Source organism: Brachypodium distachyon, chromosome 1 (genome assembly GCF_000005505.3).
Source record: "Brachypodium distachyon strain Bd21 chromosome 1, Brachypodium_distachyon_v3.0, whole genome shotgun sequence".
Taxonomy (NCBI): domain Eukaryota; kingdom Viridiplantae; phylum Streptophyta; class Magnoliopsida; order Poales; family Poaceae; genus Brachypodium; species Brachypodium distachyon.
In genome coordinates this window covers 67,865,234-67,932,679 of record NC_016131.3, presented here as the reverse complement: position 1 = coordinate 67,932,679, position 67,446 = coordinate 67,865,234, and the positions used below count along the sequence as shown (strand labels likewise).

At 45.8% G+C, this 67,446-nt stretch overlaps 9 protein-coding genes and 1 long non-coding RNA gene across 18 annotated transcripts in view; 5 read left to right on the top strand and 5 right to left on the bottom strand.

Annotated features, from left to right (window-relative positions):
- Positions 1–3,786, bottom strand: part of LOC100842380 (GTP-binding protein At2g22870) — a 5,224-nt gene extending 1,438 nt beyond the window's left edge. The window contains exons 1-2 of one of the 2 annotated variants that reach the window (XR_001405127.2): positions 3,216–3,785; positions 2,429–2,498 (exon numbers count right to left, since the gene is read on the bottom strand). Coding sequence is in view for 1 of the 2 variants with exons in the window: in XM_003558393.4 (XP_003558441.1) it covers positions 2,429–2,498; positions 3,216–3,684 (539 nt within the window). In the remaining variant the exon portion in view is untranslated. Of the gene's footprint in view, positions 1–2,428; positions 2,499–3,215 lie in introns of both variants that reach the window. The other variant, XM_003558393.4, reaches the window with a different exon arrangement.
- Positions 3,787–8,565: 4,779 nt separating this feature from the next.
- On the bottom strand, positions 8,566–9,422 carry LOC100842071 (phytosulfokines 4). The gene is made up of 2 exons (XM_003558392.3): positions 9,249–9,422; positions 8,566–9,098 (listed from the first exon to the last, which is right to left on the bottom strand). Exons 1-2 carry the CDS (start codon positions 9,420–9,422, stop codon positions 8,916–8,918), a joined length of 357 nt encoding a protein of 118 aa, XP_003558440.3. The 3' UTR covers positions 8,566–8,915.
- Positions 9,423–15,291: 5,869 nt separating this feature from the next.
- Positions 15,292–22,682, top strand: LOC100841772 (AP2-like ethylene-responsive transcription factor ANT). Of its 2 annotated transcripts, none has more exons than XM_003558391.4 (10): positions 15,292–15,525; positions 17,531–18,998; positions 19,093–19,624; positions 20,253–20,335; positions 20,472–20,480; positions 20,586–20,674; positions 20,762–20,835; positions 20,918–20,968; positions 21,079–21,155; positions 21,699–22,682. In XM_003558391.4, the coding sequence occupies exons 2-10, from the start codon at positions 18,671–18,673 to the stop codon at positions 22,343–22,345; spliced, it is 1,890 nt and encodes a 629-aa protein (XP_003558439.1). In that variant the 5' UTR covers positions 15,292–15,525; positions 17,531–18,670; the 3' UTR covers positions 22,346–22,682. The 2 variants fall into 2 exon arrangements, with proteins under 2 accessions (XP_003558439.1, XP_024313663.1); XM_024457895.1 differs by having other exon boundaries at positions 20,250–20,335.
- A 3,409-nt stretch (positions 22,683–26,091) lies between these two features.
- LOC100841467 (F-box protein SKIP22-like) lies at positions 26,092–27,888 on the top strand. Its single transcript, XM_003558390.4, has one exon. It carries the CDS (start codon positions 26,169–26,171, stop codon positions 27,639–27,641), a length of 1,473 nt encoding a protein of 490 aa, XP_003558438.1. The 5' UTR covers positions 26,092–26,168; the 3' UTR covers positions 27,642–27,888.
- A 5,675-nt stretch (positions 27,889–33,563) lies between these two features.
- Positions 33,564–37,017, top strand: LOC100841163 (transcription factor bHLH74). The gene is made up of 10 exons (XM_003558389.4): positions 33,564–34,955; positions 35,068–35,239; positions 35,339–35,433; positions 35,508–35,642; positions 35,729–35,794; positions 35,880–35,948; positions 36,047–36,109; positions 36,214–36,396; positions 36,478–36,565; positions 36,667–37,017. The coding sequence occupies exons 2-10, from the start codon at positions 35,068–35,070 to the stop codon at positions 36,684–36,686; spliced, it is 891 nt and encodes a 296-aa protein (XP_003558437.1). The 5' UTR covers positions 33,564–34,955; the 3' UTR covers positions 36,687–37,017.
- A 633-nt stretch (positions 37,018–37,650) lies between these two features.
- LOC100834986 (WUSCHEL-related homeobox 8) lies at positions 37,651–42,845 on the bottom strand. Of its 3 annotated transcripts, XR_002962082.1 has the most exons (4): positions 42,378–42,845; positions 42,076–42,177; positions 39,538–40,131; positions 38,021–38,296 (listed from the first exon to the last, which is right to left on the bottom strand). XR_002962082.1 is itself a non-coding variant. In XM_014897742.2 (3 exons), the coding sequence occupies exons 2-3, from the start codon at positions 39,701–39,703 to the stop codon at positions 38,019–38,021; spliced, it is 402 nt and encodes a 133-aa protein (XP_014753228.1). In that variant the 5' UTR covers positions 39,704–40,131; positions 42,076–42,845; the 3' UTR covers positions 37,651–38,018. The 3 variants fall into 3 exon arrangements, 1 of the variants encoding a protein (XP_014753228.1); XM_014897742.2 differs by having other exon boundaries at positions 37,651–38,296; positions 39,580–40,131; positions 42,076–42,845; XR_001405556.2 differs by having other exon boundaries at positions 42,076–42,845.
- Positions 40,656–45,539, top strand: LOC100840559 (protein SHORT HYPOCOTYL IN WHITE LIGHT 1). 3 transcript variants are annotated; one of them, XM_024457274.1, is made up of 4 exons: positions 40,656–41,164; positions 41,285–41,350; positions 41,492–41,551; positions 44,944–45,080. In XM_024457274.1, exons 1-3 carry the CDS (start codon positions 40,775–40,777, stop codon positions 41,549–41,551), a joined length of 516 nt encoding a protein of 171 aa, XP_024313042.1. In that variant the 5' UTR covers positions 40,656–40,774; the 3' UTR covers positions 44,944–45,080. The 3 variants fall into 3 exon arrangements, with proteins under 3 accessions (XP_024313042.1, XP_024313043.1, XP_003558436.1); XM_024457275.1 differs by having other exon boundaries at positions 40,657–41,164; positions 41,475–41,551; XM_003558388.4 differs by lacking the exon at positions 41,492–41,551 and having other exon boundaries at positions 40,671–41,164; positions 44,944–45,539.
- Positions 45,540–48,021: 2,482 nt separating this feature from the next.
- On the bottom strand, positions 48,022–50,619 carry LOC104581835. Its single transcript, XR_730024.3, has 2 exons — positions 50,210–50,619; positions 48,022–49,555 (listed from the first exon to the last, which is right to left on the bottom strand). It is a non-coding gene; the product is annotated as an uncharacterized LOC104581835 (long non-coding RNA).
- A 6,396-nt stretch (positions 50,620–57,015) lies between these two features.
- LOC100839945 (squalene monooxygenase) lies at positions 57,016–61,841 on the top strand. Its single transcript, XM_003558386.3, has 8 exons — positions 57,016–57,505; positions 59,081–59,192; positions 59,273–59,447; positions 59,762–59,930; positions 60,006–60,224; positions 60,333–60,608; positions 60,691–60,969; positions 61,447–61,841. The coding sequence occupies exons 1-8, from the start codon at positions 57,257–57,259 to the stop codon at positions 61,555–61,557; spliced, it is 1,590 nt and encodes a 529-aa protein (XP_003558434.1). The 5' UTR covers positions 57,016–57,256; the 3' UTR covers positions 61,558–61,841.
- Positions 61,842–62,383: 542 nt separating this feature from the next.
- Positions 62,384–65,196, bottom strand: LOC100839637 (branched-chain-amino-acid aminotransferase 3, chloroplastic). 3 transcript variants are annotated; one of them, XM_003558385.4, is made up of 9 exons: positions 64,797–65,196; positions 64,502–64,587; positions 64,048–64,231; positions 63,764–63,946; positions 63,523–63,654; positions 63,313–63,411; positions 63,017–63,229; positions 62,780–62,892; positions 62,384–62,676 (listed from the first exon to the last, which is right to left on the bottom strand). In XM_003558385.4, the coding sequence occupies exons 1-9, from the start codon at positions 64,896–64,898 to the stop codon at positions 62,562–62,564; spliced, it is 1,227 nt and encodes a 408-aa protein (XP_003558433.1). In that variant the 5' UTR covers positions 64,899–65,196; the 3' UTR covers positions 62,384–62,561. The 3 variants fall into 3 exon arrangements, with proteins under 3 accessions (XP_003558433.1, XP_024312326.1, XP_010228932.1); XM_024456558.1 differs by adding an exon at positions 64,354–64,391 and having other exon boundaries at positions 64,502–65,193; XM_010230630.3 differs by having other exon boundaries at positions 64,354–64,587; positions 64,797–64,814.
- Between the last annotated feature and the right edge of the window lie 2,250 nt (positions 65,197–67,446).

The following is a 67,446-nucleotide window of genomic DNA, read 5'->3' as shown; positions in this document are numbered from 1 at the left end:
GAATCTGGCACCATAAATTAGAATCCAATTCTAATACGTGAACAACTAGAAGTACTTCCTTCAAGCTCCTACAGGTGATCATCCCTTTGTTATAGGCTTAATTGTTCTGGCACAGTTCTAAGCTTAATTAGTGAGCTTTTTAAACTCCCTAGGATGAACCATTTTTCATACATCGAGCTACAAGGTAGGAGGTTGTTTTGGGTGAATAGGCACCTAAGCTAGGTTGATACTCCCTCCGATCCATAATAAGCGTCGGGGACTAACTTTGTACTAAATCCCCGACACTTATTATGAATGGGAGGGAGTATTAATTAAGTGGCACCAACATATTATCCATATAAACTATCTCTAGATAAATAAATATGTGAGGCATATTGTCCCAACAGAAAACTAAGCGCGTATTTGTGCTCCAGTTATAAAAAGTTAAAGGTGGGATTAATGAAGCCTCTTTGAAAAAGAGAAAAAAAGGCGTGACACATTCATATTGGATCTATGCATTGTTTGATCGTGGTGGATCTACAATATAATGGTCATGATGAATATGATAGTTTACAGAAATTTATGGTGCATACAGCTCCTAGCAAGTAGATAAAGAATGTAAGTCTATTTGGTATACTAAATTTGAAATTAAAAAAGTAGAAGGACATCAACTATTTTGTCTTCATATAAACTACATATGAAGTCCAGAAATAGCTAAAATTTGGAATTGAGCTTATATGAAATTCAACCAATACAGAATAGAATAAATTTAGTAGCTAGATTAACAAACTAAAACTGAATTGTGGAGGCAAAATTAAATTAAATATAAAAATTTGATTTCCAAATGATGAATGACCAATGTCAATGCATGCCTCTAATGTACCAATATCCATGGGCAGCTTAGATGTATAAACACACAACACATGTGTTGGATAGTAAAAAAAGAAATTGACATTATGAGAAAAACAGAGGTGAACAGAGTCATGCATGAACCGATGGTACTGGCAGCATTCACGACAACTGGAAGGGATAGGGTAGTTGCATAAAAATAAACACACTTTATAATGGATGAACATATTGTACACACAATATTGGACAAGAAAGTTCACCGGGTCGATGGAGATGTCCGGTGTTTGCAAGTAGTGTATGACATGAAGAAAGCAAACCATGTAGGGAGTGTAACAATAAAGGAATAAAGGCAACTAATCAAGTTGTGCAGATCATCACGATACGAAGGGGCAATCTATGACTAGAGCGATTAAAAGAGAATGTATTGGCAACAACATAACCTTACAATTTTTCTTTAAACGTACATACATCTTAATACACTTACTGGAATGATTACACTTAAGTCCAGAAATGTTTGCTCAAGATATTGTCAACAATCATTTCTATGTTTTGATTGACATATCAATGCTAATGCATGCAGGACAAATTAAATCAAATAACAATGTCCTTGGAGGCAAATAATGGATTGAAGAATCATTGCCAAATTAGTTTACCCACATAGCGTATATACATTGACTAGATACCTTCCCCTATAAATTTAATTGTCTAGTAAAGGGCTACCAACATCTCAAAGTTAACGGAATAACTATGCGAAAACACAAATGCAACATATCTAGCCACGCATCACCCTGCTAGTTAAGGATAAAAAATATACTATCCAGGCATTTGAGTTCAATTAAGACATTCTTATTTCATGCAGTAGTATTGATCACTATATTCCCGGAAAAGACAATGAAACACCAGCTTATACATAAGTTGGCAGAGCTTATGTTTGTTCTCAAATTACAGTTGACAGAAAATTATAACGGGCTTCCAAACAGTGGTGGAGCTTAGTTGGGACCAAGATGGACCTTGGGCCCCTCTACAGTTTTGCATATCTGGTGTACAAGTGTTATACAGTGAACTAATATGCTAACTGAGCTTCAAATGGCCATCCTAATAATCCATCTACCAATCACTGCTTCCAGAACAAACACTTACAAGTTTCAACGAAAATCTATTTTATCTAAAAGACTTGTGAGATGACTTATGCTCTGTTCGGGAATCTCCTATGCTATTCCATATCAGTAGTTTTAATCTGAAACAATTGGTACTACTGCCTGCTGCAGTGATGCTGTGTTGAGAGTGTATTGAACTTGGCACTATAAATACTAGAGAGAACATACCTTACAAAGTTTTGTGTGTGTATATACTAATATTTACTTACATCATAAACGAATACACAAGTAAAATAACATCAAGAATGGATATGCAACAAAAGAGAAAAGAACCATATTATGTTATAATTCAGCACCTGAAGGCGAAAAAGACTTTTTAATCAGATATCATTAAGAAAACGCATGCTCCATAAAATTAATCAAATGGAGCTTGATATATTGGGACAAACCAGACAACTAATTAATTAGTTTACATTTATTACAGGTGAAGAAAGTGAACATACCCATAGCCAGGCAAATCCACAAGGTACCAACTCTTGTTAATCAAGAAGTGGTTAATTGTCTGGGTCTTCCCTGCAAAACATATGATCTTAGTCCCAATGTGATGTTTCATAACAATAAAAGGACAAGACAAGTTTATGGCAGTAAAGTAAATACATGAAGTTTGCTATAGGATCAGTGAAATGATACATCCTCATCAAAAAGGATTGATGTTTGATAAGCCAACACGTCAATCTATACTTAAAGTACAATTCTCAATCATCCCAATACCAAGATAGTTGCGAAACACCATAACACCAAAAGAGCCTTATCAAGTCTATAGCAGCAATACAGGTTCACCTAAAACATCGAGCAATAACTAGAACAAACGAATCATTAGAAAAAACTTACCATCACTCTGTCAAAACACTAGTTACTTTAAAGGGACAATAAGAGGGAAACAATCACATCTGTAATCTACTCCCTCTGTTCCTAAATGTAAGAAATCCTTGCTTTGTTCTAAGTCGAACCTTTTAAACTTTGACCAAATTTATAGAAAAATCTACCAACATCTAGAACTCTAAATTAGTCTTATTAAATCCATCATGATCCACGGTATATATTTTTATACTAGTATACTTACTTGAAGTTGTAACTGTTGATAGATTTTCCATAAACTCGGTCTGGGACAAAGCTAGGACTTATTATATTTAGGAAAGGACCACAATCCACATATACTCCGTACAATAAGTTCCACGAGAAACTGCATACTACAACCAAACAGGGGAAGATGAAACTCTCTAGGATTACCGGGCTTCTTTGAGGTGAGCGCGGCTTCCTTGCGGCGGGTGAGCGCGTTGATGAGAGAAGACTTGCCAACGTTGGAGCGGCCAAGGACAGCGAACTCGGGGCGGTCGTCCTTGGGGCAGTCCCTCGCGTGCGCGCTGCACTTGATGAACTCGGCCTCCTTTACCCTGGCGTCCCCGGCGTACGGCCCCACCACGATGTTCGACCCCGGTATCAACATCTCCGCCGCCACAGCCGCATCCCGCTCCACCCCCGGTGGGAAGAACAGTGCCGTATTCACAGACACCCCAGGCGGCACGGCCTTCCTGGAGTTCTTGTGGCGGGTTCGCGCCGGCGGGGCCGCATCGCCGCGGGAGGCGGCCCCAGCTTCCGCTGCGTGAGCTGAGAGCGTGCGGCGGACGGCGAGGGGGGAGCGGGAGAAGGGAAGCGGCGCAAGGGCTTGGAGCAGGAAGGGGCGGGGCCGGAGGAGCATAGCAACGGCGGCGCGTGTGGGATGCTCGGCGGAGCGGCGAATGGGGAGGCGCGGGGTTGGGCAGATACGGAGATACCGCACACACAGGCACGGCCGTATCTTGCACAGTCGGGCCTATTTTTTGGCTCGATGGGTAAAGGCCCAGTTCTTATGTAAATCGCAGCCCGTTAATAGAACTGATATGGAGTAGGCCTGAAAATAGAGGACAGATGGCTCAGAATTAATAAAGAGAGAAGTACATATCTAAAAAATACAGACCGTTCATTTCACCGTCGTCTCTCAATCTTCCCATAAAATTTGTGGACCCCAGGATTGCATGTATATTAGGCCTACTAAGCCGGCTGGCCCATTACCTATTTACCTGCACCGAGTCTATTTATATATATCCCATAAAGTTTGTGAGCACCCAAGATTGCATATATATTAGACATACTAAGCCAGTTGGCCCATTACTTGCACAATTTTTCTATATCTATACCAATGTCAAAAATACGGACCGTTCCACCTTTTTTTCGTCAAGCCCCCGAGACCCACCTCGTCCGTCCGCACACAAACCACTCCTTCGTCCGCTCCAGACGGCCGAGCTCCCCTCTCTTGGCGCAGCCCAATAGGAGACCCTTCTAATCCAACATAAATACTTCCTCTTGACGCAGCAGATAAAACACAATTAATAGGCCAAAGATATCTCTTCGCACATTCGACCTTGCTCTCCTGTTTTGGTGGTGCTCGTTATCTGTAGGTGCAACGACAGATTGATCCTGCGATGCAGCATATGGTCCAGCATGCGGTGGCTCCTTCCATCCGAGAGCCGACGGCTCTGGCCTGCAGGCTCTATGTTGTCAGACACCATTTAATTCCAGAGAAAATAGGGGAACGTGTTCGTTCTCTCCGCCCTCATCCCCCGCGTGTTGATCTGGGCCAACGGGAGCCGCTACGACAACGCACGCTAAGACGGTTCAGCCGTGATTATGGGGAATGATTGAGGAAGGGAAAAGAAAGAGAAGGGCCGTGGGATACGGTTCAGAGCACCTGGACGGGTCACAGGCCGAGGCGGCATCGTCGAGGGCGGAGATTGCGGCGGTCGGCGCGTGTGTGTGCTGCTTTTGGCACGAGGAGTAAGACGGGCACGAGCGCTCGTGCGGCCATGGGATGGGCGCTCTCAGGGAAGCTGGCCCAAGAGCGAGAACGGGTGTGGTCCAAGAGGAAAAAAAGAAAAGGAGAGAAAAAAAAAGAGAAGACCCAAAAGTGCCTTGCCTGGGCCGTGGCAGCGCACAGGTATTCTGCTATTCTAAAAAAAAGCAGTGAGTAGTGTTTCCTTCGTCGTCGTCCACCAGGCATATTTGCGTTTTGCCCACTCTGTTTTTCAAGAATCGACCCACAGTCCACACACGTCGTTTCTCCCGAGTCAGCTAGTCCCCACGAAAGGGATCCTCCACACGAAGGAAACTCTTGGTCTCTAGCAAATCCTCCGCCACCATCACACCACCCGGTGCCCCGATCGTCGTGTCGCCCAGTCCACCTAATAATAAAGGGAGGAATTGATATGGACATGCTAACCATGGATACGACCTTTGGTACCCTCAATTCTATAATATTTGACAAGATTTATAATCAGGTGAATTCAAGTAGTAATTGTTTTCATTGTCATATTTATGAAGAGGCGGAGCTACTACTATCTTGTCTCGTTTTATTACGTAGGCATCTTGTCGAGCTTTTCAAGTCCAAGGTCAAGATGAGATATGATGGAGGCGAACGGGAGGGCCAACAAGAATCAAGCATTCATACAGCTGAGAGGGAAGGATTTCAAGTGTACTTTCCAACAAATCAAACGGCACATGATTCGGAGCTTGCTAGAGAAAGATATCACGAATTAAATTTGAATCCGATTCGGATCCGAGCTGTCAGGAGACCCGAATTTGTTTTAATCACCCAGGACGCATCCGGAGTCCAAATCAAGCAAACAAGTACTTGTTGGAAAGGTAATTACAAGACCTTTCCAACGGATCTGGCCCCATCAAGAGATTCGACTCGTGCTGACCGTGGAGGACAAAACAAGCTGACGGATCTGTTTTTATGTTTCCTAAAGAGTTGTAGTTTGTTAGGGAAGTTAGAGATAGAGTTGGATTTCGGCCTCCTTACTCAAGGTGGACGAAAATATCTCTCCCTCCTCCTATTTATACCCCATGAGCCCCCCTATGGAGCTTTGGGTTTTGATTAGATAAAGTTTAGCCATCTTTGCTACTTTCGTGTAATCGCGTGTGTCGGTTAGACCACCTGTTTTACCGTCATCAAGACTCCAACTTATCGTCTCGTTGAGACATTGGTTTGATATAGTATATTCGCAATTTAGATTGCATCCGCTATTTATCTTGTTCTTGCTTGTTCTTCGATTGCTTGCAGGAACAATGACCTTCGTGGTCAGGTTGATCGTGCCCCCGCATGATCAATAACCCTCTGGACTTGGTGTATCGATTGCTAAGGCGCTGCCTCCTAGGCCGTAGTCGGATCGTCAACGTCACCTCCTACCCAAATCGAGAGTTATCAATCTCATCGAAAGATCGGGCCACCCGCACCCGTATCAGGAATGTTTCCTTCGTCATCGTCCGCCAGGCATATTTGCGTTTTGTCCCCCTCCGTTTTTCAAGAATCAACTCACAGTTCGCACACGTCGTTTCTCCCCAGTCGACCGGTCCCCACGAAAGGGATCCTCCACACGAGAAGGAAACTCTAGGACTATAGCAAATTCTCCGCCACCGTCGCCCATCCCGGTGCCCTGGCCGTCACACGGGCCAGTTCGACCCTCCCTAGATGTTCTGCGCCATCCATCCAGCGGCCTCCCGCGCTCTGTGCCGCCAGCGAAGCAGAGGCGGGCGGCAGCGCCGGTTGCCTGAGATCCGAGCGACGACGACGGTTGTGTGTGTCCAGCTCCTCCTACGCCCAGCAAGCACCACCTGTACCCTCCCCTGCTCCTCCTCGCCTCCGTCCGCTCCCCGCAATCCTCCCGCCCACGCGTCCGCGGAACAAGCGCCTCAACTCATGGCCCGACCTCCTCGTGCCACCGGCTCGGTATCGTCAGTGTCAGCGCCGGTAGCCTCCACGTCCTCCGCCGACCCGAGCGTGGTGTTGCGCGCTCTGGCTGCTTGAGTCCTCCCCGAAGCCAACCGACGAGGACGCCTGAGTGGCGCTCTTCCACCTCTGCGAGTGGCATCGCGCTGTGGAGCACGGGTTGCGCGCGTGCCCGTGACGCACGCCAACTTCGGGTCCGCCTCAGGAACGCCATGCTCGGCATGCTCGTCCGGTTCGGAGATTCGTGGCACGCGTGGAGGGTGTTCGTGAAAAGGCCTGACTGGGATGTGAGTCAAGGTCGACGTGACTGTATATTCCGAGTGGTGATGTTGAGGTTGTGCGGAAGGTGTTTTACGGACTGCATCTCATGGAACGCGATGGTTGCTGGACATTCTGAGAAGTGTGAGGCGGGGCTGGAGTTGTTTCTTCACGTGCTAAAGGATGATGAAGTGGAGCCGCATCCCATGACGATAACCAGCGTGATTGTGGATTGTTGTCTGACCTTGATTTCGTAAAGAAAATGCATGCATTAGCCGTAAACAGAAGGTTTGCCATTGATGTTGCATTCTGTAACTAATTGATGTCAAATTAAATTGTTGTTCTTTCTATAAACATGAATTTTCATGTGCGGGTGTCTAAGTGATGGTGGCAAAGCACGTGCACTGTGCCACTAACGATCTTATGTTTGTAGACGATTTATGTGGCTTTTCAAATTTATAAAAAACTCTACCAACATTTAGAACGCTGCAGAAGACACAGTCTGAAGTTCAAGCTGGATTGCGCTTTGAGTTTTTCTGCTGTTTGCTGTTAGAAGTTTCTCCTCAGTACCTATTTTCTGGCTGTCGTTCTGGCTCTGGCGGTTGGTCTGTCTGTCTTTCTGATGGTTTTGTACTGTTAAACTACTATGGTGGTGATTTGTTAGGGTTAGTGGTAGGGTCAGCGGGTTTTCTGCCCAATTAGTAGTGTCTGTTCTTCCTCTGCTTTTCGGTTGTTCTCAGACTTTGTATTTCCCTTACTGATAATTGAAAGGGGAGACCCCGGGTGGAAGTACCTATTTCTTATTGCCTGTATGTAATTCCCTATTTCTGAACTTGCGATGCACGCTGGAACCTGTAGAACCTGAGGGTTTCTTTAATAGAAATCAAAGAGGGCTCGCCTCTCTTTTCAAAAAAAAAAAGCATGGTATTCTGCCATTTCATGAGTGAATACGTGAAAGAATGTCAAGATACAAAAGATGAATCTAAAGATGTTGATTTCAAAAGATCATGGTGAAGCTTAATTTTAGTTTTATCGAGTATCTTTGAGGTCTATGTTCATTTTGCTTCTATCTATTGATTGATTTTTTTAATCAATCAAGTACATTTTGTTAATTAATTAATCAATTGATTAAAGGTGTAAAGAAGAAGATGAGTCCTAGCGTGAACCAACTCCGCGGCGAGCTAATAACAGAGTTGACCACAAGGCACCTCTCTGCCCAGATGCAAGTGCTACAATAACTTTATCCTTTATTTGGTCAGTAGGAGTTGGGACAATTATAGTTGAGTAAGCTAGGAACGATGGCACGAGAAGAAAAAAAAGCCAATGCTTATAATAGCAGGCAGGTCGGCTGGTCGTCTAAATTCCTGATGTGGCGTCTGGTCATATCTGCATCCTTGGACATTTCCTTTCCATAATATTGGCACAAAATGACGTCGAGTTGGCTAACTAACAGTCAGCTTACGTAGTAAGTCATCAAGATCACTTTGCTGACTACAATTCAGTACTAGTATATCACTACAGAGAAAACCTACTTGACTGCAGAATTAAGCGAGCTCCTGAGCACATACTTGATTCTATTCGTGAATGCATTCAGTAGATAGATACAAGAAGCATATAACTTAGCCGTATTCGCTGTATGTCTGAAGATTAGATAAATACGGATGTAAAAGTCCATAGAACAGATACTACATGACTTGACGGGAGGGGATCGAACAAGGAAATGACAAAGAGGCGACTGTAGTTATAATTCACAGACGACTGATGGGACTATAGCTAGAACAGATCGACAAGCTCATGAACAATGTCATGTTAACTAGTGCCTGTTTGATCATGTAACCCTGATGGTGCGGGGGCCCTTCAGTTCTCGAAGCCCTTTGTAATTAAGCATCAGCCAGCAGTTCGTCTCACTAGTTGTGCTTCCCTTGGGTGTAGATGTAGTCGGTGTGAGCGACGAGGGTCCTCCTCATGAGGCACTCCTCCGTTCCTTCCCCTCCCTCGCACTCTCGCGTTGCCAGCGCCTGGTCCTCTTGGCCCATTTCCATCCGGGTTCCCGCAGCTCTCTTCTCATGGGCAATGGCGGATTTAGCACCCTGCATACACCGAAACGAACCCGAACAATGTAAGATGACAAGCAACGGGGAACGATTGCCAAATTGTATACAGACCAAGTTAAATGGAACGTGAAGACGAACACATGTGTCCATGTGCTGGTACAGATTGCAAATGCATGGTGGCCGTACCTGTGACGTGTAGACACTGGATACCGGTCCGGGCCTTGCCGCTTGCCCCCTTGTGCAGAGGAGGCACAGCAGCAGAGCTGCCACCAAGAAGACAGTAGCCTGCTTGGAGAAGGATGCCATCTCTCTTGCTCTCTGGGTTATTAGGTGGGATTGGGAATACAGAAGCATAAGCATCATCGACCCATGGACTTATATATAGACAGAGCCGGACACTGTGGGAAGGCAGCAGCCTTGCGGCCGTGTGCCGTAGGCCGTAGGTTAGATATCCGGCGTCCGTTTCGTTCGCCTAGATCTTCTGACGAAGACTTGCAGAGTCCACATCTCAGTAAACTAATTTTGTGCTCTCGGTGTCTCTGTCTACTGCTCGTTCGTTCGGGAGGACCGGATGACGTTTGTGAGGGGCTATCCACTATCCCTGTCCACCGTGTACCAGAGAAGCTGGAGGCGCTGGTTGATCGGGGAGTTCATGTGGTTAGTACGATGCCCGGTACTTCGCGGTACGTAGTAACGTAGGACGCACTACTGTACTCTGTGTGTGTGGATGGCAGCGGGATGTGGCCGAGCGAGCTAGTGCGGGGCAAACAAATAACGAGCACATATCGGTGTCCCGCGTACGTGTTTAGGATATATCGTGCCGGCCGGGCCTATGGGGCGGCGGCAAATTGGCAGGCGGCCGGCCGAATGTCCCGGGCGGTGCGGCACACGATCGATCGCAGTGAGCCAGCCAGGGCCAGCCAATCGGCGCATGGCTTGCACCGTTGCACGCTCGGCGCGGCAACCGGGCTCTTTGGCCAGACCGCGACAGACCGCATGCTGTCGTGGTACGTGCACATGCCGGCACCCGTCGAATGGCCTGAAGCGTCACATGTATATCCATCTATCTGTTTTGGCGAGGCGCATGGCCTGCGTTATCCGGATCGAGTTCTGGACGGGACTACGCATAGGACGTGGCTACGTGCAGCGCTTCAATTTGTGGTGGGAAAGTAAACGCGTGCGTTTACCAGACGATGATGTCAATGGAATCGAAGTGCAGGAGAAGATAGTAAATGGATAATGCTCGAGAAGAATGTCTGGGCAAGTTGATGGTTTCTGCTGCTGATACGAAGGTGGCGCAAATAGTTTCCATAAGAGAGAGACGAACGTGATTTTTTTAAAGAAAAGAGAGAAACCAAAAGGACTCCATGACAACGTTCGTACGGATATGACACGTGATCTCATACGAATATATAGCATGAGTTCTGTTCTTTGCAGTGAACCTGCTATTCGAATCTTCAGGGTAGATGGTAGCCGGAACATGTTGGCGACAGAGATAGAGAAGTCACCCAATGAATCTACGGAATCTATCATGTGCTTGAAAATTTGAGGGTAACCTGACAGAAGACTCATTTGTTTTCTTGTTCTTCCTTGGTGTCATACTCTCTCATAGCGGGCCACGTGATGTTTTTTTTTTTTTTGAGAATTGCGGGACACGTGATCTCATACTCAAAATTTGAGGCCTGCAGATTTCATGTTTGCGGGTGGGCGGGGCCTGGGTCCGGGTCTCCTCCGTACACGCAGGGCTTGGCAGGAAGCATGCACAGACTGGGTATGCACCACGGGGTAGACATTAGGCCCGGTTGGCACTGCCGGCCCGCTGGTCCAAGTCAATTTTCAGGAGCCTCTGTTCGAGGCTTGGAGCGCCGCTTGAAGTTAAAATGTTAAATAGGCCAGCCAAAGCCCGCCCATTTAACACATTGGGTAATCTTTATCTCTACAAATAAATAAGAATGTTAAAAGCAACTTTAATGAAAAAAATATTTTATAAAAATGAGGAATAAAGATCCTTACTAAACAAGTTCAACAATATAGAGAAACTTTCCATGTGTACCTTGATTTATTTAGCTTTCCTCTTACTTAGTTGTCTAAACTCTTCTTTTTTCTCATGACCTTTTTATGTATTTCACTGTGTATTTTTTTCGGGGGTTGATTCTCTCAACTCCTCTATTGGTCATAAATAGATCGTTGCGGCTATTTCGTCAAAAGATAAAATAAAGAAATCCTAACAAAAACAAGAAAAACATGCCTTCTTCTACCCGCTCGAGTCGATCACGCGCTAACCGTTAGCACTCTGTTGCCGGAACTAGCATGACGGCGTTGTAGCCCATGGACGGGAAGTAATTAATACGTACTAAGGTCCACGGGGACCATGTCTAGGAGAACAGCGTCACACGACATGAAACCTAGATACATGCTCGATGACACTGTTCCAAAGAAGATATATTAACCGCCACATCCTGAATCTAGACAAACTCAAGGCGTTGTAATAAAATCATAGAATACTCCAATTCACAAACATCAAAGTTGAATTAATTCCCACATGTTCTCAGCGATATCGATCTAAATCTGAAGTGATGGTACGTACAATGTCGTTTCAACGGGCTATAGTTACCTAAAGCTTAGCTAGGCTGCTTGAGCCGTCGGTGCAACTATAGGTCTACAGCATGAACACGCATAACCTGCAGGCTGCAGCGCAACTAGGTAGTATTGGGAAGGTAAACTCCCGCCTACTCATGCGACGTCGACAGTGGAATCAGTTTAGCAGTCTGGAGTACCCGCGAATTTAACTCCAGTCTGGTATACTACTACTCTACCACTCCCGTAGTCCGGCAGCCGCATGCGCCTCTTCATTTTTCTTCATTTTTCAGTCATCCCTGTGCGCGGCGCTGCGCTGAAATCGGGGTCGCATCTCTTGGTCTGATCCGTCTGGAGCTCGCGTGCTCGGCGAATCCATCGGTATGTCAGCTTGTCAAGGCGTGATCTGATGTGAGTAGTTGCAGGGGCTTCGGTTTTTTGGGTGCCTGCCAGCGGCAGCAGGTAATTCAGACATGGACCAAACCGCTGGGTTTCTTCCCTTCTCTTTCTCTTTTCCCGACGTGACACCTGACAACTTAGTACGGAGAGCTCCTTCCTGCCTGTGGTAAGCTCAGTCGGTTTAAGCATAACTAGTGTTTTTCTAGCCAAGGCTGTGGATTTCGGTCGCTCGATTATAAGAGCAGATTTCAACCAGTTTTATAGTTTTACGAGAAAAACCGGACCCAAAAATCGATACAATGCACGTCTTATCTTAGGAAAGCCGTGCGAGAAACCATGGTTACAAGCAAACACAAATCAAAACCGAAAAAACAGACCACCACAGTTAATGCAAAACCACTCCCGCTCCAACGACGAACATGGAGCGGCTCCATGCGAAGAAGGTAAACAAAATTGTGGTTCTTCGACGACCGGAGCAAAAACGGGCTGCCCCACAGCACCAGCTCACGCCTCAACATGCCCGTGTAGCACGAAGCCGCCATCCCAGGCCAGGACACCTGCCAGGCTCCTCCGCCGCCAAACGAGACCTTCAGAGGCAACGCCTCCAAGGAGGACACGACGTCCGAGGACGCCGCCGTTACCCGATTAGGACACCGAACCCGAGCTTTCGCTCGGAGACACCTCGTTTGCGATGGGTGGGATGTGGATGAAGCTGCACGACGACGCCTTCAAGAAGGAAACAACGTCTGAGGACGCCGTTGTCGTCGATGCCGACAACGTCGGTACATGACTTTCACTCGCAGCCACCACACCCACCGCGGACAGGAGCAGCCAAGTAGCGAGCCGAAGAGGCAAAGGCCTGACCAAGGGCCACCGCACAACTGCGAGGGACGACGAAGCTGTCGCACACATCGCAACCCAACCATCACCTGGCATCGGCCAGGGCGCCGCAACCGCCCCACGCACCGGATTTGACACACAAAGACCCGGATCTAACGCCCATCGCCCTCTGCAACCCATCGGAGCCGCCGCACCTCCAACTCCACCGACCGGAGCAGCCCGCGCACCCGCTCCTGTCCGCCCGGCAGCCTCGATGTGTGCCTCGCCTCGCTCAGCCCCAACTCAGATCTGGCGATCCCAGCCAAGAAACTTGCTCTTTGTGGCCATGCGCAGCCGGCCGGACCGCCATGAGGCGCCACATAGGTTGGGGGCTCCAAGGCTCGTGCTCGCTAGTCGAGGTCGTGCCCTTCATGGTGGCCGACGGCAGCCACTTGCACCAGCCGTCCGCGGCCACCTGTTCCAGGTCGCCAGCTCCTGTCCTAGATCCACTTCGCCAGCGGCTTGACGAGCCATCCATTGTGCTGTCGGTCGTCCCCTGTCCCAAATCCATGGTGTTCGCGGCTTGCAAGGCAGGGATCCTCCCCCGTTGCCGACGGCAGGGCCCTCTAGATCCGCTGCCCTCGGCCAAATCCAGCACTTTCGTCGCGCCCAGTGATGTGGGCTCCAGATCCTCCACCCAGCGCCTAGTGATGTCGTCACCATCTACCCGACCGCACCTTTTCGCTCCACCACGCACATCACCAGCCACATTCCTTGCCCCACCCCAGACCCCCACCCCAAGTCGCTACATGCCCTGGCCCGCCCTGCTGTTGCCGGCTCGCCATGTCCGTCTCCAATGACGTTCCCCCTCCACTGACTCCAGCGCTATGCCTTCGCATCTGCCATCTCCATCACTGGTATCTCAATCTCCTTTGATTCCATCGCACTTTGAGATTTCCACCTCCACTTCACCAATTCACTTTGTCCTCGGTTTGAGATTTTTTTTTGATGTTCACGTTGATTAGAGAGATGGTGCGTGCTCCTTTTTTTCTCTCATCGTCCTTTCCTCCGTCGGTTGTGGCTCCCCATGCCCGCCGCTGGTAACCATGGTTTGCAGTTGGTAGTTGTGGTGGCGACACCGTTTAGACTAACGGCTGGTGTCGTGGTTTGGACTTCGAGGTCTCTATACTGTTTGCTCTGTTCCAGGATCCATGTCCCTGCATATGGCTGCCATGGAGGAGACATCCTCCTACCGGAGATGGTCGTGATAGAGTGCGTGTGTGCTGCTAACGGTCGATTTGAGATCCAACCACCTCGAGTTAGTTCTTTCAAATATACAACAAACTTCTGCTTGGTTACCTTATTGTCATCCTATAGTCGTCGCATTGCCCTTCTTATACACTCCTCACTTGTTAAACGATCCCCATTTGGGGAGATATTTTTCACCAGTGGCACTCTTTTAGAGCATGTTACCATCATGTCGCTCTTCTTCTTTTCTCAGAACAGCCACCTTTCGATGGAGGATTTGCGCGACATTTATGCATGCTCGACGAGCCCCGTCGTCTACTGTTTCCCCAATGATAGCACTCCCCCTCCCCCCCTCACCCACACTCTGCTGTTGTCTGTGACGATACTCCTTCTTTGCTCGTGATACCTTGTTCGTTGATTATAACATAGCATGTGCTACATAGCTTAGCTCCTGTTTAGTGGGTTTATTTGCGTTATATTGTAGCTATGTACTCCCTCCGTCCAACAAAAGATGTTTCAAATTTGTCAAAATTTGGATGTATCTAGACATGACTTAGTGTATAGATGCATTCAAATTTAATCAAAGTTGAGACATCCTTTATTGGACGGAGAGAGTACTGTTTTCTTTTGTTTTCGCTTCGGTAAGGTGTATTGCCCTTTGGACTTTCTTTTGGGAATATATTTTTTTATTTCAGAATTTTTGGCAATATTATTCCCTTGTTTTTTTAGAACCGTTTGACTTTATTGATTCATAGAAAAAAGTACAATAGATCGAAACAAGCTAAACGAACATAAAGAACGAAAATCCACTATAGAACTAAAAGCTTCATCATGGTCTTCCGAAATCAACATCTCTAGATACATCTTTCGCATCTTGACGTTCCTTCATGTAACCGGTAACGGAATTGCAGAACACCATGCTTACACAAGCTGGACTAACCTTATAGGTTTTAAAAAGCTGCTTGAGTCGCCCACCTCAAACAATAAGAACCTAAGATCGTTGAACGCATCATGGTCGGGGACACAATTCTTACGTGGCAAGCTGTGAAATTGTTTCTCCGTCGATGAATTGACAAGGCAAAAAAAACAAAAACACCAAAACTGCCAAAGTACGTTTTCTGCGTACACCCGTCCGTCCGATCTGTGTTTAGCCTTCCCTGATTCAAAACAAAAAAAAATCCCACAGACGGCGTGCGGCGGAGGAGGCGGCGTTGCTTGGGATTCTGTCCTCGCGGTCGTGGTGTTGGTGATGGGCGGAGGCGGAGGAGGACGCGACGGCGTCCATCCTGGCTGGCTGGTGCAGGCCGCCCGGATGAGTCGGCGAGCGGGGCATACGTGGAGATGCGCCGATTCTGAGGCAGGCGATAACGAGGATCGAGGACATGATCCGATGGGAATGGCAAGTTGTTCCGAACATCAGGTACGCATCAATCCAAGTAATAAAAGCACGTGATGGCTTCAAATAATGTCTGTTAGTCCAAACTCCAAAGAAGGAGATTCCTGACTAAAGCAATACGATCTTAGCTTAATTAGTTAGGTTGCGCATATTCTGCACTCTCTTGTATTGGTGAATACTTAGCGCTCCCGCTGGTTACTGAGAAAAAGAGCTAATATGGCTGTATTGGGTGTGTAGGTTCCCTTGGTTGCCTTCTATTTTTTGGGCGTCACGCGTCAGGACTAGTATCACGCCTGAAGATTTGCTTACAAGTTTCAAAGCACGCCTATAATTTATTTGAAGAAATTATGTTTTAAAGAACTACGGTAATAAAATTCTCTTAGAGAGATGTAGTACTCTGTATAACAAGTCCTAAAATCACCAATAAACAACATTCCTTCTCCATAACAGTAATAAAATTCTCTTGAGAGATGTAGTACTACTCTGTATAACAAGTCCTAAAATCACCCATAAACAACATTCCTTCGCCATAGCATTGATACTACCGGCAGAAGAGGGCTTGGGTGCACACATAGCCAACGCAATCATTTATTTTCAGGAACCTGGCAGTTTTAGTCTGAGCCACGAAACAAGTGTCGGGCACGGGGAAACCTATAAAAGGAAGAAAAAGGAACATCTGGTAGGGTTTTCCATGGGGCCTATGCTGATAGGAATCTACAGAAACCATACACACGACGAGCTAGCTAGCCAGTGACAAATGATGATTTGTTAGGAGCAAATCAACACCATCATTGCGGAAAGGACACACGGGAGATTATTCGACCGCGTGCATGCATGTTTAGCTTAAACTAGCAAGATACCACGGGTGCCATTGGCCAATTAAGAGCGGCTTAGTTTCCCAGAACAACAAGTTAGGCACATTCTTCCTCGCACTTTGGGAGATCTGTCTATTTCTTTCTTATCGTAGGGCCCTCGACTTACATGGCATGGCATGCTTTCATCAGGGACCAGCTCGCACACTCACACTTTGTTGTGATCAGAACGAACGAGGCCGTAGGACCAACAGCGCAGCTAGCACGAAATTGATGAAGCCGTGTGCAGCTTTCTTTTTGGCTGATGAAATGCAATCGATTTGGTTTTGGGCATGGCGAGAGAGGTCTCTTTTAAGGCGCTCAAGCTTCCTCTCAACAGGACGACGGTGTACCTCCGGCATGATCTAAAGCCAGCCAGACGAATCTAAGATGTAGTTGTAGGCAGGTAGCATGCATGCGGCAGCTGGTTACGTCCCGGGCGTGGGCCTGGTTTAGTACGCAAGTTCTTTATTATTGTAGGTTCGATCGGTATAGCAAAATGATACTACTACGGAGTACTAGTTCTACTTGCTAATCCACTTGCCTAACTATAGCTAGGGCATTGCAAGTGGGCTTAGACCCCCACCGTCCTTTGATCTGAACTCTTCAAATCTTGAGACATAAATCACTGTGTAGGTATTAAACTCATATTATGTGCATAACACAAAGTACCATGTACTGTCTTGATCAGCTGTTTTTCAAGAGGGGAAAATGAGCGTACTGTCTGAAGGTGTTTCTTTTTTACAAACATCGACTTCACCCACCCACATAAAATGAAAGGGCTATCAAACAACACCCCACGCACACATTAATATAGCAACTACAGAAGACCAAAATTATAGAATCTCACCTTTTATTTTGAGGAGGCGTTCTAACGAGATACTTAATGATCAGTACCAGGTCTCTGTCTACGGAGCAAAAACAAGCATACGGCAGGCGCCGTTTCCTCTTTGCGGCAATTGCGTGCTCTGGTTTTCCACCTAAATTTTAAGCGATCCGTGCGGAACTGGAATGTTTGGGATCGAGCATGCAAAAGCCACCCTGGTTGGCTTTTATCGTGCCCACAGGGGGCTGTGTTGGGTACTTGGGGGCCCCTTCCCTCATAATTCCTGGAACTTGTGTGAAGTGAAGGCAGGCAGGCTCCCACACACATGACACATGGCTTTTTCTGTCTGCAGGAGCTGCCTTGCCCGTGTTCGCCCGTTTGACCGACACAAGCACCTCCCTCCTACCTCCTTGAAAAAGCACGCGGATCCTACAACGGGCACACATGTGAGCTATACAAAACCAAACCATTCTGCTTCCTTTTTCTTTTCTTTCTAAAGAACATCTTGTTAGTTTGGTGTTTTCTTCGAACAATGCAGGAGAACTATATACATGCTATATTTGGTGTTGGATGCATCAACATCAGCAGCATTAGGCTTCGTTTTTGTTTTGGCGTAGAGTTGAGCATGAGCCAGGGGTTTGGAGTGCCAGTAGTTAGGACTCCTCCTCCTTGGCATTAGTAGGGTTTATAGTGTTTAATGCTGGTTGGCTTTGATCGCGGGCTGTTAATTTGGCATTTGCAACAACACTGCAGTGCAGCTCGAGAGAGACTTGGTGCTGTTGTGAAGTGACTGGCTCTTTTGTACAGTTGTCCTACCCTTTCAATCTATGTACTAGATACACTGCCTGCTCTCTCTCATCCTCTCTCCCATTCTTCTCTCCCCCTCGCGTAAATCCATGAAGCCTGTGGCGAAAGCAGCCTTCTTTCAGCCACTCTGTGCAGCACCCAGCTACTACATCTAGGCGGTAGTGGTAGCATATATGACAGGCAGAAGGAGAGAGAGGGTAAGAGCTGGCCATCTTGTCCAATGGCAACTTCACAATTAAATTCTTGCATCTTTATAGGGGCTAGTCTCTGGTGGTATGTGTCGATGTGTGAGTTTTGAATAGCACGGGCCGTTGCCTCGCTAAAGTACTGTTGGCAAAGGATTCAAGAACACACATATACACACACGACATCTTTATCCAATCACAGATCCCTATGGAATTGAGAGGAGAGGCATGGGGAGGAGACCAAGAACAAACAGGCCCCTAGATTTTATATGCTCGCTCACACTGCATTAGGGGCTTGGGAGGAGTAGTACTTATCCACCGCTTTGTTTTGCTTTGGCCCCTCCTCTCATTCCTTTTGCTCAGCACACGGGTCCCCATCATCTTCCTCGTAGTTCACTTCTCTTTTACCTCTTCTTATTACATGGATGTGGTCGTAGAAGGGCCGTAGTAGCAGTAGTACCTAGAGCAAGAAGTGTTTGCCTTTTGTGTTTGCGTCGTTGATGAGAGCAATGGCTAGTGGCGGCAACTGGTTAGGCTTCTCCCTCTCCCCGAACATGGCCATGGAGGTGCCCTCGTCTTCTGAACCCGAGCACGCTCATCCTCATCCTCTTCCTCCTCCGCCTGCTAGTGGTGCTATATCCGCTTCTCCCGCCAACGCCGCTACCTGCAACTTCCTCTTCTCCGCTCCTTCACAAATGGCTGCTCCTCCTCCGGGCTACTACTACGTCGGCGGCGCCTATGGAGATGGCAGCAGCACCGCCGGCGTCTACTACTCCCACCACCCTGTCATGCCTATCACGTCCGATGGCTCCCTGTGCATCATGGAAGGTGGTCACTGTTGCACCTCTCTCTCTTTTTATTCGTTTACATTCTTGCAACAAAGTTGTCCTAAGCTGTGGTGTTCTTTCTTGCCATCAAGTAGCCATGATGCCATCATCCTCGCCGAAGCTCGAGGACTTCTTGGGAGGCGGCAATGGTGGTGGGTCACATGACACGGCCACGTACTACAGCCATCAGCACGGCCAGCAAGAGGAGGCAAGCAGGTTCTACCAGCAACATCAGCAGCTAGTCCCCTACAACTTCCAGCATTTGACGGAAGCAGAGATGTATCAGCAAGCGGCCACGGCGCCGATGGAGGAGGCAATGGCGGCCGCCAAGAACCTCCTAGTCACGAGCTACGGCTCCTCTTGCTACAGCAACGTGGGGATGCAGCCGCTGAGCCTGTCAATGAGCCCAGGGTCCCAGTCCAGCAGCTGCGTCAGTGCAGCTCCACAGCAGCATCAGATGGCTGCCGCTGCTTCTGTGGCTGCTTCCCAGGGAGGCAGTAATGGTGGTGGGGAGCAGTGTGTGGGCAAGAAAAGGGGCACTGGGAAGGGAGGCCAAAAGCAGCCGGTGCACAGGAAGTCCATTGACACGTTTGGGCAGAGGACCTCCCAGTATAGGGGCGTCACCAGGTAAGTTGCATACAAAAATTTACCTTCTGTATTTACGTATGATCTCACCTTTGTTTAATTTATTAAGACTGTCTGCATAATGCCTCCTTGTAGTTCTAGTGATACATTATACATATGTTTGGCAAGTCTCCTGTGAGGCCTTGTCTCCTGTTTTGGGACATTAGATCATTTGGAGGGACATTTTGACATTGCTGATCTTATGCAAATAAACCAAATATTGAGCTATTAATTCCTGGTTCCTTTAGAGACAGTATAGCACTATAGCAGTACTAGTCAGTTTAAGCTTTATGTTTTGCCCTTTGATTTTGTCCTCATCAGCAGCATTGATGTCTGCAGTCTTCCTCTTATGCGTGTGCTGTTCTTGTTATTTAGTAGGGCACCTACTCATTCTTCGTACCAAAACACTTTAATGCCCTGGAATAGTTCCATATATTCTCCCATTTATTTTGTTCCATTCCACGAGATTAAAGCCTGACCGCCTCTGTTGCTTCTGAAGCATCTTCAGTTCTTTGTATTAATGAGACACCTACTCTTTTGTATTTTGAGCAAATCACCAGACCAGATTCATCTTGCCTCCCGTGTTATATTGAATGACGAAGGTTTGTCTGTGTTTGATTCACTGGAGCAGGCACAGGTGGACTGGGAGATATGAAGCCCACCTCTGGGACAACAGTTGCAAAAAGGATGGGCAGACAAGGAAAGGGAGGCAAGGTTGATACATGAACTTCCAGCAGCAAATGTATTGGATCTTATTGATCATAGCTAATCTCCACCTGACAATCTGGTTTCTCTTCTTTTTGTATGTCGCCGTCTCTGGGTTACCATCACTGGAAATGACTCCTTGCAGTTTATCTAGGTGACAATAGCTTCATACTCCCATATTTTTCCACAGTACTTGTATAGTTTTATCCGCTACTTGTGTCCCAAGTTCCTGACTTTCTCTATATATGTGGGTTATTAGGTGGTTATGACAATGAAGACAAGGCTGCCAGGGCTTATGATCTGGCTGCTCTGAAATATTGGGGGCCATCAACGCATACCAATTTCCCGGTATGGATGACAAACATGGGTTAGTCCATGGAAACTAAAACGTTGATGCCAATTCCTTAATGTGGACTGATGTGTTGTATTTCACAGCTAGAAACATATAGAGAGGATGTCGAGGTGATGAAAAGCATGACAAGGCAAGAATTCGTTGCACACTTGAGAAGGTAGGAACACTGTCATTATACCTGCACTCTTAATATCATTTTTGACTGATAGATTCACCAAATAAGTTTTTTATGATCACAGGAGAAGCAGTGGGTTTTCTCGCGGGGCTTCGATCTACCGAGGAGTAACAAGGTAAGATGCCTACACGTTGCCCTCACTTCATGAAACAATGCTTGAAGAAACAATGTCTATAATTTGATTAAAAAATAATCTCATTACGTTAATGTTTAACTGCATTTCAGGCATCATCAGCATGGAAGATGGCAAGCACGGATTGGCAGGGTTGCTGGAAACAAAGACTTGTATCTCGGCACTTTCAGTAAGAATAATATATCTACTTGGTTATATAAGCTAAGTGTTTTCACAAAGTAATATGCCATAAGTGAAAGAAGCTTTTAGTGGTAACCTTAGGTATCTGTCATTCCTTTGGGGGTGCAACTATCTATGCTATGCTAATTGTCGTGTCAAAGTAGATTTGCTGGAGTATCCAACAGAAGCTTTTACTGCTAATCTCTAGTTTTGTGCGTCGCTTTAAGATCAATCTTTAATTAAATGGTGGGGTATATCTGCAATGCATCCATCCCTGATCATTCTTTGCTTTTCCAGATGTTTTATGCTTTTCATAAGGCTGTGACCTCTGAACAAAGTTATCCGTTGACTGTTTTGAATCTCCTTTGGACTGAAAGATGACATTAACACGAGGCAAAAGTAATCAGATCAAAAATTGTACTTTACAATAGGATCTACCTTGGTTGTTGAGTGTATAAACAAGAAAGTTATTAAGTACAACATCTTCTAAAGCAACAGCTCACCATTGCACATGTTTAAAAATGTTAACACCATTTACTGAATCTTTATGCAGCCACACAAGAAGAAGCAGCTGAGGCATATGACGTAGCCGCGATCAAGTTCCGTGGCTTGAACGCTGTGACAAACTTTGACATAACCAGATACGACGTCGACAAGATCATGGAGAGCAACTCCTTGCTGCCTGGGGACGAAGCACGCAAGGTCAAGGCGGTTGACGCAGCAAACGATCTGCTTGCCATCCAGAATAGTGGCAGCCAGCTCTACCCTGCCGAAGAAAGAAGCTCCACGGGTGGCACTGACTGGAGGATGGTGCTCCATGGAACACCACAGCAAGCTGCACCGTGCGCTGAAGTGACCGACCTTCGGAAGGGCATCATGGGCGGCCCTCACTCGTCCCTGCATGGCATTGCCGGGTTTGACATCGTTTCTGCAGCGCATGACATCGACGTTCCAGGCAAGATCAGCGGCGAGGTCAACTACTCCAACTCATCTTCCCTGGTGACCAGCCTCAGCAACTCGAGGGAGGGGAGCCCCGAAAGGTTGGGCCTTGCGATGCTGCATGCCAAGCATCCCAACGCCGCCAACCTCGCCACCATGAGCCCTTGGATGGCAATGCCAGTCCCGGCCGTTACTCACGCGATGAGGGCCCCGAACAATATCTCACATGTGCCTCTGTTTGCTGCCTGGGCGGATGCATAGTGGCATGGTCGCTCGATCTTGCTTGTCAGTGTCCCCTCTTTTTTTTTTTGTAAACTGGAGCAAAGGTAGCATCGGTTGCTCATGTTAGCTTGAATCGCAAGTTGGTTCGTTAGTCATGAAGATGGTAATGGTAGCCTGATAGGTAGGTACGTAGGAGAAGCCGGCATTAGTCTCTAGCTCACCCCACTTCTGGTATTAGTGTTGTTACTTTCTTTTGAGCCTCTTATTACTAATCTAGTTGGAATGTAAGTTTATCATCTATGCCTTTGAAACTAGGCCGTCCCATGGAAAGGAAAAGACTGGAGGGGATAGGAAACGAGCTGATATATCTTTTGTCCGTACAACTATTAACATGTTACTATAAGTATTAGCAGGTTTTCTAATCAGTGGGGTCGTGAGCATGCAATTCACTGCGGATGTTGATCTTTTTGACCAGTGTCTCAGGTCACTTGTCGCTCACGTCCTTTTGCTTTTCTCTGCATGGCACGGCACTTGTTCATGATGGCGATGAGTATCATCAAACATTCCCCTAGCTCCCTCTTTTCTATCCCTTCCAGTATGAAGGGAACTTTGCCCCAAGGCTTCCTGCATTCCAGTACCAATCATTCCAAAGCGGACGGGAGATTCGCATGACAACATGTTTCCATGTCCCAACCTGCGGGTTCATGATGGCACCACGGCATGGCCTGGCCTGGGATGACATGTACGTAGGATCCAAAGTGGAGGATGCATGCTGGTGAACATGTGGCTGTCTGCTCATGGTTATATTTTTTTCTTTCTGGAATACGTCGATTCGTTTATAGATAGAAGAGGATCTGCCTTAGGGCAGAAAAAGTGCGAATGGTTATATTTGTGATGCGGGCAAAAGCAAGTGTGGTGCTACTATCACGCAGTTGAGCCTGGGGATCATTGTGTTTACAAGGATTGAGCTGTTTTTCCTTGGTATATTGCATTTGCAAGATCATGCTACTCCCATCCAGATTCCAGACGTCGCTTTTCCCACCAGCATTTTGGTTTCTGTTCTTCTTGGTAGAGACTGAGTTTTGGATGATCAAAACTTTAGAGCCGTGTGTAGACTTGTACAGAGATGATGACAGCATGCATGTCAGCAGGCCGGGAGGGCAAGTAGGGCGCCCTTTTGAAGGCTACCAGCTAGGACTCACGCGCGCCGATTGGTATAATGCCCGAACGTCGCCTCTCGGCGTCCAGGAATCTCGATGCGTGCTTTGCGTTTCCCTGGAGCCGTAAAACCGCACGTAACCTTGTCGCTGTCGCGGTTCAGTGTTTCCCGGCGCACACAGACACAGGGAACCGGAAGCGACGGCTTTGACTCTTGTACATTGGCAGCAAACCGAAAGGGCGATGCCCCGCACCACCAATGCATCCTTCCCTTGGCTGGCCCGGCCGCTTGCCTCTCCAGACGAGACAGCATGTGAGCGGAAAGAGTCTACAAGCTTAAGCTTAACGAGGCCGATGATGCGTGCCATAGTGGTGCCTGGTACGTGCTCGCGAGCGCCCATCGATCCCATGTGCCCCGCGAGCCCGCCGGTCGAACCGGGGCCAGGGTGCGGAAGGGACCCCCGACCCCATGCTACTAGTCTCTCGCTCTCGTCTCGGGTGTGTGTTTAAGTGTTTTTGGCGTCGGCCGTGTTGTACGCTTTGCGACACCACGGGCGGTCCGGCGGCACGGCAGGCAGGGGAGAGCGCTGCTCGCGGTTAGCAGACAGGCCGTGTCGCCTTGCGGCTTGCCGGCCGCATTTTCCCTGCCGCCGGACAAGCTAAGGCCATGCCTCTGCCTGCCATATATGCATCCCGTCGTGTTTCGCTTTTCTTCGAAAAACGCGGCGTTAATTAAAGCACTTCCTTCATCCTGCGGCGTTTACCCTGCTGCTACAGTTGACGCCGTCGATCGGGTTACTCTAATGGCGTCATGGTCGTGGTCCAAATGGCAATGATGATTCGGCGGTTGTCTGTCTTCGGTTGTTACAGTTTTTTAGTTTATACCGACGGTACCACTACTGCATTCATGTCGGTCGACAATGGCATTGCCGGGCTGTAGATTGGACTCGCAGCTCGTCATCGATTTCTCTTTTCGTGTGAGATCCGTTTCTAAATGATTCTGAAGGTAAAGTTGTTCTATTTCTGTTCCAAGTAAAAAAAAAGTTTAACCATAAAAATCGGTAGTTTTTCCTTCTAGTAATATGCATGAGTGTGAAAAAACCATTACGTACGTGAGTCCCAGAGGGCGATTCTCCGGGTTCTTCACGCGGCTGCAGTTCTAATCTTCTCGTGTGTTTTTTTGTTTCGTTTTTTTTGTGTCCTCTTCTAGACGGCGAGACGGTGGCGATATCTTGCGGTCAGAATAAAATCCTCCACGTCCTATCCTCGCTCCGGTGGTGCGCCTAGCACTAGCGGAGGGTGCATAGAGTTATGTGTCCAGCGGATCCCTCGAGATCCGACTGGTTTTCAGGTTTCAAGCAATCCCTTGGTTTCAGTAGGCTTTTCAAGTTTGTTCATGCAGTTTCAGGTATGGCTATTCTGATTTATGGTTCTTATTTTTGGTGATGGTTGATGCTATGGTGCACTGGTCCTTTCAGACCGTAGCATGATGACTACCCCACCATGGTCCGTGTACTACGACAGGCTTTCTCTTAGCAAGCTCTGCCTGGCTCTAGTGATGGAGGGGCAGCCTGCCTTCTGCTTGTTATAGTTCTTGTTGCCGTCGCTAGGTGTTTCAAGAATCTATTTGTAAATTTTTTAGGGCTCTCTGTACCGCGTCGATGATTATTACTAGATTGGTGGTATTCTTTGGAAAAAAAAGAATTGCACGAGAGTCCTGATCGGGTAACTAATTTTAATGAAATGGATATGTGCATCGTGCAACAACCAATACCTTTTTGGGGAAGAAAAAAAGACCATGAACGATTAATCAATGTTCAAGTACTCCATTCGATCCATAGCAAGTGTCTCAGATTTTGCACTAATTTAATACAAAGTTGTACTCCCTCCGACCAGTATTACTTGTCTCAAATTTGCTCAAATATGGATGTATCTAGTGTAAATTTACATGTAATATTTCGACAAGTAATTTTGGTCGGAGAGAGTACTAAATTCAAGACACTTATTATGGATCGGAGGGAGTACGTAGATTGTCCTTTTTATCCTCCCACGGGAGTTTCAAAATAAATAAATTATACAAAAACAAGTTATATCTCGGCCATTATCTAGGCAATTCACGTGTTTATTATCTAGCCACGGCCCAACCGTTGCCAACCCATGCGTCGCCTTTGCAGGATGCTAGTATCATCCCTGCTCTTCCTGGGCCTTGACCGGCGTCCACTCGCCGGCATACACGAGCCGGAGGCCCGGGAGTATTCATTCGTCGGAGCAATGGTAGTTCAGGGAGGAAGACGTTCTCCCATCGCTGCGGTGGAGAGATTGGGAGCGTGGTGCCGCTATCCCGTCGACTGCTTTCTCATATCCCTGATCAGTGTCCTACATTACCAAGGCAAATGACAGACAGAAGTAGTAGTAATATTCTGACGAAACAATGTTCCTTTCAGAAACTGGAGTTCAGAAGCAAAAAAAGGCCCAGAAACTGGCACGCGCAGGTGTCCGGTCTTGGGTAGGCTTGAGAAAGCCCAATAATATTTCATCTAACTTGTGCCGGGCCGGCCCGGCCCGTTGGCCATCTATACGCTGTTCTCAATCCGGAGCAGCAGTACTCCTTTTCCCTTCTTCTGTAGCCGGAATGCCGGATAGCCCTCAATAGTCGCGTGTCGTGTCGTGCTGATCCAAAACTGCAAAAATTCCCCAGCAAACCATGAAGCTCCGGTTGCGATCCATGGATGCGCGCGGCGGCGTTGCCGAGACGCACCGCGTGCAGCTGCCGGACACGGCCACGCTCTCCGATGTGAAGGCCTTCCTCGCCGCCAAGCTCTCCGATGCGCAGCCCGTCCCCGCCGAGTCCGTCCGCCTCTCCCTCAACCGCTCTGAGGAGCTCCTCTCCCCCGACCCCTCCGCCACCCTCGTCGCCCTCGGCCTCGCATCCGGTGATCTCCTCCACTTTACGCTCTCTCCTCTCCGGTCCCATCCGCCGCCTCCACAAGCCCTCCCACGGAACCCTAGTCCGGATGCTATCGCGATATCGGGAATTGTTGCCTGTTCCACATCTCCAGGGGAGGCTGGTAGAACCTCATCGGCATCGCTGCCGCAAACCATACACATAGAGCCTGCCTCATCGTCGCCACCGTCAACCCTTCGCCTGGAGCCTACCTTGCCTGTGGTATCTGATTCACCGGATGTGGTGATGGCGGAGGCTGTCGACGCGGCCAAGAGCTCGCCAAGCTTCGTGATTGGGCTTCTCAAGCGGGAGATGGAGGCGGAGAATGCGGGAAGCACAGAGGCTACAGTAATTCATCGCTTCATTATAGCCCTGCATGCAGCTCTGGTCGATGCTGGCTTCCTTGCGGCGAATCCACCGGGGTGTAGCCTCGGATTCCTGAAGGACTGGGCCTCGGGTGCTTTGCCAACACTGACGGTGAAATACACCCTACCGGAGATTGTTTCCGTGTTGCCTGTAGCCGAAGAGGGAAAGATAGTGGTGTTGAACTACTCACTAATGCCGAATTTTGTGATGATATATGGGTGTGTGCCTGGGGCACAATCAGAGGTGCACAGGTTATGTTTGGAGTTGCCAAAGCTGGCGCCTTTGCTATACCTGGATAGCAATGATGTGGGTGAAGTGGAGGAGAAGGAGATTCTTGACCTTTGGAGGGTTCTAAAGGATGAGATGTGCCTGCCACTGATGGTATCTTTGTGCCGACTGAACGGGTTGCCCTTGCCGCCATGCTTGATGGCATTGCCAGGTGATCTGAAGGCTAAGATCTTGGAGTTTGTTCCTGGGGTGGACCTTGCCAGGGTTGAGTGCACATGCAAGGAATTGGGTGATCTTGCAGCAGATGATAATCTTTGGAAGACAAAGTGTGAACTGGAGTTCAAAGCTTGTGGCGAGAATTCTAGATTGAGCAAAAATTGGAAGCAAAAGTTTGTGGCAGCCTGGACTGTGAAGGTTGCCGCCAGTAAGAGGCTGCAGAAGAGGCCAAGTCCAAGGTTTTGGAGCTATGGCTGGGGGAGCAATCCACATGGCCCACTTAACTTCCCAGTAATTGGTGGTGATTCGGACCGTCTCCCGTTTAGTGTGAATCACAATTTTCTTGGGCGTAGTTTTGGAAATCAGCGGAGAAACATCTCGCCCAGCTGCAATTTTGGGGGTGGTCGTCAAGGCTTTCCTTGATTTAAGTTCATGGGTTTCGCTGGTATCTTAAGTATTTGCATAAACATAGGCTGTCTTGTACATTTTATAAGTTGCACACTTTATGCATTTGTGCAGTGCTCTCAACCTCTCTTTTTTATTGTAAATCCTATGTGTTGTTCTATTCTGTAACATTGAAGTGCTTTTGCTCCCTTCTCAGACTATTGGTCATTCGATCTAGCTAATGGCGTTGATTGAATGTATAAGATGAGCTTAAGTTCGCTGTCCATATATGTTTCGATTTCAATTTTTATTTTAGATGGTTTAATAATTAACTTTGGTAGGTTTTACTCCCTCCCCCTCTTTAATGGGACCAATTAATTCATTGATAAATCTGGAAATAGGTCCCAGGTTATGTTATTATCTCAGCACATTCTGGTGAAGTGATTGGAATTTGGAAGTGTCTATGAAGTATAAATTGACGTCTAGAAAGTTGTCAAATATAGTAGCAAGAATGTTAATATTTACTGATATCATGTTAACTGTGTAATACTGGGAATTTGGATACTTACCGACTTACTGGTGGCCTTTTTAGTTGCAGCATGAAATATTTACCAGTGTCAAGCTGTCTACTTTTCTTACTGTTTTCTTATATTCTATAAGATGGTAAGAAACAATATTAATTTGTGAGGCAATGGTGTTTGTCGGAAGTACTTGAAAGCACTATCTGGGATCATGCAAAGTACAACCTTAGACAGAATGGCATTATAGTAGGTTAGGACATATTCAACTCGATGCAGGATATGCTTAGGTTAGTGCAATCAAGATGGCAGCGTTGATCTAAAAAAAAGGAATGAGAAAGACAAAATGTTGAAAAGAACTTACTGGTATATCACTTACTGTGGGTTTCCTTAAAAGCTATCAAGTGGATTTCTGGCTCAAAATGTAACGATAAGAAAAATTGTATAACGAGTACCAGTTTCTTGGTTGCAAAGGTTTATATAACAATCTTTGAAAGCCATGATGTTAGGTACACTTGATGATATTAAATGAATAACAAACCTAAACCCAACCTCAGTAGCTTCAATGGTCAGTATTGAATAATATCTGTTAATGTGATCAGTTAGTTGTTTGCACCCCAGGATCTGAGCTGCCTTGTTTCCAATTGAAGTGTAGTTACCATACGTCTTGTTTCTGTTTTTTTAATACAGAATATATGATCTGTTATTGCATCTAGCTTCTTTGATTGTCTTTAGGAAACTACCTGTCATATTTTGTTCTGTGATGTCTCTGTGATTCTATCACCTGTATGATTATAGAAAGTAAGTTATCAGGTGGAGCTAGCTACGATACCATTTCTCCTAGTTGTGTCAGGTAAGATTAGATAGGTTTTGCCTTGATTGATGTTATTGTAGGTAGGATTTGTAGCAGAGTGAAATCCTCCAGTTTGAAGGTGTAGATTACAGATTTATCCATGATATACACACAGTTCTCTCAGCAGATATTTTCCTTGTTTGTCTGTTTGAACTTTGGAGGGATTTCTGAGTTATACTAATAGTCATTTTCTAGAAGAAGTTATAGTAATAGTCAAAATGTGTATAGTATATTTGTGCAACTCATATAAACTTGATACTGTGTCCCCATCATAATTAGTTTAGACCTGTAAAGAAATATGTGGTTGACGTTTTAGTAATATATGTTATATTTTGCCGTGGCCTATGAGAGATCGAATGAACCATGGAGCTCCTCTTCCTCCATTGCAGCCTTGAAGCCGGGGGACCAAAGGTTGCTCTTGTTTTCTAAGTGAGCTTTCTATTGACCACAGGGAGAAAGACAACCTTTTTGGTTTAGGCGTGCATCTTCTCCACTTTGCCTACACGTGTTCTATTGGCTATTGGCCTGGTTTATCTTTGATGTTACATTATTTAAACCTTGAAATATCTGTCATCAGATTTACTCCTAGCCACCGTTACTAGTACTCAATGGCATTCGTACGGATTCGTTCCGGTGCCCGAGAAAGGCTTCATCTTTCTGTGAGGAACTCTTTGCTTGTGGTTTGGTGCACTGAAAAGATTTGTGGGGGAGAGCATGGGAAGAAAGAGTTTACAAATCCAGCTGGGGTAGGCATCGCAGTGTTTTACCGCCAGGAGATCCCAGTACTATGATGGTTGATCTTAATTCTGAGTTTGAGCTCTTCTTGGTCTGTGTAATGTCTTCTAGTACATCGTTGCTGTTACACAGTGCCTTCAAATTTGCACTAGGTGTCCCTGCTTCACAAAAGTACCACGACATGAGGCTCCATATGCATCATGTTGTATACTGTCCTTCTCAGGTTGTTCGTCGCTTATGAGTGCATATCTGAACTTCTTACTTCACATACAAAACATGAATTATCGTCGTGTTCTTACCCTGCATTGTTTTGCGCCTTCAGGATTGCACTAATATTGAAAATCAAAGGAGTATTGCAAATGGCTCAGTACGCCAGTACCGTATCTCTGTCCAATGATCTGTTCCACGTATTCATTCCAGTTATCTTGGGAGCAAGAGTACCACGAAAGCTGGATGTGTACTGCACAAGCGACAACAAGCCTCTACAGGATTCCAGAGAGTGAGAACAAGAATCCAATTCGCTGCCAATACACGTCCGCCCCTGGCAGGATGCCCCTGCTGCATGCAGGCCTTTTACCTTTTTGACTGTATTATTCGACGTCCAGCCCCCTACCAGCTCCCCTCCCCACATCTGCTGCTGCTGCTCAGCTCAACAACAACTCAAACAGAAGCGGTAGAAAGGTGGTTGCAAATGCACACCATACTGACAAATTCCTGATGGCCCTGAACCGTCAGGTAACAACGGAAAACCGTCAGGAATGGCTGTTCCTGACGGGAACCGTCAGGAATAAACCGTCAGGAATGGACGTTATTCCTGACGGTTTCCGTCACGAAAAGACTTTTCTGACGGCAACTCGTGACGGGCGTCATCAGCCACGAAAGCGGTCAATCGTGACGGTCGGGCCGCCAGGAACAGCCGTCGGGAACATAACCCGTCACAAATGTTTGGACGATTCCTGACTATTGTTCCTCACCGTCAGGAATTGGGACCGTCAGGTTATGTTCCCGACGGCTGTTCCTGACAGTTGCATTCTTTCCTGACAGTTCAATACCGTCAGGAATCTGCGGTTGCAATCAGTAGATTTTATTCAGCATAATTTATACAGGAAAAAACTACATATAGAATTAAAACTTGACAGCAACAAACGGAGATATACACAGAGATGCTCAAACTGGCCACATAATTCATATTGGAGATATCACATGTTAACATAGATAGCCATTCATGTTCCAGGAAGAGTAGTTCATCATTGGCATACATGCATACATCATTTAGAGAATTCACAAAAAACACAACCTAGTAAGCTGTAGTCTATTCCACACATAAGTAGAAATTATGCTGCTCCATCTACATCATTTGGAGAATGCGCTGGAGTGGCATTGAGCCCTCTCGATTGGGGAGTAGTTGCACACCCTTCAGCATGAGACGATCCGGTCGGTGGAGTACCGCCTTGATTAGATGGAGAAGATACCGCCTAAAACAAATGATATCAGTATTTGAACAACTTATGTGATATGTAGATGGAGCAGCATGCCACACCCTGTAGAGGATTCAAGAACGTTTAGAGAGTGAGCTAGCACTAAGTACAATACTCACAATGCTGCTGTCTTTTAACATGTCAATTAGCAAATTGGCAAGTGGTGCCATAAAGGAGGGAGTTCTACACATTCCATCATAATATAGTATTTTGTTGGGTTAAAAATTACCAAGTTTTCACAATCCATCCATAAAGAATACACTGGGATCATAAAAGAGTAAAAATTATCTAAAGGCAAGGTTTAAAATAACCTTCACAGGACTACTGCACTCCATCGATGACATATAAAAATGACAAACAACATGCTTTGTCTCAATTAGAGTGCCAAGCATTAAACAATTAGAGTCCCAAGCATTAAACAATTAGAGTGTCAAGCACTTAAAAATACCAGCCCCAATGTAGAAAAGGTTAACAATGACCGAAGATATACATCTAGGGATCAGTACCTGCTGAACTGTAGAAGTATTCTTGGGGGAGAGAGATGGTGCTGCTCGGAAAGTTGGACAGAAGAAAGGGCGGTTGCAGTAGCTACCGGGAGGGAGCTGAGGTTGCCGCAAGATCTGGAAATTCGTAGCTTAAATCAATTTGATTCAATAAGAACCAGAGGAGATAGATTGCGACCAGAGTTTACCTTCGAGAAATTTCACAAGACCCGATGGGATGTTAGCTCCGGGCAACACGAGAAGGGGAGAGCTGGGGGAACGTGGGGAGGTGGAGAAGATGGGGTCAATGTGAGAAGACGCAACTAGTAGCCGGATGAGGGAAGGAGGCGGCGCAAGCCCCAGGGTCTGGAGGCGGGGCAGCCGGCCATGGCTGCGTGCGCGGCGTGGGGATATGAAGTGCGGCGCGGGCGTGGAGGAGAGGAAGGAGGGGCGGGCGTGGAGGAGAGGAAGGAGGGCCGGCGGTCGTGGAGGAGAGGGCGGGCGGGCATGGGGGCGTTGAGGAGTGGGAGGGGCGGGCATGGAGGAGAGGAAGGAGGGCGGCGCGGTGGTGGCTAGCTCGGCATGGGGTTGAGGCGGAGAAGGAGTGCGGCGGCGAGGTGCGTGGAGGAGAGAAGTAGCGACTGCGGGGAGAAGGAGACGGGTAGGGATTTTGACCGATTGGTCTACTTTCGTGATGGTGGGCCGGACCACGTCAGGAAAACCCAAGTCTTCGTGCCAAAAGCCAATTATTTTCCCTCGCACGCGCGCCACAAGCCATCATTCGTGACGGTTGGCCGGCCCACGTCAAGAAAGCAAAAAATTGCGCGCGAGCGAGCTCAAAAGAGCCCGCGCTGCAGCCAGAATTTGTTCCTGACGGCCTAAAAACGTTCTTGACGGGCCGGGCTCACATTCCTGACGGTTCTAGTGCACCGTCACGAAATAATAACACGTTCCTGACGGTTGTCCGTATTCCTGACGGTGATTTACGTAGCCGTCAGGAATACCTAAAACATTCCTGAAGGTTCGTTTTCCCCGTCAGGAAACGGTATTTGTTCCTGACGGCCTGCACGCAACCGTCATGAACGTTGGTTGCCGTCAGGAATTTGTCAGTTTGGGGTAGTGATTGATTCCAAGATGACTTCAAGTGAAACAGGACACTGACGAGCTGCTGCACGGACACTTGGACAGCAAGCACCCTTTCAGCTTTGCCGGTGCTCTCATGTCTCATCTACATGGGGTATGCTGCATTTTACCATTGTTACATTGTGCAGCACAACAGCTAGTGCTTGTTGGGAAAGGCCTTGCAGGACCCCCTTTCTAAGCTAAGATAGACATGATAATCAAAATGGCGATGCAAGTATGCAAGTAGCCCTATGTTCAACTAGTCTTGTACAGAAAGGGAAGTACTTCTACTATTGCTTATACTGAGGCGTCATAAAATAAGGCAGTGGGAAGCTGGCGGAAGCAACAGTGGTGTGGTCTTCTCTCTTTTATTTCCTCTCCTTAGCCACATGTCCGCATGCCGCTCCTACATGGTGAACACTATCCGTTCTACCACAGGCTGGCGATTGACTGCAGCAATTCTCTGATCAGAAGAGAAGGCGCAGGGGACGCACAGCGCAAGCTCTCAGATCCTCGCTGGTAACAGCTACTCTTCCCCTCCATTGAAACTTTTACATATGCTACTGTGTGACATGCTCTCTCTCTCTACTGGGTGGGTCTGGAGCAGAGCTTGATGTCTATTTACACTTTGGTAGAGTATTTTCCTTGAAGATAGTGCGTTGCTTGCATTGTTTTCCTCCTTCAATGAGTGCTCATTGTCTTTTTCAACACTACAGTACAATAGCATTTGTTTATCTCTCTCGAGAAATTGCAGTACAGGAGCACTGTTAGCCTATTAAGTGGCATCAGCTTTTTGCTGAACGATCTCTGTGCTGCATCGTAGTGTTTTTGACTGATCACATCTTCCTCGATCTGCATATTGAAGAAAAGGGCAAGTCAACGTCTCCAGGCCCCGGCCCTTGAATCGTCTTGGCTGATTTTTAGCTTATCAATTTGGATTTTGTGCATAAGGTCGTGAACTAGTGACAACTGAGTCTGAAGGGTTGACAGCTTTTGTAAATCCCGCATCTCTCCTCGTATCATTCACAGTTTCGGCATCAAATTTTGGATGGTGAGAGAGGAAGTACAAACTGAATACTGTAGGGCGCTGAGGAACCCCTCACCTTTGCCACTAGTAACAACTGGCTCACTTTTTGGCTTTTGCGCCCTGGATCATAGCCCCTAAGCTTCTTTCATGGTTCTCCTATGATTTATCCAAGCTTGCACTTTCCTAGATGTTGCTCTAATGCTCTCTATCCTGTTCCATGGATTTAATTCTGCGGGAGCTAGCTTTTTAGCAATGTTACATATACACTTGCATAGGCTTCATCCACCCCATTGAACGTACGGAAATTAATACATATGTGAGGGAAGAAAATACGAACTTGGATCAGCCTGGTAATGCCAACGAGTGGTGAAGGAATTCATCTCTCTTACGCAGTTTACCCGCAAAAAAAACTCTCTTACGCAGTAACAGTTTTTTTTCTCTTGCGTTAAAGGTATCATAAGTTTCCAAGAGGAGTTTTGACGCACTCCTCCGTCCCATATTTAGTGACTTCAATTTGGCTAAATATGGATGTATTTATGCCTAAAAAGTGTCTAGATACATGTAATAGAAAGTCACTTAATATGGGACAGAGGGAGTACTATTCTATAAGAGTTGCACATGTCCATAAACTGAAAATTTATATGGGACTCTCAGCAATTTCAGAGAGGTGGGACATAAGTGTAACTTGAATGTGGTGCAAACTTAGATGGATCTTGTTCATTCATTAGTCATTAACCTTATTCTGGGCTGGCCCATATAGTACGTGGATGACAGTAGCATCTGATCCTTGGGCTGATCTTGATTTCGCAGTACCAACTGTAAATCTCCAGCTGATCTGAATTCAGAACTCTTTATTCTGGTCTCTGGATGTGATCCAGCTGGTGCAGGGTTGTTAGCAGTACCAACAATTATATTCCGGGACTAAGGTTTCCAACTTTGCCCTTGCGTTTGTGTCTGCAGTAGGCTTACTTAACTTTTCACTTTGGACAATCTTTATGTAAGGCTGCAAGGGTTAGTTGTTCCTTGTTGAGCCTTGCAAGGAATTGACTGCCAGCTCCGATCTATTCCACATTTCACCCTTTAAGTAAAGCCCCTTCACTTGGTAACATCACACTGAGATATCAGGTATCAAGCACAGGTGATGATGGCTTTGTTTCTTCCATAATTATATTCACGGGAGGATTTGTCGAACTACCCCCTCACTTGGCAACATGATGGACATTGCGTGATTAATCATTGTTTCTTGGCAGATGTATTCCCCTCCCTGCACTGCTTCTGGAAACGACGGCGAGCAGGGCTTCACGGCCGGTGCTAACCCGATTGCTTTGCTAGACCACGCCATGGATTTCGACGAGCATATGCTTTTCCCTATGCACAATGTAGGAATGCAAGACGGTGTTCAGTTTTATAATCCTACGAGTGGTATTTTTCTCCTGAGTTCTCTTTCTTGCAGAATTAACATTCTATTCATCTTTGGAAGTTCCTACTACTGACATTTCCATGTTACTAACCTCTCCCCAGGTACTGAGCTCAGTAGAAATATGAGCATGGAGAAGTGTTTGAAAGGCGGCAAAAGGAAGGGCTCAGGCGAGGGCAGTTCGTCAATGCACTCGCAAGTAAGAATAGTTTCTTCCGTTTGCTTAGTCTCCATCATTTTGGACTTTGTCTCATCGTTTATGTATCACTGCAGGAGGGAACCGGCGCGGTGTCTAAGAGAGAAGTCAACAGTGAGAAGGCAGGCGATGCTGAGAGCAACAGAGAGGACTACGTGCATATCCGAGCTAAGCGCGGCCAGGCGACTAACAACCACAGCCTTGCGGAGAGGGTGATTAATCCCTCTGACTAACATATTTACCTTCTCTTCAACATGTAACTTCCTTCCTGATGGCAGCTTCTCCGTCTGAAATGCAGTTTCGGAGGGAAAAGATCAACGAGAGGATGAAGCATCTCCAAGACCTCGTCCCAGGTTGCAACAAGGTATCTTCAATGTCAGCAAGCAGAAATTTAACTCACAGTTTTCTGTTTACTGTGAACCAATGTATGGTTGCCTGTGCCAAAGCAGATCACAGGAAAGGCCATGATGCTTGATGAAATCATAAACTATGTGCAGTCCCTGCAGCGGCAGGTCGAGGTAAATTTGCCGAAACAAATTCCTCAGAAACTAGTCTGCTCCAAGCCTCCAATGCAATGACTAAAGCCTTGAGGTGCCTATTTGCGTTGGTCTTGCAGTTCCTCTCGATGAAGCTCTCAGCAGTCAGCCCCGAGCTGAACTGTGATCTCGACTTCCAAGATGTAAGATGGCGAAGCCGGAGTCTGAAGAACAAAGAACTCGTATATCTTTTGTGTTGCTATTGCATTGCTGATGGACTGACCTTTGCTTCTTCTTTGCCGTGCAGATCCTTTGCCCGCAAGACGCTCGCTCTGCATTCCCGGGATACGGACCGCGATTGAGCAATGTTCACCCGAATCTGTACAGGGCATCACAGCAAGGCCTCTCACGTCCAGAATTATACGGGAGCAGCCCAAATCCAGCAAATGTTCATCTGGCAAGAACGGCTCAGTTATCTGCATTTCCCCAGGTCTGCATTGAACACCCACATTCACCAAATAAGCCACGAGCAGTTCGTATCGTTGAGACTAATATTTTTTTTCCCCGGCAGAGAAGTGTCGTCTGGGATGAAGAACTTCGCAACATCGGTTCTGTTGTTTTCCCTTCAGACGCCGGCACCAGTAGCTTAGAGAATTCAGGTAGATTTCCTAGTTCACCCCGTTGCAACTTTCTGCATTTCTTCTGTGGCTGTGTTGAGCCGTCTAGTAATTGGTTTGGTGCTCCAATTTTGGTGGTGCAGACCCAATGAAAGTGGAATAGCTAGTCAGCAGCTGACGGTTAACAATGTGCGCTCCTGCAAACGGTTGCACAGATCTCCTCTGGCTTTGCGATTTCAACTGCCCTAGTTGAGGGGAATCCTGAAGTGTGTGTGTGAGTGTGTGTCACTTTTGTACAGTTTGACTAAGCAAACGGATGAAAAGTTTGTGCTTCGGTGTAATGTAGTACAACTATTTCTGCCTGGAATTATTATAGTGGTATAATAACTGGGTTTGATGAGTTGATCTACATATATTTTTGCATATTGGGTGGTTTTCACAATAAACTGTATCTTCTATTTAATATCTGGAGCAAACTGCAGATTAACTACAAAGGCGATCTGCTTGTTGATTCATTGGTTGAATCACAAAAAAATGGCCTTGTAATTTTAGGTATGAATTATTTTCATCTGTTTTATTTTGTGACGTAATTCCGCTTGAATACTGCACTAATCTAGAAGAGTTTCTTGCTTCGACAAACCAAGCCAAAGCGATCTGGAAGCATTGGGAGGATAATGACATGTTTGCTGACTCATTGGTTGCATATGAAACAATTGCCTGCTGAAATTTGAACCATGAATCATTTTTCAACTGAATCATTTGTTTCTGGTGAAATTCCTCTTGAATAATATATCTGTAACACCCCAGCGTCACTCCTGGCAGCTCTCTAGGCTTTAAGACTGGCCTCACAGACCAACACATGTATTTCCAACACACTTTGTCCTCACGCGCTCTCAAGAGAAACTTCCCGGTCTTGCTCTCAACCAAGCACGCTTAACTTTGAGGTTCCTTTCAGATGGGCTCGCGGAAAGAAGGTATACCTTGTTGATATGAGTATTATATCAATGCTATTAAGCCGTAGGCCAGTGTGTCGCAATATCATTCTAAATGTAAACCTTGAACCTGGAGGAGCTTTATCTCTGAAAGTATTGCAAGTCTATATGTACCATCAATCAAGGAAACCAAAAGGATAAAAAGGGAGTTCAGAAACCAGATGAAGTTATAAACAAATGAATTGTTATGCCTCCGAAAGAGAATACATTAAGCTGGCATCATTTCTCATTTGTATTGAATGGGCTAAAATCACTTCCGAAGCATCGCCTGCGGGGTAACAATCATCAAGACATCAAGTAATACAATTGAGTCAAGCACGGAAGCTTTTATGAGCTTCAAATTATTCCGATTTCAAAACTTGCTTTGCAGCTTGGTTCTGTGAATTGTTTGAGTATCAGTAGCTGGTAAAGCTTCTACCAAATGTTCTGGTTAAGTGGTCCATCTGACTTAGGCTTCTTCTTGGTCGGGGACTCCTCTGCTCCTCATCCGCTTCGGCCTCCGATCAAGTGTTATTTGGTAGGAAAGCAGCCTGCTTCCGCTTCGACCGAGCACGCCTGTTTTGGAACCAGTTGTAGACATTAGTCTCTATCTGGCCATGTTGTGAGAGCTCCGCTGTAATATCTTTTATCTTTTGCTTGCTTGGTGTTCCATTTCCTTGGTCAAAAATGCTCTCAAGGATCTGCAGCTGCATCTGGGTTGGTGTCCATCGCTGCCTCGCTGTGATCTTGTGACCTCCATGAACCATCAGAGGATCGCAGTACAGATTCCCGAGCCTCATTCCTGAAGAATGAAATCTCGGTTGAGTACAAAAGGATCTATCTGTTCAATCCACAACACATACAGTAGAAACAAGAAAAATAAATTGAGAATGGGCAAAGGGACTCAGGAAACTCATAGGTTCATGATTTGGGAGTCGGTGCAATCTTTTATTGGTATTAGATTAACTGAATTATATATATTAAAAAAATCCTAGAGTGGTCGGAAATTCATGTGAGGCCATTAGGTAGTAAAGATGATTTGAAGAAACTGCAAACAAGCAAAAATGGTTAAATTGTGAAGAAGAATTCTAGCACGTTAAGTATAAAGTATTAACTGATGCTCATGCTCCAATACAACATGGACAAGTATGCAACTGAACATGAGTGATTAAATCATTAGAATCATAGTATAAGAATTAGTGTTTGACCTAGTAGAAATATAATTAGTGAGTACATGTCACGAGGTTCCTGTGTGTCAAGCATAAATTCTGCTGAACAGCAAAACATTGTGGGAACAATAGAGGAGCACATGGGAGCATGGCATGAAATGGTAATTGATCCCACATGTCAAACTTGTGTCACTAGATAATAGTAGTATGCATTATTAGCTCTATTTGATTTGTTGTGCAGCATTTCACCTCCCCTCTGTATGCTAATATAATGCTCCCACTATTAAAACTTAACATATAGACTGCCTGCGGCGACTGATAATACAGTTTTTTACAGTGTAACATAGTAGTACATAACAAGGCCACAGCCATGAATATGACCTACAGCTCCCCTCTGTATCCTAATATAATGCTCCCACTACTAAAACTTAACATACTACTAGTAAATGACGTACTTCCGATATATAGTGCGGCCTAACCTACTGTCAACTTCCTAACAAGTCATCAAATTGACAATATGGCACTTTCTTGTATATTTCCCATGGATTTACATTCACTTCACAAGCAACATTAAAACAATAAATGCGTGGAATAAGGTTTTGCAGCGAGCTGTATGGTAAATGACTAAATTCTACTAAACTAAATTTCATTAGCCGAGCAATGGAGTTCAACAAGCTCCAAGCCTCCAACCAATGGAGTCGAAAACAACGGAATGGACTATACAACACTAAAAAGAAAAGTTAAACAGATCCGGACAGATCCCAATTATACTACCTCTAATTCTAAATGTTGCTCTGCGGATCTGACAGTGACCCATAACATCCTTCGAATTTTAATCATAAAGAAAGAAAGCGGGGTCCTTGAAAAAACGAACCATCAGGTGCGTGTAGTCGCTACAAGTGTACTGTGTACATGCCTGCGATGGAGTCCTGGTGCGCGGTGAGGGCGCGGTGCATCTCAACGAGCTGCTCGCAGATGATGGCATAGATGGAGATTTGCTTCCGGAGCACCTCCATCTGCTCGTCAGTCATGACCTCCATGGCTCCCAGCCGGCCGCTTCAGGAGGCCAGGCACACAAAGTTTCTGGTGGAACCATAAAAACGGAAGGAAATCTGCCGGGCAGATCCCGATTCCCGGCGGAGCCGGGATAGCGGGGTGCATTCTGGATCACGGGCGGAGGACCGAGTAGGGCAAGGTAGTGCGGCCACCCTACCTTGATTTTTTTTGCCACAGTTACGAATTGGGGAGGATTAAGGAGATGAAACGGGGGCCTACTCCATCTGTGAGGTGACGGGAGGAGAAACGGCCGGGAGCAAGAGAATCGAAGGGGAGATCAACCTGCGGTGGCGGCGCTCGCGCGAGGAAGACGAGCGACGTAGCGAGGGGGCTGGGGCGCGCTCGGCAGCAGAGATGGACGGGGCTTGCCTGCTCCCATCGATGCTCTCCGTGATTCCTCTCATTTCTTCTTCTGCCGTTTAGTTGTTCAATTTTTAGTTAGAAATAAATTGATTTCGCAGGATTTGATTTTCTTATAAGATTCGAAATATGAGGAGAAAAAGATAAAATGAGATATACATATTAGTTCCAAGGCTATAATTGGTCTACTTAGATTTAAATCGTTTGCTTAAAAAATCAGTCGAAATATGAGGTATACTCTACTTGTTTTTTATCTAAAGATTAATGCGCACACACAATTTAATCGTACGTTTTCTTTCTTTACCGGACAGTACCGGTGATGATCAAAAGTGTGATGGTAACCTAGTAATGCGAGTTGAAGTACTTCCTCTCTTACATAATTCTTGTCTCAAATTTGCTCAAAAATGCATGTATCTATTTCTAAAAGGTGTCTAAATACATGTAAGATTTCAACAAAAAATTATAGAACGGAGGTAACAGTAGTATTAGGTTTCACAACTTCGTTTCGTGGTCATTTGTCACGACATATCCTCTAACTTCCCAACTTAAAACGGAAGTTTCGCTTCTTTTTATCAAGTTTTCTATTGAAATGGATCAAGAAACTAAACAGTAAATCCCAAATCTAACGTAGGAAACGTCAAGGACAAGGAAGAAAACCACCAGCTTCACTGGCTCAACACCGGCGGCCACCCCTCATGGCGACCTCCACCTGCCACCTACCACCTCTCCTCCCTGGCCCCGCCTCCCCGAACCATCTCCACCTCCGATCCTCCCCTCCCCCGTTCACTCGCCACCTCCGCAACCCTACTCCGGTTCGTCTCCTCCGCGCAGCCCGCCGCCGCCATCCCGACGCCGTCGTCGTCGTCCCGGACGCCCGTCCCTGGGTCGGCGATCTATCCGGATCCGCTTCCTACCGGGACGGCAGCGAGGAAGATGGAGACGCGGAGGAGGAGGACGAGGAGGAGGAGGACGACCGCAGCCTGGACCTCCTGGCCCGGTTCCTGCAATCGGTGTTCAGGAAGGCCTCCCGCCGCGCGCGGCGCGCCGCCAGGTCCGTGCTGCCGCCCTCCGTCCCCGCTGAGCTGGTCCGTTTCGCTATTTGCTTGTCCGACTTGATTTTGTTATGTTTGTTAGAGATTAGCAAGCATGGAGATCTCCCTCTGAATTGGCCGTGATCTGGTGTTGTGGTGTTTATGCGCGTGCAGGTAAAATTCTCGGTCAATGGTGTGCTGGTTCTCACGTTCTTGTGGATCCTCAAGGGGCTTCTTGAGGTGAGGAATTCATTCATATGTATACGCTGTTAAAAAAAAAGAGAATGCCTTGTTTCAAAATTGGGAGTTAAATTATACAATTACTATCGCTGATTCAACGCTTCTATGCCTTACGCCCACAAAGCTTTGTGTTTCGTGTAGGATAATGGGATAGATTCTAGTTTGTGCTTCAAAGGGCATGTTGGTGCAGGGAACGAATAGGTGCTGTCTTGGTTGCCATTTGCTTAGGCGAATGAGACTGTTAGCTCTTATTTATGAGGCAGTCTTTACCTGTCTGCTTGGAAAATGCTTGGTACTGGTTTCTGAGATTGGTATAGTTAACTAACTGATGAAGAAAGAAATGGACGGCTGTTACTTTTGCTGTCTGTCGCATGGTTGGGAGTTGGGACTGTATGAACTCAATTAGTTGTAATGTTGGATATAAGTGAGATTGTCAGTTTATCAGGTTGGTGGATGATTTTTAAAAATTCAAAATAGGGGGTTGCCCCAATTTTTAATACTCCCTCCGATCCATAAAAAGTGTTGCCCACATAGTACAAAATTTGTACTAACTTAGTACAAAATGGACCACACTTTTTATGGATCGGAGGGAGTACCAAAATAATTTCAGTATAATGGAGTGCATCACTCACTCAGAGGGCTTACACAACAATTTATAGGAGTTCAGCTCGTAGTACAGAACTAGAAATACAGCATAGAGTGCACAAAAAAGAGAGTAGGATTACCCCAAGCAGAACCATGTAAGCTGCATCCTTCAGGCCATCAGGTAGGATCATAGGATGCCAGGGGCAGGATGATATTCTTGTGCATATAACGCCACGTTTTGACTGTTACATAGTGTATTTGTTAGAAGGCTTTCCCCCGATTCCATTAATAGAAATCACGTAGAGGCCCATGAACGAAACAAGGTAACAGAAAGAGAAACAATACACCAGCTCTTACAGTCCCAAAAGCCAGGGACGAAGCCACACTCAGGAGTTTCCATTATCCTAACAACATAGCACAGCAAAAAAATAAAGGCGGGTACCCGATGTGTGGAATCCATGGCGCCCACCTCCCTCTTGTGTTGAACAAATCAGTTGCAACCCATTCAGGAGCCTTGGCTGCAGACAATACCAAGCATTCATCCAAAAACTGACAGCAAAAGTAACAGCAATTGGTTCAGCAGGCCAAAATTTCTGTAAACATGCCCTATTCCTTGGTTTTCTGATCCTCCAGAACATACTTCCCCACAAAATGGCAGGAACCCCCAATATTCCTATTCTTACTATAAAAAAAAACCTAGCCGCGTCTGGAACAGGCTCTGTACACCATCAAAGACACAGCAGGGCTTATTCAGAGCACAGGACACCACACTCGGAACAAGCATTATTTCTCACATTTGCCTCCCCTTCTACTCAGCACATCCCTAGTATGAACGCTCCCATGCAGTACGAGCCACAGAGAAGTTCTATAACTCGCAGAGTTATCTTAACTTTCTAGAGAAAATTATTAGGAACCCCAGCTCCTAAATCTCTCAACCTCTTATAAAAGGAAGCCACAGAATAGTTTTTGTTAGCCATCAAATTCCAAAACAGCCTGTCTCTCTCGCCCCCTGAATCCACTGTTTGACACTCCTGGCGAAGCTGAACCCATTGGGTCCACTTTTCTTTACTCGTCTCAATTGGTGGCGGTGGTCCGTCACCTTCAAACCATGGAGATGATAGCAGGTATGAATTATTTGATCTGAGATCACAATAAATTATAGTACAACATTTTCGTTAAACATGTAGTGCATTCTTTAGTCCGTAGCAGCGCACATGATATTGTGCTAGTCATGTACTAAGTCGCTTCCAAATTTGAAGTATGAACTCCTCTCTGAAACTCTTGTGCTACTGTGATATTAGCCTCGTTTTTTAGATAACTGTGGTATGACCATCCAAGACACACCATACGGCCTAGGAAATTTAGCCACAAAAGCAAAACATCTCCTGACCAAACATCTTCCGAAAACCTAACACTCTCCACATTCTCCACTCAACTCTTACAGCAAGAGTGTGCAAGACTAGTAAAAATAGGGTCAAAATATTTTTCCAAGGCATGAGGTTTTGCTTATTGATAAGCAGCCCTTCAAATTGACGGAATAGATTCTCTGCTCTGTTTCCTTTTAAGCCAACAAAGCTATCTATGCTGGTATAGCTAGGTTGTATGTCAAGCCGGCAAATCCAAAACTTCACTCTGTAATATGGTAGAGGGTGCAGATTAGGCACTCTCGGTTAGTAACAGAAACACCAAAATTGCAGTTTAAATCTCCGTACTGTTACTAACCGAGAGTGCCTAATCTGACTGACAGATGGAGAGAGATAGAGGAAGAAGTGTTGAGGGATTTCGATTTCGACAGATAAAATCGAACGAACATACAAAGTGCAGGATTAATTCTGTCATTTTGTGGTGTTAATTATATAGCTTAATTAGCTTTAATTGCAATGAAGACAATTAAAAATTGCGAGAAAAGTACCACTTTCTTACAGACATTTGTCAGATTTGATGGATGGTTAAGGAGATCAGTATCCAACACAACATGTACTTTTATTTGTAGTATATATGGTGCAAAATCCATGTTTTTAGAGCGGCGTGCAAAATCCTTGTCCATGGTGCAATATCCGCTCATCTATAGTACTCCCTCTGTTACTAAATGTAAGAAGTCCTAGCTTTCTCCTAAGTCAAATTTAAACTTTGACCAAGCTTATAGAAAAATCTAGCAACATTTATGACTTTAAATTAGTTTCATTAAATCTATCATGATATATATTTTCATATATACTCATTTGATATTCTAGATGTTGATACATGTTTCTATAAACTTGGTCAAACTTTAAGAAATTTGACTTGGGACAAAGATATGCCTTCTTATATTTACGAACGGATGTAGTATTATATATAGACTATGGAAAGGATTTTGCACCATAGTCCTTCCTGTTTCTGCGACTGAATGTTGCATCGTGCAAGATGCCCCAGACTTCTCTATCAAACCCTTGGAAATTAGCAATAACCAGAAATATGGCTGCAGAATCAACACGTACCCTGGATTAGAGTTCTGGATATCAGCTAGGTTGCCAGTATAAGATATTGAATTTGCTGTATGCTTCATGTCACATTCCTGGTTAAGTGCCAGCCCGGAAATTAATGTCACATTGGCAGTTGATTCGTGCAATCAATACGCCAAGCAGGGTTACAGCTGCAGAAAGCAAAGTCAGAAAAAATTGAGCAGTTGCATTAATTCATTGGCATATGGGCATGTTTTCTTGAAGATACTGCATTTATTGGACCAGCTAAATGGTTTCACATAATGTACTTGTCATATAACCTCTCAAAGCTTTAATTTACACGAACTACACGTCCAAGTTTTCTTCTGGAAGGAGACACACCAAGTCCATAGTTGGATTTATCAGCATGGTGAATCTACTAAATGGCTGTCTGGATTGCCAGAAGGTTATTTGAGGATAAGATGAAAAACAAACCTTGCACTATGTTGCATTTGTGATTGTTGCAAGCTCAATTTTCATTCCTTTCTTTCAGTAACGTACTAATGTGCTCGTGTTTTTTGTGCACAGGTGGTCTGCACATTTGGAAGCATGGTGTTTATAAGCATACTTCTTGTTCGAGGAATATGGTCTGGAGTAACTTACATCAGAGAAAACCGATACAGTTATATTCAACAGCTCAACGATGAAGGCAACCGGTGGAGCACAGTACAAACTGCCGGTTGATCATTTCCTTTCCGTCTTGCCATTATACAGCACAGCTGCGCGAGAATGGAAGGAACCCCATGTGTTATGTACAAATAAGTGGTTCCGTTCTTCCTCTGGGCGTATACAGGAGGGATGCTTGAGTTCAGCAGGATTAATGAGAACAGCCAAATGGTGCTGCAGAATGTTACTAGCAGTAGTTTGCGTTTATGCATGGCCCATACCAGCAGATGTAGAAAGACTCATGTTTGTTGTATGAAAGGTGGTGCAAAATCCTTTCGATAATTAGTACGGTCGTTTAGGGCACTTAAAATTCATTTGGCCTTCACAGAAAATATGGAATCGTGGTGAACATCCAAACTGTTCTGTGATCCAATGAACTTCACCGAGAAGTCCCACTTCTGGAGATGTCGGACCTCTGTCTTCTATTCTGCAACAAGCTGTCTTTCCTTTTTCTAGTAGTAGCTTTCGTTCGTTCATTTGGATCTTGTGCTTTTTGCCCGCTTGATGCCTGCAGAACTGTTGGTTTGTTCGTAGAAACGCTGACGTCTGAAGTTGCGAGTAAAGATTATCTGGTCTGTGGTTTAGCATTTGGTCTGCCATTGCCGAAAAGAAAATGAGAGAGGCAACAAAAGGCCACGAACTCCTTTTTTAGATCGGCAATGAACTAGTTGGAACGTAATTTTTCGTCAACCGGATCCATCAGATCAGAGCTAGCCGTGCACTTCTTTTTTTTAGTTTCTGCGGGTTGTTGAAATATACGACACGTGAATGGGCGGCACCTATTGACCCACGTCAATAGGAAATATTGGAATATATTTCACACGCCCCACACCAGTAGCCGTTCACACATGTCCGTCATCGGCTGGACTGTTGACAAGGGAAAACGGAAGCTTTGATCGCACAGATTATCCCGGGTCCTCGACAGAAGTTTTCAGTGTCCGCTATGGTCGGAGGAGGCTAGTTAAAAGGAGAATTGGGATCGGATGACTTTTCTATCTGTAACAAGTTACTTTCTTGGGGTACGGTTTCGAGCTGTTTTGTTCGACCTCACTTGTTCAGGACCTATTTAGTGGGGTATTCCCCTGCACGAACGAAACTTCGTGGCTTTGGTTTTGTTGATGGAACCGAGAGCCACGGCACGGTAAAAAGAAGAAGAAAAACGTGTGCCCTAGCCGGCTAGTCGGCCACTACACGCTAAAACCCAGAGCATTTGCTTGGCAGCGACCTAAAATCTTTGCTTACCATTCGTCCTCCACTTCTGCCCAGTTGTATGTGCAGTTATCCGTCGCCATCACCTTATTCATGGAGAATCCCCAACGCCACACGCTTGGCCGTCGGATGCCCATCCAACGGCGCTGCCCCGGTATGCGCGGACCCCATGCATCTTTATGAACAAGAGCGACGTGCTCGTTCCAGAAATGCAGGACAATATATATGCAAGTCCGTCGACGTGGCAGAAACTCGATCTCACTCTCGCACAACTCAACCACGTACTACACGTAGTGCTAGTACCAACCGGGAGGCTAGCTACACGTGCTCAGCTGTCCAACTTAGATCTCTCTTTTTTCTTCATTTTGAAAAAGAGACCTAAAGTATGTTGTGGTTTGTTGACCGACATTATTAATTTATGGCATCCTGATCGTTTGGCAGATCAGGAGCGGCAGTGCATTGGCGATCGGGGGCGCATTTACGCCGATGTTGACCCCGGAAAACGATTTCTGCGTGCGCGGCTGATCTCGGTGCCCGTAGGCAGCGGGGCAGGGCAGATGCGGTGATCTTGTCACGGCCACGAATCAGAATTTGCTTCGTTAGCAGTTCACCTGTTGGCACAGTGAAGACTGTATGTGTGTACCAATCAGTACTGATTGGGTACGCAGGATAACAACCGATTTATTGAATTATTATACTATACTGTTTCGTCTGTCGACAACGAATGGATTATGCCAAGCGTTGGTACGGTGGGATCAGGGATCGAACTTAGCAGTAGTAGTAGTATAAATGAAAGAGCACATGATTTGGCCCTACCATTATGGCTAGGAGGGCACAAGTTGATCTCGTCCTTAATTTTGTAAAGTAACCATGTGGTCTGGCTTTGCTTTGGTCCCATTTCATACAATAAAACACTGGAGTAATAGTCTCATATTATAAGTTATTCAAATTTGCATATATATATAGATGTATTTATACCTAAAAAGTGTCTAGACAAATGCAATATTTCGTTACTTAATATGAGACAGAGAGAGTATTATGTTTATATATAGAGTAAAATGCAATGCTAGTCTTTCAACTTGGCAGTGATGTTCGCTTAAGTCCATAATTAAACCTGAAAATCGTTAAATTTATACACTACACTTTGGTAGGTGGGTTCACTTTAGATTGTATCCTCATCAGGCGCGTGTTGGAGATCCTGGGTGCTAGCGCATAGTCCAAACTCCATTCTCACCATTTCCTTCTCTGAAGTGCAACAAGGTGGAGGAGCCAGTGAGTTTAAAAAAAAAAAGGTGGAGGAGCCAGTGACCACACGGCAAACGTGGTTAGCGGTGCAGTATGCCGCTGATGCAATGCAAGTGGCGATCATCTTGGTCGCGCCTTTCCATCTCCCTCATGTGTGTCCCTCGTGTGTAGTCGTCCCGGTCAGCACGTCAATGTGGCAAAAGACACGCTCCAGACGTGGATTTGTACTAAACTAAACACACATGCCAAGTTTAATGTACTAGTTAGGTGCCCGTGCGCTGCTACGGAACCAACTTCCATTGTTATGGAACCACAACGATTCTTTGTTGTTTGATTTTTGCAAAACATATATAACTCACAAAACATGTTCAATTTTTGCATATATTGAGACTTCATGAGAGCAAATCTATATATCTACACGTGTCACACCTCTACTAAGAAAGGTAGAGAACATAGAGGCTCATCATAGAGAAATACAATACGAGAAAATGAAAAGATAGCGATTTCTTGAATACATGCTAACATGTAATATTGTTTATATATGAATTCAAATTCCTACCTATATCAATTCGGCATGGACCACTGAGACATTACATTGATATGTCAACAAAGCACTAAACCCACGATAACCTTGCACATCAGACTTAAAAATAAAATAAAATAAAATAAATGCTCCGGTGAGATTGTAACATCCATACTTAAAAGTTAAACTGACTGAACATCTTCACAACTCCCTTGGATCCAGATTAGTTGTCGCTGATTTAGTACAAATATGGATTGGAATATTATAGCAAAACAGGTTCATCTGAAGTTACTCGGAAGAACCAATCTGGATTGTTCCAAGTTAACACATGGGCACGATATATAATTAAAAATAATAATGTTGAACAGTTCAAGGGACTTAGCACTCAAATTAACAAAACTGCATAAGCAATTAAAAGATAATGTGACTTGGGGTTCAAATTAAGTTCTTAATATACAATCAGCATGAAAGCATACGAGAGATTTTTCTCATCTAGAAGACATAGAACACATGAAGTAGAAGTCAGAAAAATAATGTAGAAAACTATAGTTTAGTTCAAATCAAAAGAGACAAACATCTCATTGCTTCTGTAAACAATGATGTTCATCCTAACTCCACTCTAATACAAAGTAGATGGTTCAAGCTCATTAGGAATTTTATTTGTAAAAAGAATTTATGAAATAAAAAAAGTAACATTTAACTGAGAAATCAGATCTTTCTTGTAATCCAAGATAGAAGAATTGGAGGTGATTAGCGAGTGCTCGCTCACGTATAGCTATTGGATTTCTCTTTATTAGGAATTCTTTGATGACATATTCTTGTTTGTCTTGCCAGAAATTTTGAATGCACATTTGTTTCTGATTCCTGCAACACATACTAATTCCTGCACTTTTGCTTCTCAAAAGGCCATACCAAGCAGATTTTATTGTTCATTTGAAAAATAAACAACTAAGAACCAGAAAGTTAAAAAGTATATATATACCTTCAGGTCAGAAGAGGGGATATTACAATGTGTGCCAATTAGTAACAAAACTCATGATCAACGAGTAAACCTTGAAAGTAGTTAACTCTTTACCAACTTTAAATCTTGTGGTTGTAAAAAAAACAAGTTTATGTGCTCCAGTGGACCAGATTCATAGGCTAGTTATAAGTTTTGATTCTTCCAATTAAACAATTTAAGATTTTGCTGAGTTCATGTCGAATATGTGTATTACAGATCGTCAAATAGCTTAAGGTCAGCATAATACTTTAGCACAAGCTGAAGAATACTAAATAAACAACATCTCCAAATTTGAATACAAAAAACTGCATGAAAAAGTCTGCAATGTGGAAGCTTATGCAATAATTCAAAATTTGCATAAAAAATGTCCACCGCTCATGATGGTCTGCTGAGACGGCAGTGGAGGGCTGGGCGATGGCGGCAGGCGATGAGTGATCATCACATCAAACTACAGGTTCCAGACCATGTCATCAACCAAAAGAGCAAAAGCCCTCCATCTAATACAAAAGAACAAAGGCATCTTCTCAGAATGGTCAGCTTAATTGATTGTTTACAGTTATGGACTATAGCAGCTTCTGAACTAACACAAGCACACGATGTATGGTTCAATCACAAACACAAGATTCTAGATTAATACTGAAGTGGCATATCAAGAAAGAAAATACAAAATCAGCTGATTAACTTCACTGATTTTTCAGTATCAAAGCTCTATGCAAAAGCTGTGTTGTCAAGCTTAACAATTTGTTGGATTGCGAATATGCCTTCTGTTAAGCTGTGGTGCCAGGCTTGAAAAGCTGTGTTGTCAAGCTTAACAATTTTGTTGGATTGCGAATATGCCTTCTGTTAAGCTGTGGTGCCAGGCTTGAAAAGCTGTGATGTCAAGCTGCTGAACAATTCAAGCCTGTGATCCTGTGTGGTCAATTGCTAGAGCAATTCCTTTTACCGCTATGATATACGTTCATGGGGTATCGTAGTTTACCAAATACCATTTGACTACACAGGCTGAATCTATACACGGAGATCACATCGACAGTATGCACAAGACAAATAGATCAGTTCAATTCTATGCATCACCCGATTCGATTTTTTTTTCTGCTACCCAGACAATACGGTATGAGAAAACATAAAAACAGAAAATGATTTGCAGATACCTCTCTCCTGAGCTCCTCCTCGACGTCTCGGCTCACGGTGCACAGGCCGTACGGACGAGTACCTCCATGAATCAGCGGCGGATGGGCTGCGCGGCGAAAACCGCCACAGGTCGGAGGAGTCAGGTTGGCGGGACGGCGGCGGCGAGCAGCGGATGTACACTGCGGAGAATCGGGGCGCGGTGTGGCGCTTGCAGTGCGCAAGGGCAACGGAGAACAGGCTTCGCGCGAGGGGCGACGGAGAACAGGCTGCGCGCGAGGGGGACGTATGAGGGGTTGCGCGGTGGCCGGCGACTCCGCGGGAGAGGGGCGGGTGGTCGCTTGGTGGGTTAGGGCAGAGGGAAGCGCAGCGAGCGGTGGCCGGCAACTCCACGGGAGAGATAACTGGATCTGCTTTATTTATTTTTTAATCGAAGGGCAAGCGGGGCGGGGGAGATGAAAGACACAGTGAAGAAGGTCCCACGTGTAAGACATGCGAGGAGGGGTGCGACGTACAACCACCACAAGGCTCTTTTATAAGAGTTAAGATAAATTTAATCATTTAAAGTTTATGAACTAAACTAAACATCTCTATCAAGTTTAAGGACAAGCAATGCATTTTTACCCGACGTATCATCACGACCAATTTAAGTAGCCCCGCCTTTTATAGGTAGAGATGTAAGTAGTTTATTCTATAAAATTGGTCAGACTTGAAAAAGTTTGACTTTAAACAATGATAGAACTTCTTATATTTAGAAACGAATGTGGTTGGTGACAATTTCGAAGGCTAACCGGTCCGGATGACAGAATTTTGACACAAATAGCCCCACGGTTTTGAGAAATAGCTTTAGGAGGTTATAGTAGTAAACTGTTGGAGGTACACCTAAACATGGGATTTCTACAAATTGTTTTATAAATTAAATGTAGATATTGTTGCTCATCGAAAACGTCGTGTGTGGTGATGCGATCTGAATCTGATCTGAAACAACTAGCCGGACATGGTTTCGTGGCGATCTCGGCTGTGTTCCACTGTCCCTGATGACGCCGTACTACAGTGCTACGAGCAGAACGGACGGAAAGAACGCGTCTCGGCAGCACGTGAGTTGGCACGGAGCCACGGACGCACGTCAGAGCTGTGTCGTAGTGCGTGTGTGGACGGATTCGCGGGACAGCGTGTGTTTAATTTCTGCCAATAGTTTGGCCTCTTGTGCCGTTGCATGCTCTGTTTCCATCTGTATTTTTTCCCCTCCTTGCAGCTCTTGTTGGGTACTGCGAAAATGAAATAATAAATACTCCATATTATGCTACGGGAACGAGCCAAGAAACAAGACAGTTGACTCGCTAGTGACGTTTCAGACTAATGTAGGAATACTGTGAACTAGTCAAGGAAGGTATCTAGAGTGGGTAGAGGCGTGCTACAATGGTGTGATGGAGGTGAAGAAGTTAACACCTAGCTTTTTTTTCCGAAAAGAAGGAGAAACCCCGGTAGCTAAAATATTCTTGGGTCGTTTTACATCAGTTCATCTTGAAAGCAAGGCAAAAGCTTTCTCGATTTTATTAGTTAAGTGGGAAGCTTTCTCGATTTTATTAGTTAAGTGGGAGTATAATAACGGTATCGTACACTCTGGCTACCCCAAGCCAACAATGAAAATTCTACTGCTATTTTTATAGAAAAAATAAACTAAAAAAATTAGCGAGCTAAATGGGCTGCATGGGAAACTTGCTAGATCTGCTTCTTAGGTAAAAACTATGGTTAACTCTGTTCATTAAGCAAAACGCTCGACCCACGAGTTTATGCGTATTTTTTGGACAAACCTTTATTAAAAGCCAATTTATCGACAAGCCAAGGCCTTTCTACGGAGTACTCCCTCTGTCCGCAAAAGACTGGACGTTTGGTGTTTTCCAAAGGAATTAAGGATTTTGCAGAAAAGCCCCTCCTTCCCTCCATTACTCCATGCTTAATACTGCACACTCCACAGCAATTGCAATTGCAAGTAAATAATTCTCACCACCGCCACAGCAGTACTACTAGTACTCCCGCCAGATTACAATTAGCAATGCAATTAGCTTGCTTCCCGTCATATTACAATTAGTACAAAAATTTGAATAGCCGCCAGGAATCAATTTGGGCAATCCAAAAGACTTGTCCGGCTATACATCAATACATTTGCGCCCAGCTAAATAATCACACAAACACACACAATCTCTCTCTCTCTCTCTCTCTCTCTCTCCCTCCCTCCCTCCCTCTCTCCTCTCTCTCCATGGCAATTGATCTGAACATGGCACAAGGTGAGGAAGAAGATGAACCTGAGCCACCCTTACACGAAGAAGAGCTCCAGGCCGGTCATCACTTTGATCTGAACATGGTGAGGGAGAAGATGAACATGAGACCTACATTGAAAATGGAGAAGAGGATCTGCAAGATTCAGATGAATCAGGTTAGTGAAACAACTACTCACAATTGAATGTTTCATTACAATGTTACTAAACTAATCATGCTAGTACAGAAGCTAGATTTAGAGGGGAAAAGATAATGATCTGTACTGTATGGTTGTATGGTGGCAAAAAAATTAAGTGGATCAAGATCATTATTTACTGTTGAAACAGCATATTATTGTGTTCAAGTTTTTAAACTTTATTGTCAAAACAACATACTGTCAAATTAGATTACAACTAGAACAATGAAACACATACTAGCATATAAATAGTGTTGGGAAGGATACAAAAACTGGAACAATGACACACATACTAGCATATAAATAGTCCAGCAATATAGTTTAGTTTACCTTACTTTTCTAATTTAGTATACTTTTCAAATACTCACATAACCTCACCTTGTAGACAATGAGATTGAAGACCAAGATGGTGCTTTCCAGACCATGGAAGAGGAACTACAAGCAATGAATAATGCTCTAGAAGATCTTCAAGTTGACGAGGACGACTATGGTGTGTATGCAGGTGATGTAGAGATTGAATTTGAGGAAGAAGAGCTTGTTGATTCAAGATCAGAAGAACACGTGGAAGTGCAGCAAGAGCAAGCCCATAATGAGCAAGTACATGATGAAGACAAATACAAGAATTTAACAGAGTTGCAAAGGTCCAGCATTTATGCAGAATTACTAGCGAGAAGTAATAATTGGAAATTAAAGAAGAACACAACCAAAGAAGTTGCAAACATCTTCAATGTTTCAGTGTACAAGGTCAGACATCTTTGGAGGAGAGTGAAGGAGTGTCGCCAACAAGGCATACCCGTTGATATAAGATCAAGGAAGCCAAAAAATTGTGGTCGCAAGAGGATTCTAGTTGACCTCAGTGCTGTTCCTAACATTCCTCAAAATCAGCGGAGAACTATACGTAGTCTTGCAGTAGCTTTGGGTGTGAAGAAAACCACACTTCATAAGATTTTTACGGAAGGCTTGCTGGATAGGCATTCAAGTTCGCTCAAGCCATATTTGAGGGAAGCAAACAAGAAGGCCAGGCTTCGGTTTTGCATCTCTATGTTTGACCAACAGAGTTTGCAAAATAGGCCGACATTCAAGGACATGCGTAACATAATCCATTTAGATGAGAAGTGGTTTAACGCCACCCAAAAGACCATGAAATTATACAAGCTGCCAACGGAAGAGGACCCACATAGGACTGTACAAAATAAAAACTCCGTTGGCAAAGTAATGTTTTTGGTTTTAATAGCAAGGCCTAGATATAATGCAGAAGGTATTTGCATTTTTGATGGGAAGATAGGCATTTGGCCCTTTATCAAAAAGGTGAATTTCAACTTTTACTCTTTGTAATTATTGTGCACATCAGCATTTAGTCTAACTTGATCATAAAGTTTATTTATTTGTTTGTTTTTGGTTCGCTCAACCATTTGTTTGTTTATTTTAGGAGCCAGCGCCAAGGAGTAGTGATAATCGTCCAAGAGGGACTCTTATCACCAAAACTAGCAAAGTTAAAAGGAAAACGTCGAGGCAGTTTTTGATCCCGAAAGTACTACCTGCTATTCAGGCGGTTTGGCCCCAAGAGCTCGCCAGTGAGACCATATGGATCCAACAAGATAATGCACCCTCACATGTCCCGAGTGATGACCCAGGTTTTGCTAATGCTGTTGCCCAAACAGGGCTTGATATCCGCCTCATGCAACAGCCTGCAAACTCACCGGATATGAATATCTTAGATCTTGGCCTATTTTCTTCGCTACAGTCCAATGCATCTAGACTCGTCTCTAACAATTTAGATGAGCTAATCAACAATGTGAAGCAAGAATATGATGCTTATGATGCCGATAAGATCAATAGGGTTTTCCTTACACTACAAAGTTGTTTGCTTGAGGTCATGAAGATTGGTGGAGGCAACCGCTACAAGATCCCCCACATGTATAAGGATGGCCTAGAGCGTACAAGAAATCTTCCTAATGTTCTAGGTTGTGACCGTGAACTCTATGAGAGCGTTCTACAAACCTTAGCCGACTAGTTGTAATGGTGGATGTGGTAACATTTTGTAATGCTGGACTTATGGTTAAGTCAGATGCATGGTTGGTTGTTTTTCTATGTTTAACTTTGATGGTTTTGGTGGACTTTGGTTAAATCAGATGCTGGAATTGGGATCAGTCTTGAGATCAGAGAGCAAGAATCTGTAGCTTATAGCTTCCTTGGTAAAAGAGATAGCAAGTTCGTGTAGAAAATCTTCAGTTTTCGGTGTAGTGCAGCTAGAACCCAAAAAACACCAAAAATAACAAGTTCTACATCTAGATGCTTTGTCCCCAGATCTGGTAAACATGTCATACAATTAGATGCTTTGTTCCCAGATTTTGTAGACTTTTTAGTTAAGCTTTGCAAAGGACAAAAACAACCCAAATTTCCAGAAGACCAGAACCAGATCATGCATCTGAAGTTCTACATCTAGTGATTCAAAGTTTAATTGCATCATCTTTATTTAACAAGTCAGATTGGAGTAACACAAAAGTGCAGAGCCATTTAAACCAATACATTTAATTATGACTGCTTTTTCTGATCACACACAAAAGATTGGAGTAACCATCAGATTTCCCTACCAGATCATTTTTTTTACCGGGGATCCCTACCAAATCATCATACATTTTTAGTCATCTCTTTATATAATGTATTATATGTCATAGTTCAGATTTGTCCACCTTTGTTCTGAATTCTGCTGGCTGTGTCTGATTATAAGAACAGCATGTTCCTCAATCTTATTTAGCACAACATCTCTCAAGAAAAAGAAAGAATCATTCCCCACCAAATTGTGCACCAACATGCATCTGTGCACCCAAAATAGCTTTATAGACGAAAGGTAAATCATCACTTTATCCCATAAAAGAACGAGCAAGACTGATTCATAGAGAATACACGCAACATCCAGCAAATCATCCAACAGATCATGCGTTCATATGATGAGCTTACTCGCTACTTGTAGGACTTCTCGGTGACATACCCAGCGCCAGCGGACACGCCGTCCTGCACAACAACTTGACCGGCGCCATCGCCGGCTACAGCACCGTCGCTGCCATCGCCGGCTACTGGACCACCGCCATCCTCGTCTTCGTCTAGGTCTACGAGCTTGGCCCCGTGTTGCCTCCGCCGAAAGATCCTCCGCGGCAGGAACACAGGCGGACGAGCCGGCCTGGAGGCACGAGCATGGATGGGGCCTCCAGATCCGCGGCTGCGTACTGCGCCGCTGGCCGCCGCGAGGCCCGCGATGGCCCTGGCTAACGGATCGGCGCCTTCGCCTGCTCCTCCGCCCACTCCTCCCCCCGCCATGGATGACTCCGTGGGATGCACGAGGAGCTTCCCGACAGCTTATAAGGACTGGCTGCCATTACTCCGGGACGACGGCGACGGGCTTCGATTGGAGGCTGCTGCGACGGGAATCTGCAATTTGGATCGGGAAGGGAGGAAGTTGGTGGAGAAGATGGGGATTTGGGGTTGGGGTGGGTCGTCGGGGGAGACTGAATCCTAGGCAACCGGGCAGGGGGGTGAATGAAAAATTCCATCGCCAGACGTACGGTCTTTCGCGGACAAACGCTCGAGCCAGACGTACGGTCTTTTGCGTACGGAGGGAGTAGCGACTTTAATTCATATTCTTGTCAAAAACTTCAATTCATTTTCTACCAACATCGATCAATTCTTGACCAACCAGAACTTTTACAAATATTTTTGCTCAGCCAAAACCAAACACCCCTTGGTCCAAGAAGATATCCAGTGCTCCCACCCCTTAGGGTGCTACCGTGCTCCCAACGCACGGTAGCACTTCTAAAAAGTTTTCAAAAAATTTAAAATAAATTGAGTGAGTTCATAAGATATGTGTCTAACATGTCACAAAGTTTCAAATTCAAATTCATTATATCCATAGAGAAACAAAAAAGACAAATCCAGATGTAAGTAGGTCGCAAAAAGACGAAAACACAAAAAACAAAATTTCTGACAACACTATTCATGTTTGCATTTGTCTTTTTTGTTTCTCTCGGTGTATAATGAATTTGGATTTAAAACTTTATGACATGGTAGACACATATCTTATGAACCCACTCGATTAATTTTAAATTTTTTAAAAACTTTTTAGAAGTGCTATCGTCGTTGGTACCCTAAGGGTGGGAGCACTGATTATCTTCTCCCTTTGGTCCCCCTAGGCAGCCCTCGAGGAGAGAGTGTATAGGGTTAACTTTTTGAATTGAAGACATTCCAGCTGTTCAGCAGACCCGCCACGCCATGACACGGACCATGACCCCGTTTCCAACCTCTTGCAAAGCTGCTCCGATCATATGCTGGTACAGAAATATATTTAGGTGACAACATATTCGAAGAGGAAAACACCAGAAAAATCCAGCGAAGCCAGAGACAGCCAGCTACGCGGACAGGGCGGAGAGAGCGATCTTCCCCCCTCCTCCCGCATAAAAACTGGAAGAATCTTTCTCGAGCCGGCTCGCCTCGCACTCTCTCTCCCTCCCCCCCGCTCTCCCGCACGCATCAGCCTCAAGAAAACCCAGACGCAAACCAAACAGACGCGCCGAGCCGCGCCGCGTCGAGAAATCCCGAGGAAAGCCGTCCCCATTGCCGCATGGCTGCGGCCGCTGGCTTCGGGCCGCTCGTGGGCGCCGCGGCGGCTACGCTCCTCGCGGCAGTCTTCCTCGCCGCCGTGCTAGGGCGGCGGCGGCGCCGCCGGGCTCCGGTCGAAGGGAGCACCGCGCCGGGGGGTGGCTGCGCGGTCGCTGACGGAGAAGGGCACGCCGCCGAGGATGGCACGACGGACGTCATCATCGTTGGCGCCGGAGTGGCCGGATCTGCGCTCGCCTACACGCTCGGAAAGGTGGCCTCTTCTTTGCCTTGTCGTTTGCTTCCGTGCTTCCGTTGGCTTCGGCGGAAAATTCTTCTTCCGTTCAGATTGGAAATTGCTGTTCTTGTTCCTCTTAATCTGACCTTTTGCTTTGCGTCAAGAACAAAGACCGAATTTATTATATTCAAAAGAATATCACAAGATTGAATTTCTGTTCGATGGGTGATTGAGTGGTCAAATTTTCCATCAAGAATTCCCCAACAGGAAGTTCCACCATGAAGTAGATAATCTAAAACACCCCTTTCTGGATTCTGTTCAAGAAGGCAACCGCTTTGTTAGTCGAGCGATATCATCGATCCATAGTCATATGTATTCGTTAAAAATACATCATGCAACGGCTGTTGATCTGGGTAGATGCATGCAATGAGTAATTGTGATTTCTTGCAACTTCTCCTTGGTGTTTTTTGCACGTTTCAAATCTTGGAAGAAAGCGAAGTCCCTGTCCAACATGTATCTTGTCTCTGTTGTGGGTGTGGAATTCATGTGGCATCGGGAAGATGTTCCCGTAATTATCATGTCACGCAACTGTAAATAGAAATTTCTCTTCCAAAGTCTTTTTCCAAAAAGCAGTGGTTCGATTTTTCGCCACCTTGTTTTTGTATGGACTATGGACCAACCAATCTTTTGTTTTCTGTTGGCCACGAGGCCCACCACACGCCTGGACGGACTGAAGAGAAAGAAAGGAACGGCGGGAAGAATATTTAACATAAGAATTTTGTTAATTTGGTCTTGAAAATACCACTGGAATTGAAAAGGAGGTTTTGTTAGATCGCACAAGAAATTTGGACGTCGGTCCATTTAGCTGAGAAAATATGGGTAATCTCTACTCTCAAAGGAGAACATTTGAAAGTATTGTGCTAACTCAAACAAAGCTGTCAACTACTCGTAAATGGGCAAACGGGAGAGGAGTCGTATGTATCATCTTTTCTCTTTCTCTACTCGTGTCCATGCCCTCTCGTTCCACCTGCTCCAACAGAGCAGTGATGTGATCTAGCTTTGCATCATCATTAACTAAATGCTCAACTACTTTGATGGCCCACTCACGCTTACAAGAGCTCTGACAATGATATGTCATCAATACAAAAATGTTGGGTATGTTATTGAACTTTTCTTTTTTACAGCGGGTATGTTATTGAACTTGGTTCTTTATCTTTCGTTTGGAAGTCTTTCACATTACAACTTTACAAGTGATATTTTTTAGTAAAATTAAGGAAGAAAGCTCTTTTTATAACCGTCAGTACCATCCAAGCGTGATAAGATGATCTCAACGTGTACATACATAAATAGCTCTCTTTTTTGGTGTGGCCGGGGTCCTGTAGCTTTATTTGGAATGAAATTAATTTGTAAAAAAATTTGCCTTTTATCTCATACTTATTGGTTGCAGTGGGTAACTTTCCCTAAAGAGAGTATTACTGTGGCTAACCTAGTCTCATTTGGATTTGGATAGAACTAATATATGCAGTTGTGCAGCTCACCGTGATAAAGTGGTGCATTACTGTTATCCTGGATTTTTTCCCCCTTATATCTGGCTTTATTTTGGTGACACAGGATGGTCGGCGAGTCCATGTTATAGAGAGGGACCTGACAGAGCCAGATAGAATTGTGGGTGAACTGTTACAACCTGGAGGTTACTTGAGATTGATGGAATTGGGCCTGCAGGGTAAGCCTTACTCCCTATTGCTCACAATGGTTTATAACAGTAATTTAGATACTGTATACTAATTCTTTGACTATATCCAGACTGTGTTGACGAAATTGATGCACAACGTGTCCTTGGTTATGCATTATTCAAAGATGGGAAGAACACGAAGCTTTCTTACCCCTTGGAGAAGTTCCATTCAGATGTTGCTGGTAGGAGCTTTCACAATGGACGGTTTATACAGAGGATGCGTCAAAAAGCAGCGTCTTTGCCTAAGTAATACCCATTGTCCATATGAGATATCTTCAGTACAGTACTTTTTTTGTGTACTTGTTTGTATGGCATCTGGTATTCTTCCATGTGATTAATTTTGTAAGTTGTGCCTGACAATGATATACTTCAGAAGTATCACCTTATGTGCTCCTTTAATTTAGATTATGTGGAAGTTCTTTATTTGGGTGTGTTCACTCTCATTTTCGTTTCGTTTCTTAGGTTTCTATTTTATATTGGTTTCATTCACATGTATCTGACTATTCACACACTAGCAGTTTGAACTGAGATTCATATTTGGTCTACTGTGGGGTTTTCAGTGTGCAGTTGGAGCAAGGAACAGTTACATCTTTGATTGAAGAAAATGGTACAGTCAAGGGTGTACAATACAAGATTAAGTCAGGTGAAGAACAAAAAGCTTACGCACCATTGACAATTGTGTGTGATGGCTGCTTTTCAAATCTACGGCGTGCCCTTTGCTCTCCAAAGGTACAGTTCTCACATTATACTTGCGGCTGGATATTGTGGTTTACCGTATTGATACTAATGGAATTTTGCTTCCAGGTTGAGGTGCCATCTTGTTTTGTTGGGCTAGTCTTGGAGAATTGTCAACTTCCTCATGCGAATCACGGCCATGTTATCTTGGCCAATCCTTCACCCATCCTATTTTACCCAATTAGCAGCACCGAGGTTCGCTGTTTGGTTGATGTTCCTGGTCAAAAGGTGCCTTCCATAGCAAGTGGTGACATGGCAAATTATCTGAAGACCGTGGTAGCACCTCAGGTACTATTATGAATATTATTATTGCAGGTGGTCTTGTCCCAAGTGTAATTTGCACCTGCGTCATGCCTGTAGTGATGTTAATCGATATCTTATGTTGTGTTTTGCCAGATTCCTCCAGAAATCTATGATTCTTTTGTAGCAGCCATTGATAAGGGAAGCATAAGAACAATGCCAAATAGGAGCATGCCAGCTGCACCACATCCAACACCTGGTGCACTTTTGATGGGGGATGCTTTCAATATGCGACACCCTTTAACTGGTGGAGGAATGACTGTTGCATTATCTGACATAGTCGTCCTCCGTAATCTTCTCAAGCCTCTTCGTAATCTGCATGATGCCTCTTCTTTGTGCAAATACCTTGAATCCTTCTATACATTGCGGAAGGTCAGTCTTCATGTTGTGGTTTATCGACTGTTGTGTCACGGCATAATATGGTTTCTTTAATAAAATTTATTTTCTTTTTCAGCCGGTTGCCTCTACGATAAACACATTGGCGGGTGCTCTATACAAGGTCTTCAGTTCCTCACCCGACAAAGCTAGGGATGAAATGCGTCAAGCTTGCTTTGATTACTTGAGCCTTGGAGGTGTCTGTTCGAATGGGCCTATTGCTCTACTCTCTGGTCTTAATCCTCGGCCATTGAGTTTGGTTGCACACTTCTTTGCTGTTGCTATCTATGGTGTTGGACGACTGATGCTCCCCGTTCCTTCACCTAAAAGAATGTGGATCGGAGCGAGGTTGATTTCGGTAAGTCCACCAGTCTTCTGTTCTTCAAACATTTTTATTATATGTTTATAATGGTACAGTGACACACACTCTGGCTTGGCTAGTTATGAAAAAAAAACATATATGCTTTAGACTATAGTATTAACTGGAAGACAGTATAAACAAGGAACGGAACTGCCTGTTCTCTATTTGTGCTCTTTTGCATTTACTCCAGAATTTTTCAATATGGGTAGCAGAGTTCATGAGATCTTCTCTGTTTCTGTTGGGCTTCTTATAAATCTGCTACATCCTTTTTACTGTTTTGCCGTACTTGTTTGTGTGCTACTGTATGTTTGTGCCAGATCCTATCAAGTTCTGGTATCCACAATATTCTGTTTTTTGACACATATTTTTCAAGAGTGACAAATATATATTATGCTCCTACTGGCTGTAGAGAAATATACATTGTTTGCCTAGACATACGTTTCGCATTTTACTTACAAACACATTTCACTGCAGGGCGCATGTGGCATCATCTTCCCTATCATCAAAGCTGAAGGCGTGAGGCAAATGTTCTTCCCTGCTACTGTCCCTGCATATTACCGGGCTCCTCCTGAAGCGGAGTTCTGAACAATGACGATGCTGCTGATCTGGCACGATGACAATTTTCCTGTGTTGTAGTCATTCGTCAGTGTTCGCCCCTGGTTTGTACTGTCCGGACGGAACGGAGCAAGGAACCTGTATAGTATCTCCCGTGGCCGTGGGTGCTGATCCCGAATGGTAAATTGTACCTGAACTGCTGCATCGGTATCCATGTCAGTTTTTGTTGACTACTAAGCTGTATATCCTTGTTGAACTGATGAGCCGATCTAACTAGAGTTGTTTCTTGTCTATCAAATCTGAGCTTGTGCTGCGTGCGTGGGGGACTCGTGTATCAGTGGTCCATCTTTTGTGTGTTTGCACCATTCAATTTGGATGCTAAGGTTCCCTAAATCTGGCTCTTTCTGCCTTGCTAAGATGAGACGATAAGCACCACGCATATAAGCACACTGCACACGGCCCTACTTATGGCAGACAGCCTCTTTTGGGAGCTCTGAGATCTGCCTGGGATGACACATCTCCAGCGCACCAGGAGTCCAGCTGGCCTGGAAGGGATTGCTACGTTATCCTGCACCATCTTGTCCCCCGATCAGATCCGCTGAACGAAAAGACCCGTGCTGTTTCCGTATTGAGTTCCGCAGAGGGTTCAGAAAGAAAATTCCACAAAGCAATGCAACTTTGTCTCTGGATTGGCATGCGTGCGTGGATCCTCGTTGCAGTTTGGCATACGTTTCTTTCCTTCGTAAGTACGGTTGCGGCATGTGTTTAGTCTGCTGCGTATACCATTACCATGTGACATGCGCCAGTAGGTTGGGCGATGTGTGCGTCAATATGAGTTGTACGCGAACTTGATCAATTGGCAATTAAATGTAGCAGCACGTAGGATAAAGAATTTGCTTCTTTCCGTGACCAATTTTTACCTAGCTGGTGACTTGGGTACCTTCTAATGCGAGATACCACCATCACGATTATTTACATTGGCAAAACACATAGAATTCTGAATCTTTCTGCCATTGCGCCCATGCTATGATGTCCTAATCTACCGCGACCGTCCATCCTTTCTTGTCCTCGGCCAGGCCCATCTGGATCGACGTCAGATCCGTGTACAGTTCCCGCGACAACGTGTCTTGGCCCGTCCTGAACTCGTACCTGCAGAAGAAAACGGGGAAAGGATTCTGACCAACACTGAACGAAGCATCTTTCTGTACTACGAATTTTTCCCAGCGAACCGGAAGAGCTTTGCGTTCTTCACCTTGTCCCTTGGTAGGTAACGGTCGACACTGGCGTGACACCGACGGCCGTCCCCGTGCAGAACACTTCGTCTGCACTGACGAGATCGTCGATGGAGACGAGGCGCTCTTCGACCTGCACAGGCAGATCAGAAAATGCAGTGAGCTAGTAATTCAGATGCTGTTGCAACTTGCAACCAACTCGCATTATGGAGTATTTCGATATCAACCGTACTAGAAAGAATGCATCATCAATTGACCTGATAGCCGCGGTCCCTGGCGAGCTCGATGATGCTCTTGCGGGTGATCCCCGGCAGGATCGTCCCCGCCGTCGCCGGCGTCGCGACGGCGCCGCCCTTCACGACGAAGAGGTTGCACGAGGAGGCCTCCTCCACGTACCTCTTGTGAACCGGGTCCAGGTACAGCACGTCCGCGAAACCTTTGCTCTTTGCGTCCATCTGCGGCTTCAGAACCTGAAGACAACATTGGACACCAGCCCGTCAGTGACATCAGTCCGTCAGCTTGTGCGTCAGAGTGAGAGGAATTTTTCTTTTACCGGCGCGTAGTTGGCGATCGTCTTGACCCCGCCGGTCCCGCCCGGCATCGCGCGGTGGATCTCCTCCTCCACGAGCAGGTTTATCGCCGCCAGTCCTTCCTGAAAAACCTCACGGGTAAAAAGATGTCCCATGCACTAGAGTCAGTCAGAGTTTGTTGCAGCCAGAGAGAGTATTCGACTTCTTCCAGACTGCATTGCGTCTGCGCTGACCTTGAAATACGTTCCTACTGGCGCGGCGTAGATCAAGAACATGTACTCGGGTGCCGGCGCCAGGCCGAGGATGGCCCCGCTCCCGATGAGCAGCGGCCTGATGTACAGCGCCCCCTTCCCTTGCGGCGGCACCTGAATGAATGAAACAGCAGCACCGGTGGGTTGCAGATTGCAGACATGTATATCGGTCTCAGCCAAGAACACACTGGTGCATTGTAATTCGACACGCGTAATTACGTACCCAGCGCCTGTTGGCGAGGACGGTCTGCTTGACGGCGTGCACGAACTGCTCGACGGAAGGGGCCGGCATGCACATGCGCTCCGCGCCCACCTGCATCCGCCGCGCGTTCTCCTCCGGCCGGAACAGCGTGTACCCGCCCATCTCCGACGACCTCCTGTACGCCTTCAGACCCTCGAAAAGACCCTGAATCCATTAACAAATGAACACACGCACCACCGGTCAGTATCGCCAATTCACCAGTCGTCAACTTAGTTCGTCAGGTAAGAATTGTGTTGCAGACGGACCTGGCCGTAATTGAGGACGCCGGAGGACGGGCTGAGCTCGACGTTGCCGTAGCGGCTGAGCTCGCCGCGGGAGAAGCCGGCGTCGCCCTGGGAGCACCGCATCACGTACATGTAATCCGTCGGGGTCAGCCCGAAGCCGAGGTTGTCCCAGTCGATGTCACCGCCGCTGCTGTCCTCGTCGGACCTGCAGGCAGGCAGGCACACGCATGTCGCGGTCAGATCGAAATGCATGGCTGCCCAACTTTAGAGAAAGAAACCCAAAGCACAATGGCTGCTAATCGGGGATGATGAACGATGGGACAGTACCGGAATTAACGGAGGAGGGCAACAGATTTTTGATAGAGCTGAAAGACACAAAATCGTTGGGGTACACTTGGAGTAGTTCAGAACAAGAAGAAGAAAAAAACCCGGCATCGATCACTGGGGAAAATAATCGATCGAACATGCAGTTCACCTGTCGACGGAGTCCAGCTGAGGCAGCGACGACCTCCACCTGCACGGGAGAAGAGAGCAGCCGCCAGCAGCAGCAGCTCCGTCGGCCTGCATGGCGAGAAGGCGCCTACCGTGAGTCCCCATCGATCTCATCACCATCGTGGACATGACCAGTCCAGATGGGATCGATCGAAATGCTTCTCCTCAACCGAAAGACGAAGAAAGAAAACGAATAAAAAGAGTTTGATCACGCATGCAGAGGGGGATCTGAACTGTAAACCACGGAAATCTCGCCCCCACGCGCAGCACTTACGCACCGTTCCGAGAAGGCCTCGGAGGCCGCCGCTGACCCGCGCCAAGGCATGGCCGTTGCAGGAGGCCCATGGGAGCACGCGCTTCGCAGACGACAGCACTGCCATGCACACACACACTACACGGCCGTCTAGATCGACCAGTCCGACCTTCTCGGGCAAATTCAGTTCTTTCAGGAAATCGAACCTGATTAATCACCTCCCTGACCTTAAACGGCAAGTGTTCGATGTGGATGAGAGAGCACACAGCTAGTAAAGTTACTGCCAGTCGTCCGCAAAGAGGCTTCTATATAAGCCGTGGAGAACTTGGGCAAGTGTTAGATTTTGCGAGCTGCGTTCCAGACTAGCTTACACCAGGACACATGCAATGGTTTTTGGTAACGTTCGATGAAGACGTGGCTGCGATGTTATTACGGACGAGCGTGTGCCGAGCTGTGGGAACTTAACATGGGAGCAGCTGGCCTTTTTCCTGGATAGAGACAAACGCAGTGGCTGCCGTACGTGGGTCCGGGCGCTGGCTGCGTCCTGCGTGTGGCCCCGCGGCGCAGTGGCAGAGAGATGCAGCCGCGCATGGCACGGCACCTCAGCAGAAGTAGGAAGCCGTTGTCGCACGGTGCCTCAGCCGCGTGGCCGCCTGTCACGTACGGCTCCCCACCAATCCTTATAGCTAGGAGCTTCTCAACTTGGTGGTGGTTCCGCAGTGAACCAGAATTCTCTGCCGATCGAATACCTCTTCGCATTTTCCATGAGAAGAAGACATGGCCACTACCACACTCCGTTCGCTTTCATCGCCAATACGAACCTAGTTGTTGTTTGTCTTCATTTTCTTAATCCACGGCGGCCCGGAGTACCCCACCCACCGCGCGCGGCAAGCTCTCTAGCTCGAGCTGGCGACACCAGCGAGTCCTGGCTTGCTTATCGTCTTCGTTTTTTCGTCTTGATGGACAGCAAGCGGTTGCTTATCTTGTTATCCTTTGCATGTAGCTAAGGCAGGCCATGACTTGGTGTCTTTCTATGGTACACGTCTTATTGGAAGGTGCATGCATGCAGCTGATCCGAGCTTGCAACGGAGCATGGCCCTCGCTTACGTGTCTCGACGTGCGCCTTCTCGAGTCGCCTCAAAATGATCCATATAATGGGCTAAAGCAGCAGATAGGCACTAGCTCATCCTAAAGTGGATGGGATCAGCTGACTGTATTAAGCATGTGCCAAGGTCATGTGTGCGGCGTGCCCCCACAATATCGACGCAACGGACGTGTGCATCATTAATTTTGATGCAGATGCCGGGGGTCTCGACCTCCTTTCCGAAGAAAAAAACAATATCGATGCAAATCCATTGTTGGCGCAGCTACCATCTTCGATCTCCCAGCAGTTTCTGACCATTTTTTTTCCTGAGAATCAACTAGTAGTCGATTTTGTCGTAGAAACTAAATGAAAATCCTCCCTTTGACTGCATGTCTAATCTGTTTTGTAGTTAATGAGCTCATTGAGCACCTAGCAGCGAAGGCGTACACAGGCGAGGTTTGGTGCTGTGATTTTCCTTTTCCAAACGACCCAAAGATCGGAAGCCATTACCTATCTTCGGATCGTTTTTTTTTGTTGCTATGATGGAAATTAGAATGGATCCAACAGGCGACAACCATCGATCGGTGGAAGCTAGGCGGCCGTAAAGCCGATTCGATCGTTCGATAGGGCGTGGTCTGCACTTTGTTCTGGTTTGCACGGAGCGGGTGGCTAAGATAGATGCTCCAGGGACCTGACTATCTCGTCAATAGTGATTAATATTTAGCACTTACGTAGAAAAGTGTTCTTGTGCAGACGTACGTTGACACAAAATTAAAACCAATCAGATGCAGTATACGCTCCAGTAGCCATCTTCGAATGACCGGTCCTAGCATACAATTGGAAGCCGACAATTGAACGTTCTAGGTAAATTGTGCAGAAGTTTTGTGGACAGGCTGGTGCCCAAAAGCTTGGGAAAAGGTATCTGGCATCATCTTAGCCGTTGATGGCTGCTTCCCAACCCCTCACTTTTCGGCTGCTTCTCCCGTAGCTGACAAACAGGAATGGACGGACATACAGTTCAAGTCACACTTGACTATACCTGCGCATGTCACCAGCACAGCACGAATATGACCAAAACAGGAGGCATCGGCGCAGGCAGTGAACGACGCAAAGTTAACATTCTTACAGTTACAGGGGCATGAGGACAAGTGCTGATGGTGCCGCGGTGGCAAGTTGGCCCGGGGTATATATGAAGAACGCAACAAGACCTCGTAAAGGAGACAGATTCCTAGAACATGGACCTAAGTCTAGAGAGCTCGAAGCCCTGATGTGTTGAACGCTATGTGCAGCTTGACATGGACAGAGAGGTAACATCGGTGGTGGACAAGTACTTGTGCGAGTCCTTTTTTTGACAGCAATCTTCTTGTGCGAGTCTACGACGCTCTGAATTGACTGAATGTTGCCGGCTGTCTGTTCGTGGGCCGAAGCAGATTGCGTGGTTTTCGGCCCGATAGCTCCCCATTTTAGCCGGTAAAGGCCGTCTGTGTATTCGGCCCACGATAACTCCGGCGAACGGCGAACCACATTCGCCGGCTGCAGCCTTGGGTGACCGCGCAACATCTTTTCATTGGGAAAAAGACGTTCGTTCTGC

Coding starts and splice junctions, on each gene's coding strand:
- LOC100842071 (XM_003558392.3), bottom strand. CDS start 9,422: ATGCTTATGCTTCTGTATTCCCAATCCCACCTAATAACCCAGAGAGCA. Junction 9,099..9,248: donor CCAGTGTCTACACGTCACAG/GTACGGCCACCA, acceptor CGGTGTATGCAG/GGTGCTAAATCCGCCATTGC.
- LOC100841772 (XM_024457895.1), top strand. CDS start 18,671: ATGAGAGCAATGGCTAGTGGCGGCAACTGGTTAGGCTTCTCCCTCTCC. Junction 18,999..19,092: donor CTCCCTGTGCATCATGGAAG/GTGGTCACTGTT, acceptor GCCATCAAGTAG/CCATGATGCCATCATCCTCG. Junction 21,156..21,698: donor CTTGTATCTCGGCACTTTCA/GTAAGAATAATA, acceptor ATCTTTATGCAG/CCACACAAGAAGAAGCAGCT.
- LOC100841467 (XM_003558390.4), top strand. CDS start 26,169: ATGAAGCTCCGGTTGCGATCCATGGATGCGCGCGGCGGCGTTGCCGAG.
- LOC100841163 (XM_003558389.4), top strand. CDS start 35,068: ATGTATTCCCCTCCCTGCACTGCTTCTGGAAACGACGGCGAGCAGGGC. Junction 35,240..35,338: donor GTTTTATAATCCTACGAGTG/GTATTTTTCTCC, acceptor ACCTCTCCCCAG/GTACTGAGCTCAGTAGAAAT. Junction 35,643..35,728: donor ACCACAGCCTTGCGGAGAGG/GTGATTAATCCC, acceptor TCTGAAATGCAG/TTTCGGAGGGAAAAGATCAA.
- LOC100834986 (XM_014897742.2), bottom strand. CDS start 39,703: ATGGAGGTCATGACTGACGAGCAGATGGAGGTGCTCCGGAAGCAAATC. Junction 38,297..39,579: donor GCACCAGGACTCCATCGCAG/GCATGTACACAG, acceptor TTCATTCTTCAG/GAATGAGGCTCGGGAATCTG.
- LOC100840559 (XM_003558388.4), top strand. CDS start 40,775: ATGGCGACCTCCACCTGCCACCTACCACCTCTCCTCCCTGGCCCCGCC. Junction 41,165..41,284: donor CCTCCGTCCCCGCTGAGCTG/GTCCGTTTCGCT, acceptor ATGCGCGTGCAG/GTAAAATTCTCGGTCAATGG. Junction 41,351..44,943: donor TCCTCAAGGGGCTTCTTGAG/GTGAGGAATTCA, acceptor TTTTGTGCACAG/GTGGTCTGCACATTTGGAAG.
- LOC100839945 (XM_003558386.3), top strand. CDS start 57,257: ATGGCTGCGGCCGCTGGCTTCGGGCCGCTCGTGGGCGCCGCGGCGGCT. Junction 59,448..59,761: donor AAAGCAGCGTCTTTGCCTAA/GTAATACCCATT, acceptor TGGGGTTTTCAG/TGTGCAGTTGGAGCAAGGAA. Junction 60,225..60,332: donor AGACCGTGGTAGCACCTCAG/GTACTATTATGA, acceptor GTGTTTTGCCAG/ATTCCTCCAGAAATCTATGA.
- LOC100839637 (XM_003558385.4), bottom strand. CDS start 64,898: ATGGCAGTGCTGTCGTCTGCGAAGCGCGTGCTCCCATGGGCCTCCTGC. Junction 64,588..64,796: donor TCCGAGGCCTTCTCGGAACG/GTGCGTAAGTGC, acceptor CTCGCCATGCAG/GCCGACGGAGCTGCTGCTGC. Junction 63,230..63,312: donor CGATCGCCAACTACGCGCCG/GTAAAAGAAAAA, acceptor TGTTGTCTTCAG/GTTCTGAAGCCGCAGATGGA.